The 72,089-nt window shown below is 46.5% G+C and overlaps 1 protein-coding gene across 1 annotated transcript; it reads right to left on the minus strand.

Annotated features, from left to right (window-relative positions):
* Positions 1 to 20,107: 20,107 nt before the first annotated feature.
* LOC147659502 (uncharacterized) lies at positions 20,108 to 47,307 on the minus strand. The gene is made up of 3 exons (XM_086951695.1): positions 47,211 to 47,307; positions 23,982 to 24,107; positions 20,108 to 21,643 (listed from the first exon to the last, which is right to left on the minus strand). The coding sequence occupies exons 1-3, from the start codon at positions 47,305 to 47,307 to the stop codon at positions 20,562 to 20,564; spliced, it is 1,305 nt and encodes a 434-aa protein (XP_086807821.1). The 3' UTR covers positions 20,108 to 20,561.
* Between the last annotated feature and the right edge of the window lie 24,782 nt (positions 47,308 to 72,089).

Below are 72,089 nucleotides of genomic sequence, written 5' to 3' on the forward strand. Positions count from 1 at the left end.
AAGCAGCACCAATTCCAAGTTTGGAGCGAACGTGAAGAGTATGAGTCATTAAAGCCTGTAGTGGTGCCTGCAGCGAACCTCAAATAATAAGGGGACAGGCGGGTCGTAAATGTAGGAGAATTAATAAATAAAAAATGTATGTAGTAAGAGTATTGCTAGGCCCATCAGCTCATATGTACTATTGGACAGAAAAGTGAGGAACAGAGACTAAATAAATCTGAGCTTCAAGAGCTTAGCAAGCGGCAATGTGTTCCGAGGAACTGAGCAGAGTCTATGACTGACTGCCAGCATGCCCCTGGGTTTCTCAAAACAAAGATGAGAGCGATACAAAAATGAGTTTGAAAAGCAAGAGGGGGTTGAAGCCACATGCTTCCAGATTCAGTAACAAATAAAACCTCAAGTGTATGTTCAAGAATCAAACGATGTATGTAAAAAACTGCATTAATGCGCTCTCTCTTAAAAACACATTGGACATACATTCTTGAGAGGATCAGTCCATTATGATGCTCAAAACAACTGTAACTAAAGTGTTAGTTTTCCCAGTACTCATCGGAAGTGATTTTGGGTGATGACAAAACAGCAACAACTGGGACTACCTCTATGGCTCTACGCGGAGCATTACTGTAAGTAAATTCTGCATGTTGTGTTATCACTAATAGCAGTTGTTAACCTGTCTTTTACAGTACAAACTCTAAAGACTGGTTCACACGTTCCATCTGTATATCAGTTTGTGGATGATAAACGAGCATCAATTTTATGATACACAACCAGCCTTCCAAAATCTGGACACAAATTCATGCCTATGGTCAGTGATTATCACAGAAGGTAATCCAAGTAACCTAATGGCACGTTGTAAGGAGATGTTAGTTAATTCTTTACCGCTGTGTATTTTTTGTAAAGGCACAATTTGTGCTTTTGTAATCAGTAAATCGACTACAACTTTAATTGCAGCGAATCCTCCTGTTTTAGAGAAATCAGTGACAAAAACCATGCTGATTGGTATGAGTTGTAGTAGACTAAATAGCGGTGTGTAAGAACGTTTGGCAATTGCAAACATCGTATAATGAATGAATGCACATCCTTGAACTGAGTTTTCCACTAAAACCATATCTAATAAAGTCTGTAATGTTTTTGTTTTTACGGAATGACCCGCCTGAGCTGAGGGATGACACTATTAAAAAGCTTGTTCTTGTAATTAGTCATTAGTTAAACAGACCATCGTTAATATTAGAAATTGGGTCTCTCAAACACTCACCTGAATTTAGTTATTTTGATTCTAATCATTCTTTTGTCCAGAAATGAGTCCATATCAATCAAGCCTATTACAGTACTTGTAAGAAACTCAGTGGTACGTGAGGTTCATCTTGTTTCTCAAAACTTCCTATCCTCAATAAGGCACAGGCTTTTTCATTAGTAGACCCTGATTGAGAAGTTACTACAAAATCAAATTCCCTACAAAATAGCATCCAAATCATCTGAATACAAAAGTTGTAAATTCCTGTGGTACAAACAGTTTATGAGTGTGTGATAAGCCTAAGAGGTAATGCGTCCACTCTTGGAACGCCATCTTGATCAGTAATATCGCGTGTTCACCGATGGTGTAATTCTGGTCTTTGGGAAGAAGTGTCTTGGAAAGATCGAAAGATCGACACTGGATGCAGATATCCAGACTTTGAATCCCTCTCAAGACAGAGATCCAACAGCAAACTGAGAAGCTTCTACCAGAAATGTAACGCAGGGTGCAGATGCGCCACACTGAAACGATTGCTGAATTCTCCTTTAACCTTTAAACACCTGCTCAGCTTCTGTCTGCTACATAAAGAGACCCCCGTTTTACCAAAATTGTGTGATGGGGAGTCACACGATTGAAAAAAATTCAATAAATCCTCTATAAAATAGATGGACTGAAAGTAACTTTGAATTTCCTTACCATTAATCAGTTCAGAGTAGTAACAGAAATCCTAAAAATGTAAATTAATTTCTTTAAAATGTGCAGTTTCTATTTGGGTGTAAGGGGGGCGCTCTTTCAAGCATTGCAAAACTCCTTGAACAGGCGCAATTTGCTCTTGTTCCAATTATGGACATATTTATTTTTATTTATTTATTTCTTTATTTCGGCCAATTGTGACCATAAAAGACACATATACACATTAAAAAGCAAGGGATCATAGCAACATACATACAACAACATTTCAAGTCAATAAATTTAAAATATATTGTAAAAATTAATTTTTACCACCTCAGTTTAAAACATATTTCATTATGGCTGTAAACTTTTGTAAACATATGCAGAGGTCCTGCTCAGAGTACCTGACCATTTTTCCTGCGAGTAATGTAAACAGAATAGAGGAACCTGCTTATACTAAATACAATGAACTGGGTTGTAGTGCTTTTTATGATCCTATAGGCTATAGAACAGGATCTGGTTCCTAGAGGGGACACATGGGTTTTAACCATTTCTTTCGAGCCTTCATGTAGGCACTACATATAAACAGCATATGAACCTCATTCTCCATACAGGGGTTTAAACACATGGGGCAACACCCGCTTTTGACATTTAATTCTCCCAGTCTTTTCTGTGACCATCGTTCTGTATTATAGTTCAGCATAAGGATCCCATATCTGAACTTCAAATAAAGGGACTTTGCAATAGGTGGCTCAATTTCATCCAAAAATGATTCAAAGCGAAATTTATCCTTAAAGGATAGAAAGTCTTGAATTGCGGACCCAACTCTACTTCCATGTACGAGCTTGTCACTCATGTGAGACCAGAAGGCACGCTTAACTATTAATTTAGAAGAGGCCGGTAAATTATCAGGATTCTCCCACATTGAGTACAGGCCCAGGAGCGTAAACCATTTTTTGATATGTACAAGCCACTGGATGGAATTAAAAGAATCAAGGTTCAGCAGTTCTTGTAGACCATTTCTGTACCAGTTCTGGGGTGGTCCATAACCTAACCCAAAACATTAATGGTCTTGAAATGGCAAAATAGTCTGTTCTTTTAAAGTTCAAATCAAGCTGGAGGGGTATTAAAGGTGTACTATTTGGGACCCTTACAATGGCTCGCATGAATTTGTTGTCCAAGCCCTGAAAGCTATCTCTTGCCCAAGGTCCCCATATCTCCGCTCCATACAACACAGCAGATTGGATTTTAAATTTAAAAAGTTCTAAAACAGGGGTTACACTCTTACTTGTACTTGCGTTCAATCTACATATGATTGGCTTAACGTTGTGGGCATATGATATCTTACTTTTCTCAATTTGGGCTTTCCAACTTAGTTTTGAATCAAGTGCAACACCCAAATAAGAAAAGTTTTCCACAGTTCCTAATTTCTGACTATTCAAGGTCAAAAACCCTCTGTCTGGTTTGCTGGGATATCTGCATTAATTTCCAGACCCTTTGTGATGCAGTATTGGCTAAAGGAGTTTAGGGGTGCCTGGAGTCCCTTCTTGGTCTGAGATATAAGAATAGTATCGTCCGCAAAGAGCAACGCAGGCACCCTTTCTCCATTGAGCTGCGGGGAATCATTAATACAACCATTCAAATATTCAGGAGCATCATTGACAAACAAAGAAAACAAGGTAGGGGCCAAGACGCACCCTTGGCGAACCCCACGTTCAATAGGGATGTTGCGCGTCAGCTTACCATTTGGACCCCACCTGATGTTTGCATAGTTTCCAGCATGCAGCTCAACTATTTGTGCCAAAAGGCACCCTGGTAAGCCTACTTCACTTAAGGTTTTCCAGAGCAAGCTGCGAGGGACAAGATCGAATGCAGCTCTCAGGTCAACGAAAGCTACATACAAATGACCTTTCCTAATATGCACGTACTTCCAGATCAAACAACAGAATCTAAATATTTGATCTATGGTGCTGGTCTTACTCCTGAACCCAGCTTGGAATTTGGAGATTATTTTAGAATCCTCCAGCCAGTCATTGATCCTGAATAATAAGTGTTTGGCATATAGTTTTTGCAGAGTGTCCATGAGACTAATTGGTCTGTAGTTAGAGGGTATCAGTCTATTCCCTTTTTTAAAAATCAACACAACTTCCGCAGCACGCCAACTATCCGGAAAGCGACAATTTGTGGACAGAATATTAAACAAACGGTTCACATAAGGAGCCCATACCCCAGTATCATGTTTATATAGGTCCCCAGGTATTTTATCAGGGCCTGGTGCTTTAGTGTTTTTTAATTCATTAATCGCCCTTATTGTTTCCTCCAATGTAAAGTCAAGGGGTTCAATAGGAGGAGGAGACCATGGAATCTTGTTGTTATCACCATCATATTGTTTGTAAAGGGATGTAAAATGGGTCACCCATGTCATTTCGTCCAGAAACATGTCTTTCACAGCTCTGCCTGCGTGTCCCTCGTTTGCCACCAGCCTCCAAAAGCCAACGTTGTCATTAATTTTTGCAGCAGCTAGCATTTCAGCCCAAATCGACTCCTCCCATAATTTTTTTGATGTTTTTTGGGCACATTTATATACCTCCCTTGCAAGTTTAACTTCATCTTTTGATTTACTTTTAATGGCAAGTAGTAGGTTTTTCTTAGCCATCCTGCATGAGTGGTCGAACCATAGTTTTCCGTGACTTCCCACTCTTATGTTTTGTTGTTTTTTCCTTGGCATTTTTGACAAATAGGTTTTTAGTTCACTAAAGAATGCATTGTGGAGTTCGATAAAGTGTTCAAAGTGTACAGGTAAAAATGATTGTCCAGCTATTTGTTCAAACGTTTTCTCAAAAAGAGAGTACACCGATGCTAGAGCCTTGCCATCCGCCAAAATATAGGGCCATTTTACAGCACGTCTATTGTTATTTATATGTACGTCCTCACACATTTTTCCGTTGGTGAGGTAGCTGAGTTGGCGAGAATATCACTAAGCATTTGCACATCAATGTAAAGTTCCAAAGGATAGTGATCACTTTCCCCCCTACTTGCCACTTTTAAGTCAATCAAATAATGCCAAATACTAAGTGACACAAGTATGAAGTCTAGATTGCTATTGGCTTTCGCAAAGGTTGGTTGTTTTATCAGGTCCGAGGGGAGGCGGCCGTTACATGCTCTAAGGCCATGATCTGCAGTTAGCCTTAGCAGTTGGCCGGCCAAGGTAGAATACTTAACAAATTTTGAAGTTTCAAGCTGGGGAATTTTGTACACTTGGTCTTCATCCTCAAAAACATCATTGATGCCAGAAACAGGTTCAAAATTGCAGTTTAGATCACCTCCCAAAATAACCGGAGTGTCTCCAACAACATTTTTCAAAAAAAGATCCAGTGTTTCCAAAGTAGGTGAGACCTTGGAATGGCCAATTGGTCTATTGTAGACATTGATGATGTAACATTCGTTTCCGTTTGAGGGTACAACCTTTAAAGCCAAAATGTCAGGAGTACCTGTATCAATTGATTCAACCCTCATGACCAAGGTAATTTTAAGCCATACGATCAGACCCCCTGATGGTCTTCCTCTGTCTGATTGGACTGCCTCAATCCCATAGGTTTTATATCCGACCCTGTGCGGAACTTCAATCGCCCAAGTTTCTGTAAGCAAACAAAGGTCACTGGTGTCAACATAATTAGCCCATTCAGGATCCTTTAGATTTTTGCCAACACCAGCGATATTCCATGACAGAACAAGCAAACGTGGTGTTAGGCTCTGATCATCAGGGGCTGGCATGGATACCGGCTGGTGAAGTACACTACCTAACTGTAGATCGGCAGTTTCTTTCTCTGCCTCTTTAACCATATCTCTAGCTACAGTATTAGTTCCCCCAACCAGACAACCCTTATCCAGGCTGTGACATACTTTATCAGCTGGTAGAGACAGTTCCTTATTCTGGTGGTTCCACATTCTACTACATATCCTACCTACAGCACCGTTACTATCTGAGGTCATTCGTTTGTCTGTTCTAGGATAAAAACTATCATTACCAAGAGTGCAGTAGGTGTCATATAGCTTGGGAATGCAATCTGGCATAGTTCCAAGTCAGTCGACGGCATCTAGACAACTGTACCTATTGAAAGTGGGAATACCAGACCACATATTTCGATCAACCTGTCTAGCCAAGTTATGTGCGTAACCGTGATACTGATTAACAGTATTCCAGTTAGGTCCATAATGTGTAGGCCTGGGTGGAGGGTAAAAAAACGATAAGGGCCTAGCTTCAATGGGTGGTGTATCTCCATATGATTTCCATTTGCAAATCTGTTCTGCACTATGGGGTTCCTCAAAAGAAATGACTATACAGTCACCCATAATTGACTTGGCCATGGGTCCAACCCACGGCACCCTACGAACCATAAGGATTTTGCTTTTCATGTGGTTCGGGATGGGTTTATTTGAATTTAACCAATATATCACTTTGTTCTTTAGAGATTGGAAATTCTCTTCATATTGGCTTTCTAATTCAGGCACCCCTGTAAGAACGGCTACAAATGGGCTGGCGTCAGGTGGCAAGTCTATATACCCTCCTTTAAAGTTATTATACACATGGCCAGTTTGATAATTTGGCTTGCTAGTAGTATTGGCAAAAGATCTATCAGAGAGGGGTTTGCTACTGACGGGGATATTATGAGGGTGGGCAGAAGGATTAGATGGGGGTTTCTGTGGAGCCAGTACATTAGGGATAGGAGAGTGGGTGATGGCGGCATTTGGCAGTTGAGACGTTTTACTTTGGACATGACCTTTCTGCAGGGGTTTGTTAGTGGTATTTACAGATGATGAGGTTGAGGGTAGTGAGTTTGATTTATCAGTAGTATTAGTTAATGGTTTTGTATTTATGTTTTTAGATGTTCCCTCTTTTTGCTGCTGTACGCTAGTTTGTTTTTTATTCGGAGGTAGCACAGGAGCAGTAGCTGGAGCTTGCTTAGGGACTGTGGGTACATCGGTACAATTAAGGCTTAGGCTAGATAGTGTGATGACACTTTTCTCTACCTCAAGCAACTGGTTCTCGATACCAATTAACCTGACTTCTAGGGGCCTAAGTAGTCTCTTAAGCGTCTCCCACACCAGTTTTAGAAACTCTTCCCTTCCCCCTTCCTGTTCTGTCATATTCAAAGAGTCTCTCTGGCCCTCATGAACAGAATGGTCAGCCATTATAATCGAGTTTTGCTCATCTATGCTGTCATTAACACCTTCTGCAATTAGAGGTGCTTGGTCAGATATGTTGTTATCAATAGTTACACTAGGTGTGTGTGGGGCACCCCCTATAATGTTTTGGCTAAGGGCTACCTTTGCCTTTTTCCTAGCATATGCAGTTAGATGTTTGTGTTTTCTCTTGTGTTTTAGTGATACCTTAGCAGGCACCTGGCTTTTGATCGATTCTATTTCCACCAGTGCCTTTTGATTCTCTGCATTTTTGGTGCCCTCGATATTCCCTATCAGAGGATCCGGAGGTGGAAAGCTTTCGGATTCAACACTGACAGAAGGCCCAGTGGGTGCGAGGTCATGATTAGTAAAGGGGGTTGTTTCCTCAGCAATAGAGTGAACCTCGGCCAGGGTGATAATTGGTGTGGGGCCAGTAGTGCGCTCAGGAGTTTTTGAGATAGCAATACTACCTAAAGAGGATTTTTTCTTTAGCGCTAATTCGGTAGAGAGCCTCCTAGCAGACTCCAACTCTAGGGATACTCTGTGCTGGAGTTTGGTTATCTCGTTATCAATTGAAAGACTAGTCCTAGTGATAAAATCATCTAGGGTGCCTGTGGCCTTTTTCGAGGTCTTAGTAGACTTACTCCTAGTTTCACGGACAGACATTATGTGGGCAATAGGTGAGTTAAAAACAAAGCAATGAACCCAACTACATATCTCACATAAGAAAACCAAGAGGGATGGCCCGGTCCGGTCTTAATCGGTCTATAACGGCCTAAAACGGCCCTGTCTTTGCCCAGTCTTCGCCCGGGCTGCGTCCCGCGCTGCGGGAGTAGGATGTTGTAATGTAGGGGGCGAAAAGGGCGGGGGCGGGCCAGCAGGGAGAGCGGACCGGAAGCTATCCGTCGGTCTTGCAGGGACTTCTGGGAAATGAAGTCCCTGCACGCTCGCAGCCCCGCTGGTTCCTCGCGCCCCTTACCGCCTTGCCGCCTGAGTCCTGAAGTGCTCCTCCAAGGTGCTGCTGTCACCAACGCCCACCGACGAAGCGGCACCCGCGAAGCAGGTGCGGCGAGAAGTGGGCTGGTGGACTCGTGCGCTGCTGGGATGATGCGCTGGTGCACTACAGTGCCTCGTCAGTAATGCCAGAAACCTCCGTTTGGAAAAGTGAGTGTCCCACAAGGTAGAAGGGGAGGAACACTTTTATGATCCTTTGATGGGCGGGGGGCGGGCCAGCAGGGAGAGCGGACCGGAAGCTATCCGTCGGTCTTGCAGGAACTTCTGGGAAATGAAGTCCCCGCACGCTCGCAGCCCCGCTGGTTTCTCGCGCCCCTTACCGCCTTGCCGCCTGAGTCCTGAAGTGCTCCTCCAAGGTGCTGCTGCCACCAACGCCCACCGACAAAGCGGCACCCGCGAAGCGGGTGCGGCGAGAAGTGGGCTGGTGGACTCGTGCGCTGCTGGGATGATGCGCTGGTGCACTACAGTGCCTCCTCAGTAATGCCAGAAACCTCCGTTTGGAAAAGTGAGTGTCCCACAAGGTAGAAGGGGAGGAACACTTTTATGATCCTTTGATGGGCGGGGGCGGGCCAGCAGGGAGAGCGGACCGGAAGCTATCCGTCGGTCTTGCAGGGACTTCTGGGAAATGAAGTCCCCGCACGCTCGCAGCCCCGCTGGTTCCTCGCGCCCCTTACCGCCTTGCCGCCTGAGTCCTGAAGTGCTCCTCCAAGGTGCTGCTGCCACCAACGCCCACCGACGAAGCGGCACCCGCGAAGCGGGTGCGGCGAGAAGTGGGCTGGTGGACTCGTGCGCTGCTGGGATGATGCGCTGGTGCACTACAGTGCCTCATCAGTAATGCCAGAAACCTCCGTTTGGAAAAGTGAGTGTCATATGGACATATGGACATATTGAAATATCACTAAATACACAATGACAAACACATGGAAAAAGTCTTGAAGTAAGTCATTTATGATTAAAAAATAAATAAAATGAAAGCAGCCAGGTCATTTCAGAGCCTAAAGGTATGACACATTACTCATGGAGCCCATATTTAGTCCAAAATGTGGTCTTCCACTCACCTCTATCTTGAGATCTGATAAGATGGTACAACCCGGGCAAGTCCACTTTGGAATAAATGGTGTCTTTGCATACCTGATCAAATAACACTTAAAGGCAGAGGATACAACTTAATTATGATTTAGTTTAATACCCAGTACAGGTGCAGAGGCCACCTGGTGAAGACACTGGCAGCAGTGAATGTCGTACAAATCCTGTTAACAGAGGGTCAAAGTATTATTGTAGGTGCTCACTTTCTTGCTCACTTAAAGTGATGACTACGTTATAACAGTTCCTGGTTGAAGATCAATACGGCAGTCTGAGTGTTGGTGGGATACTACTGTGTACATCGTGAAAGCAATCAGAGAACTCCTGTTGCAAAAGGAAAATGCTACTTACCAGTATGCATCTGTTCTTGGCATGTAGATCTCACACTGAGCGTTAGATCGCCACCTGGTGCTGGGCTCGGATGATTGCATGTTGTTGTCTTGGAAGAAATCTTTGTAATCACGAGATAGGGAACTCCTCCCTTGGACGATAGTGCACATGTGCATCTACTCCATCCTTAGATTGTTATTTTCCGCCACTGGGTTCGGATGGAACTTTTACTCTCCTGTTCGAAATCTACTTTCTAAGTAGTTAGACGTGTCAAAAACGAACTTAAACTCTTCTAAACAACTTTCGACATCAAGAACCATCGACTTAACCTCATCCATTTGATGACAGTTTGTGACTTCATCATGCCACAAGATAATTCAGTGTAAATTACAGACTGAACTGGCTCACATTCAGTCCCCCTATGGAGTTAGCTGTATATCTGGTGAAGCACCTGGAGAGCACGGGACCCACATCAGGGCATACCCGTCCCACTTAGGGCGACAAATGCAAAAAGAACAATTGATGGTCGTAATACTGAACAATGTCAAACATTCACCCCGTGCTTGCTGTGCCACTGGATTCAAGCTAGCCTGGCTGATGAGGAGTGATACCCCACAACTAGTCCCAGGATGTTTGTTTACCAGTCCGGGGACCACCTGGCAGCTCGGTATGGACTTTTCCCATGGGGAGCAGGGTCAAGTTTGATTTGCACGCGAAGGCTGTGGAGCTGTGTTACGGTGTCCTGTGCTGCGCTGTGCCCCCCAGACTGCCATCCCAGTGGGAACACAGACAGCTTTCTGGCCAGAGGCGGCTGAGCCACCGAACAGCTGCTGAGCCTCCGGGGGGGGCAGCCTGCTCACATCTAGCAGCGAGTGCTCGGCATTTTCCAGCATTTCCAGCGTTTCCAGCCTGCCTACAGCCCACAGCCCACAGTCCATCACCGGCTCTCGTCTTCTTCGTTTTTTTTACACACAGGACGGACGGCAGCGAGTACGCAAGAGCATCTAGCACCTAGCGGGAGCTCGGGGGAGCAGCTGACGTTGGGAAGTTAGTGGAAAAACAAGCATCAGCAAAAGCAACTGGCAATGGCAATAGGCTACAGGCAACAGGCAACAGCACGCCCCCAAGTCTGGGGGGGAAATCAGGTGTTCACAGCGGTGCTTCACCAGGTCCACGGTGCAAAGAGAAGCAGAGCAGAGAAGAGAAGAAGGGCACAGCAGAGCTATGAGCAGAGAGGAGCGAGTCGAGGTGGTGGAAATGGGAAACACACGACGACGAAATCAGCAGCAGCACACACACCGTAAGTCTGTGAGTCTGTGAGTCTTCTGCGTCTGTGAGTCTTTTACGGTTCCCAAAACCCTCCCAAACCCCTTCAGCTGCTCTCACTACACTGCACTGCTGTCCGCTGTCCCAACAGAACAGATCAGAGGATCTGAAGAGGATCAGAAGCGGGAAAAGCCAGAGGCCACAGGACAGTGGAGGGTGAGACTGACCACGAGACCGCATTGCTGTCCCCGCCGTACCCTACGGGGGCTTGCAATACCAGGCACTGCGAAGAGGGCTGGGGGAAAAGCCCGACTGACCCACCACCCCACCACCCCAACTACATCTCCCCAACCTCCCTTCTTGGGCCCTTTCCAAGCATGAGGTCAGGCAAGAAAAGGGCCCAGCCCAAGACTAAGTCCAAATCCAAGTTAAAGTCGAAGGCCACGACAACAGCCAAACAAAAGGACAATAGAAACCAAGCCAGTGGAAGCCGGGACTCATCTCTAGAAGAAGTTGGAGCATGTAGCGATCAAGCCTTCAAGGCTGTGATTTCTCGTCCCAATCTTCACCAACCAAAAATCACATCAAAATTTAAATTTTTGAAGGACCCACTTTCCACCATCTTTTCGTCCAGTGGGAAAATCTTGGGCCTCCAGGACTCCTTACTTCCACTATCCCCTCTTGAACTGCAAAAAGATCAACCCTCGGGCCAAGCTGGAGATATCATTAACACTCCTCTCGTAACAGACGGCTTACCTGCACAGGGTGCACTTGCTCATGGTAAAACAGGGACAGCGGGAGAGGGGGAAGGGGAGTTTACGAACAGGGCCATTCGCAGCCCACTTGCACCACGGTCAGGTGACAGGGGGGCCAGGCCAGGCCTACGCTCATCCCCCCTCCCAAGCACACTAACTCCTCACCTACCCCAACCACTTCACTTTTACCTTCAACTAGTCAGAAGGTAAGGCATTCTCTGTGCAACCTCACGTCCTGCAGTGGTAAGGACTCTAACCAATGGCAAGAAGATCTAAGCAGCCTTAACCCAAACAACACGTCAAAGACAGCTAATATCCTCTCGCACAAACTGGATGTCTCAAAATTGTGCCAACAACCCAATGAAGAAAATGCAGAAGAGCAGAGTTCCAATAAACACCGGAAGGAGGCCGTGGAAAACAAACCAAACTCTGGGGGTGACGGCCAGTCAACCTAACTTATCTGGAATCACAGGAGTGGGCTGATCTAGTTGCTTCCTACATCCCAGCTACACCGGTTAAACTATCTCTGCCCACAGATGAACTAAACAACAAAACCCAGTCGACCAAACAGGCTCCCGACCAGGAGGCTATACTCTCGACTTCAATGATTTCACAAAATTTTTCTTTTTCCTCAACACCCAATAAATCTTCAACCCAAAAAAGGTCAAAACCTAGGACTCAAGCACCAAAAGTGTCGAACACCTGGGACATTCTTTTAAACATAACTGTAGACACTCTCCACTTTCAATCTGACAAAATTGACTTACAGTTGACTCTACTGAACACCTTGGCTGTCTATGTGGGGCAGATTGACGAGAAACTCGGCCAACTAAATTCTTTAATCGGCAGAGCCCAGCAGGAAGCAAAGTTGGCGTACAGCTGCGGCCCTATCATCGACAAATTAGCAGCACTCCCAGAAATAGTATCTACTCTGCTAGAAGGCCTGCCAAAAGGGCCTCACGTAAGGGACCAGTACATCAATCCCCGTGAAACACCCATTCTCGAACCCTGAAGAGAAGAGTCCATTACTGCTAGTATTATAGACAAGGCTGTACTGGCACCACCAGCGAGCTACTTGTCAGCACGCTCCTCTTCACCTCCCAAGGTCCACGTGCCAATTCAGAACGCCAAGGGTCGGCGTCAGCAAAGAAGGAAAGGTCGTAACAAACTAACAATCTCAAGTACGGCAGAAGTTTACCCACTCTTTAGGTCTGAAACCAGACAGGAGCTGCAAGATCAGGGCCCAATCACAGTAAACAACGCAAGTACAGAACAAACTTCCACAGCGCTCAGCGTTTCTTCAAAAGGGGAACACGTGGCAGTAATCATAGAGGCACCTACACAGGGTCCGGCAGGGCCCTGCCCACCTGCGAAACCGGCAATTCAAATATTACGGTAAATCGTGGCCCTGGAAAAGGGAAGGACGTTAGCCCCTCCATATCACTACCAACATTCGAACCAAGGGGGGCCCCTCCAAAGCACAGTCCGGATTCGGCACGGGACGCTATGACCACCGCTCACTGTGAAAGATCACGGGCTCAAGAACCCATGCAAACAGGGCCTTCGTGCACCCAAACCCAGTCATACTCCTCTATAGTGGGGGACCTCACAGCTCACTCTGCCACTGAATCCCGTAAATTCTCCTCTGGTGACACCCTCATAGAAATCTTAACACAGTCCGACACTAACAACAGCTCAGACGGAGGATCAAAACAGGAATTCTAATATTATCCCACCAGCTCAGACGGATGATCAAAATAGGAATTCCACTATTATCCTCTTTACCCCAGAGTACGAATCAAAGGGTGCATTCGATATTCTGAATAGAGGTAATCTACTTCGTCTCCTTAGCACCATACTATCTCTAAATGGTTTATGCTCAGCTGACCTTCTATCTGTAGAATTCATAAAAACTGACAAAACACAGGATAAGGAAGCGACAAAGGTGACCTGGATTTCGTCCGAAATTGTAAATAAAATCCTAGACGAGCAAAACATTCTCAAAGCCTGGGGGATTAAACCTGCCCTACATCATAACATAGGATATCCGCTTCCCCTGCTCGAGAGACCCCAGTACAGACCAGTTACAAATAACTCGATGACAACGTCAGTGCTTAGGGGCGAATTGGGTCGATCTCCTACAAAAATACGGACAACATTCACCCAAAAGAGCTTGACGGTCTCTAACTTGGACAATCCAGATGATCATCGGCTATTTAGAATAAGGAACACACCAAGTCACCCACATGACAAGGGAACCCAACAGAGCCAGGCTCGCATTTGGCCACTTCACTTCTGAAACTATGCTCGTGGAATCTACATGGGCTCAACGACATGGCAACAGACACTGAATTCCTACAATATGTGAAATTATTTGATATTATCCTCCTTCAGGAAACATGGCTGGAGGATCCAGCACACATAGAAGGCTACACCTGCTATCACTCCCCAGCCACAAGAAAAAGTAAATTTGGCGGGCTGGCGGGCTGGCGGGTGGCTTAGCAACTTACATCAAAATCTCATACGTCAGCAGTGCACAGGAATTTACCACCAACTCTCCTGCCATAAATACAGTTCAGATTACATTAAATCTTGGGGGGAAAAAAAGAAGAGGTGCTGCTGATTAGCACCTACATCAACCCAAAAAAGAAGAAACAAGAGTCGAAACTTCTAATGGACCACTTATACCACTTAATGACTTCGCAAACTACACACAATTTAATTCTTTCTGGAGACTTCAACCAATACATTTTAGGTTCATCCTCAAATAGTGACGTTCAGGCCCAGTCCTACTACTGGAATATTCCAACTCAATCCTTCAGCAGCCAAGGTAAAACCTCCAAGCCAGCGAAGGAGCTGCTGGAAGACCTGGAGCACATCGGCCTGAGGGTCCTAAATGGAACATTCCCCGAGGACTCTCCATCTGTGGCCTCGTTCAATTCAGGCAATGCAACCTCTACAATAGACTACACACTAGTCTCCCTCCCACTTTTTTAACATATACTGGGCTTTAACCTAGGAGACAAGAGAGATAGCGATCACCGCCCCCAGGAAGTCTCTTTTCTTGCCTTTCCGGACTCAATTCCCCCCAATCCAACAGGACCACACGCCTGTCACACCATAAATCTTAAACGAATTAAAACCTCAGTTGCAAACACGATGGAGGCACTTCAAGCTCCAAAACTACAATTAAGTAGCTTAAATTATCCTGTGGGTAACCCAGTAACCGTATGGGAAATCTTTATGGCTGAATTTGCAAACACATACTCAACAACAGTACAGCACTTCCCAACTTTTGTCTCTAAGGTCACAGGGAAGACTTCAAGCACCCAGAAACTAGCCTTAAAAGACCACAAAAAAGTGATTAATAAATCCCTAAGATTATTGAGAAAAAGCCCGGGCGAAAGGGATCTTCTCGAACAGCTTCGCAAACACCGGGCAGACCTTAACAAGCTGAAATGGTTGGTCAAAAGATCTAATGAAGAAGATTTCTGGGCTAACCTTCACTATGACTCTAAGGGAAATAACAGCTCCCGATTTTGGTCCACGCTAAACAAACTTTTAAATCCTAAACATGGTGGAATAACATCGTACATAACCAAAAGCTCCTGGGAATCCTTCTTGGACACTCACTTCAATCAACATGCCGCGGTGACAAACAAGCCTCAGGTTGCCCGGGAGAACCATCTCCGACAAATAATAAAACTACAAGAAAAAGTTAAAATCGAATTTAGAGCTGCTACACTTAGGAAATTAATCTCCAAAGGAAGGAAAGATGGTGCACCGGGGCCAAACGGAATTCCTCCAGCCCTTTTACAAACTTGATCCGGAATACTGGGCAAAATCCTTGACCCCCCTCTTCATGTCTGTCAGCCATTCTAGGTGTCTTCCTGCATCATGGAAGGGTTCAGTTATTTCACCGATTTATAAGGCGGGGGACAGAACGTTACCAAAGAACTACCACCTGATAGCCCTTCTGGACATTGAGGCAAAATAGTTCGCAGGGCTTTTATTGACTCAGTGTGATGTCCATGTATCCCTGTGCCTTACAGCTTGATTGCCGACCATTGCTTTTCCCTGCAACACCGAAGGTTGCCCGGCATGGCTCAGTGCACCCCGCCCTCACATGTGGGATGGATTCCTCGTAGCAGTGCTGTGCAACCTGCCAATGAATCAATTTTCCTGCCGGTCAATCACAGATCACGGTACGATGCCACATCCTCCTTTAGCCACTCCCAGCAACTATTGTTTTTGTGCAAACTGGAGAACAGAGGGTACCCCGCCAGGATCATCAAAACCACCTGTAAAAGAGCACGAAATCAAATAGGGAGGCACTGCATGAAACCATCGTGAAACCTCCAGAGGAACCCACCCTCACCTGTGTGACAACATACAACACGGCATCGAACCAAGTTTCCAACATTATCAAAAGAAACTGGAAGATCATTAACTCTGGCACCAGAAACTGGGAGAAACCACAGTTTGCTTATAAAAGAGCAAAGAACCTAAAAGATCAGCTTGTCCACACAAGACCTAGACCCAACACCGCCCCGTTCGACAACACAATCCTCAACGCCTGGGGCTTACCCAAACTCACAGGCCACCAACCATGTAACAAACGCAGCGTATGCCACCTGACAACATCAACAAAAACCCATAATTTGGAACCAGGAAAAACATGGACACAACGACAGTTCACAAACTGCAACTCGTCCAACCTGGTATACCTCATAACCTGCAGATGCGGCCTACGGTACATCGGGATGACTACCCGAAAAGTCAGAACTAGAATGACGGAACACAGGAGCACCATCTGGTGTGGCAAAAACATAAGCAAATTGACAGACCACTTCTTATCCCACAACCACACCCCTAATAACATTTACATGGACTGTCATGGACTGTTTGACACAACAGAAAACAATGAAAAATTCCTTCTCCAGAAAGAAAAACCCTGGATATACAGGCTTTCTACCAACACAGTGGGCGTGAACGACTCAATACCATGGAATTCCCTAACACTATGAAAAAAATCGATATATCATGTGTCCAAATCTGACTTCTCCTTTCTTCTCACAGTGAAACCCAGCCTAAACTAACCAAAACCCTGATAAATCACCTTTGCGCCCTAGCCTACTCACGGGCACATCTGCAGACAGCATATGAATCAACCGCCTGTAGACACATTAATGTACTTTAATATAATGTACTTTAGTATTTCAGCGTTATGCTGTCTTTTGGAACAACTGACATCCACTACTAGCGCTAAATAGCGCTTCCTTTCTGAACAGTTTTCCTCCACTCAGCCAGTCACACGCTTGTGCACATGCCCAAGCTCACAAACAATAGATGCATTACTTCTGCGCACATGCGCAAATTCGGAGGCACTTCTTGCCCCCCCGATCACTGTCGCGCTTATGCGTGACAAACACTGTTCTGTTGAGCATGCGCCCTGCGACAATGACGATGCATCTAGCGCGAGCGCTCCCTCCTTCTATTTCCACACTTACCCAGGTGAAAACAATAAGCGGGGCTACTTAAACTCGATCTATGGGCCTCCTCTTCTCATTTCAGGCACAGCAGAAGGACGACAGGTCCAAGGAGGATCTAGACCGGCAATTCCGTGAGTAAAACTAGCACACTACTGCAACAACTGGGGTAAGCTGTCGACATTTTTCTCCCTACAGGTCGGATTTAATCAATTACTTTCACTACCTCTTTTCAGGGTCTCTTTCTCTGCCAGGTGACCCAAGAAAGCTTTTTACAGCAAATAGCCAGTGTGAGGATAATGTACTTTACTTACCTGTACCTCACCATGCTAATATCCGCTGTTTTAGCTCACCACTGCAATCGGTTTTAAGATAAAGCCCACGTAGGTCATGCCTCTGACATGACCACACCCTAGCCACATATAGGTCGATCACTCACCTTACAAGTCTGCTAAATGATGTGGAAATTATAATATCATGCTAATATGACTCTACCCGGTACGTCTGTCTATGTCCTTTTTATGTTATGTGTAGTAAACCCAGAGGGAATCTCCCTCTAACATATAAACGCACCTTAGGGAGTGCGACACATAGCCAACAAATAAACACAATCACTATAATTTAGTAATTTTATTTTATCTTATTGCACTTTTTCACATACTCACTTGGTCCTGAGGAAAGCCAGTTTTAAATTAAAAAGGCCTGGCTGAAACATGTAGACCACAAAGGACGCTGGAGATCTTAATTCGCACTCCAACACGTCCGATCGCCTTTTAGCAGCTAACAGGGGCGAATATTTAAAGTTTATCCATTTACCCTCGGGTACTGGGACCCACTGTATAGCTTTTTAACTTTCACTTTCTCACTCACTACACTACACACTCAGCGAACATACCTGCTCCGCAGTAAACTGGCGTCAAAGCACACCCGGGACACACTCAGTGTCACTGTGGTGGGCCCGATGATTAAGCATGCCACCAACTAGGTTGGTGGGTGAGGGCTTCTTGAACTAACCAATGGGTTTGCCGGCACGCGTACTTCATTGAGTCCCCCTCCTTTCCCCTAAACATAGCTAGTCCTTCTTGATTCTGACATTCATCCTGCACTCACATAGAATTACTGCCTTTAACCGATTCATCTTGGTTTGTCCTTTAGATGATATAGTCGTAGTTAACAAAGAGTATATCTCCAGGATGTTTCTGTTTAGCCAGACACATTATATGACAGGTTCGATTGCGATCATTTCAGCAATAGAGAACAGTTGTTTTAAAAATGAACTGCTGCCCTGAAAAACAGCTGCACAATGAAAGACTTGCAGGCACTGATTACGACTGAATCAAGAGGAATAATTCTGGAATATTATCTATTATCGGTCACAAAGATATATTTTGGTCCCTCTCATATTATTTGTGTGCATCGACATAAGTACGTGTTTATAACATCACAGTGAGGCCTCTCTGGAACAATACCGAAAAAACATAATTTTACTGTTTTTATCAATGCCGGCATCCAAATCTTCCTGAAAAATGGGTTCTGCTGTAAGAATCTCCCTGGTATATTATCCCTGTGTACTACAGAAACAGACAATGAAGCTGATCAGATAAATAATGACTACACATACAAAATCCCACCAATTTGCCTATAGAAATGCAACAGGTTAGCTATTACTCACCATATACAGGCATATGTGAAGATCTTTACAAATATAGAAACATATTTTACTCTCACTAAGCTCCACTCACTAATGCCAGAAGAATTCTTTGCAACACAGGAGTCCATATTTTGCACTCCCAACATTCTGACATGTGCATCCCACACGTTCTGAGCAAACTGAAGGACAAGAACTCAGCTCCCTTCAGTAAATCAGCGGTTTGAATAATACCCTTGAATGACCTCCATTATCAGTTTCTTCTTCCGAAGTGATGGGGATTCATCCAACCACTATATTTTAATAGGAACCGTGTCCGATGACCGGAAAATGTGGATTACGTGCACAGTGTGGCTTGTGCCTTAGGCAGACCAGTAGCCATGGACGTTGCTATGTGAAAGATCACTCGGCGACTCCTACATCAATAAGATAGATTTCTGCACACAGTATACTTTTATACTTGTAAGGTACGTGAAATACTTGTATACTTGTAATGTACGTGTAATATTTGTATACTTCAAATATACATGTAGTACCTGTATACCTGTAATATACGTGTACTACTTGTAATGTAGCTGAAATATATGTACACTTGATATGTACGTGTAATACTTGTAATGTAGCTGAAGTACTTATATACTTGTAATGTAGGTGAAATATATGTACACTTGATATGTACGTGTAATACTTGTAATGTATGTGTAATACTTGTAATGTATGTGTAATACTTGTAATGTATGTGAAATACTTGTAATGTATGTGAAATACTTGTAATGTATGTGAAATACTTGTAATGTACGTGTAATACTTGTATACTTGTAATGTATGTGAAATACTTGAATACTTGTAATGTATGTGAAATACTTGACTACTTGTAATGTATGTGAAATACTTGTAATGTACGTGTAATACTTGTATACTTGTAATGTACGTGTAATACTTGTATACTTGTAATGTATGTGAAATACTTGAATACTTGTAATGTACATGTAATACTTGTATACTTGTAATGTATGTGAAATACTTGTAATGTATGTGAAATACTTGTATACTTGTAATGTGCGTGTGATACTTGTAATGTACATGTAATACTTGTATACTTGTAATGTATGTGAAATACTTGTATACTTGTAATGTGCGTGTGATACTTATAATGTACGTGTGATATTAGTAATGTACTTGTGATACTTACATGACATATTCTACAGCATGTCAGGTTCAAGGCAAAAGTGAAATCTAATGTATATCAATTTACTGTGGATTTGGGCCAATGGAAAAGTGTCAATGTTTACTGGTAATGTCAACAAATATATTATACTATATATACATATATATATATATATATATATATATATATATATATATACAAATATAAAAAGAAGAGCGTATTTTCAGTGTATTCTATATTTGCAATACATTATACATACATGGTTGAAATGTACTTTATTAACAGATTAATTTCTTAGCTAATTATATAAATTTAAATCAAGGTGCGATTGTTTCCATTACAAGATTATCAGGAACTGCCAATGGGCCCATTTTGTAATTCTTTAAAAGAATTCTGAACAAAGAAATGTTTTTTACCTGCACTGCAAGAGGCAGGAAAATACTGATTTAAACGCAATTATTCCCTAGTAAGACAGCAGATTAAAAAAAATACGTCTTATGAGCCAGTTAGTTCAAAGACCACCTAGGGTAGTACAAAATTACGTGTAACGCTTGCAAAATTATAGTTCACTCTGTTGAAGGAGAAGTCATATGTCAGAAGATCGGTCGCCGAATGAATTAAGGGACAACAACTATGCTGTACGTCAGTGCATAACATAAGATCAATGAATGTCAGCAGAAAACGGGATGTTGCCAGCATAGTTAAAGGATCTGTGCCCTTAAGGAGCTGCACTCTCCGTTACACCAACTCCATCTTTCCTCTCCACGTGGAGTCTCATATGTCGTGAAAGAGATTGTTTTGCAGTGAAACTCTTCTCACACTCAGTACAATTAAAAGGCCTCTCTCCTGTGTGTGTTATCTGGTGTTGTATTAGAGTTGTGCTCAGAGTGAAACTCTTTTCACAGACAGTGCACTTGAAGGGTCTTACACCTCTGTGTATTCGTAGGTGTTTTATGAGGGATGGTTTCACAGTAAAACTCTCATCACACTCGGTGCAGTTAAAAGGTCTCACTCCTGTGTGAATTCTTTGGTGTTGTAAAAGAGCTGTCTTATCAATAAAACATTTCTCACAGTTTGTGCAGTGAAAGGGCCTAATCCCTTTGTGAATTTTTAGATGCCGTAATAGAGCAGATTTATCAGTGAAACATTTTGCACACTCGGTGCAGGTAAAGGGCCGCACTCCTGTGTGTATTCTTTGGTGTTGTGTAAGAGCTGTTCTCAGCCTAAAACTCTTTACACACTCCGTGCACTTGAAGGGCCTCACTCCAGTGTGTATCTGTTGGTGTCTTAGAAGATATCCCTTATCAGTAAACCTTTTCCCACATTCTGTGCAGGGAAATGGCCTCACTCCGGTGTGTATCTGTTGGTGTCTTAGAAGATATCCCTTTTCAGTAAACCTTTTCCCACATTCTGTGCAGGGAAATGGCCTCACTCCGGTGTGTGTTCTCTGATGATTTAGGAGATTTACTTTTTTAGTATAGCTTTTCCCACAGTCAGTGCACTGAAACGGCCTCTCTCCTGTGTGTATTCTTCTGTGAATTACGAGATTAGACTTTAGAGTAAAGCGTTTTTCACAGTCTGTGCAGGGAAAGGGTCTCAGCCCTTTGTCAGGTCTCTGATGTGCCGCAAAAAATATCTTAGTCCTATATGCCTTCTCCCACTCACTGCTGGTCAAGCGTCTTTCTGTTGTCTGGTGATCGTATTGTTGATTTAGGATGAAATTGTCAGTAAACGTCTTACACTCCGTGGATGTACTGGTCTCTCCCCTGTTCACACTTCTTTCTTCTGACTGGAGGGCTGCTGAATAAAAAGAAATGTAAAAAAACAGGGAAATAGTTTACATAAACGAGCACCAATGTGCGATATTACATCTCAGTGGTTGGCAGTACTGCTACAGGAATGTTTTGCATGTTACAATGAGACAGTACCAAGGATTCCTATGATACACAAATGTTGGACACTCAGGTAATGTCAGACAGATAACAGACTCTTGTCGCTCATGAGACATACTTATGTCAGTCATGTGACAGACCCACATCAGTCAAATGAAGGATGCATGTTGGACAGCCATGTGCTATGCCATGTTATGTTATGTAGATTTGTAGAGGGCACTGTCCTGGCCCTGAGCAGGTTCGAGTCTAGCCAAACATATGGACTCGTGGGACTACTAAAAAAGTCAGGTCTTCATCTTATTGTTGCATTCAAGAAGTGAGGGGGAGCTCTTATGTGTAGTGACAGGTGCTTCTACACTTTATGAGTGAAGTAGGAGAAGGTGTGACTGCAAGATATAAGGTTTGTGAAAGCAGATGCAATTGTTGAGGCATGCTGGGCCAGTGCGATGTAGTGCTTTGAAAGTGTGGGTGAGGAGTTTGAATTGTGCTCGTTTGTGTATGGGGAACCAGAGGGGGTCCTTCAGGTGAGTAATGATTTGAGTTCGGCATGGGAGGTTGAAAGTGACTGGCCGTAGAGTTCTGAATGGTCTGCAGGCCTCTGTGAGTTTTGTGTTGATCCTGGCATAGAGGATGTTCTCGTAGTTCAGCTTGCTTGTGACCAGGGTGTGCATGACGGTTTTGCTGGTGCTGAGTGAGAGCCGTTCAAAAATCATCTTCAGCATCCTCAGGGTATGAAAGCATGAGGTTGTGACGGCATTGACCTGAGCTGTCATGTCGAGTTTGCTATCGATGACAAGCCAGAGGTTCTTGATGTGGATGGTGGGGGTCAGTCCAAAAACTATTGCCCACCACGTAAAGCCCCATGGTGAAGTGCTCTTCCCAAAGATCATGATTTTTCAGTCTTGTCAGCTTTAGACAACTGGACTCATCCAGTGGGTGATTTCAGTCATTCTGGTCTGTGAGGGAGGGCTTGAGCTGTGTGTCATTGGCATAGGAGAGGATGTTGGGAGAGTGGATGATGCTGCCTAAGAGATCCTTTCTGTGTTGCAGAGGGTCAGGCTCAGGGAGGATCCTCGCAGAACTTTGCAGAAGAGGTCGCCGGCATCAGAGGTGTGTGGTGTTAGGCTAATTGCCTGGGTCCATCCAATCAGGAAAGAGCAGATCCATCAGATTGTGTGTCCTTAGATTTCAATGTTGTGCAGGCTTTGGATGAGGATTGGGTAGGAGACTGTGCCAAATGCTGCAGAGTGTTTGGTCTTCTAGTTCCTTTGGTGGACTTGTCTGTAGGTGGATTTGGACGGTGCTCCTGTCTGCATTGTCCTGGCTCGTTCTTCGTTTGCTCTCCAGTTGTTTGCAGTGGCGATTCATCTGTCTGAGTGTTCGTGTACCAAGTGTCCTGGGGTCTGGATCTTGCTGTGCTGCTGTGTTTGGGGTGAAGGGGGAGGAGTCAGTGCAGGAGGTGACAGATGTACAACATTGGGCAGTGGTATGACACACATGTTGGACAGTAATATGATAACTGTGGCAGACATGTGATAGACGAATGTCAAGGCATCATGTGACAATCACATGAGGGACAGTTATATGATACTCCCAAGTGAGACAGACATGTGACAGATCCATGACAGTCATGTGAGAGACCCATGTCAGATTTGCAACAGAATGATGAAACAGGCCCATGCCAGTTCTGAGTCAGACCCATGTTGGGCATGTGACAGACCCAAGTCTGCACTTTTAAAAGTAGACAGAGATCCCCTTGCAGGTAGGTGCAGTGAGTGACTGCACCGGCCAACAAGGGGACCCCTAGGAGTCCATGGCGCCCATTCCCCCCTCCAGAGGCTTGCTCTCAGGAGGCGCACTGTCAGCACAACTCCTGACAGCTTCTTTGCCTGTGCGCCCGCGTCCCATGCAAATGAGAGAACTCACTGTGGTGATAGCATTGATACTATATTGGTGCAAGCACTATCTGTATTACAAAAAGGGCATCACAAGCGTCTGTGGCCCCTTCAGTAATACCAAAGTGCCCCAGGGCACGTAAAGTGGGCAACCATGTTCATTGTGCCCCTGGGGCACTTTCCATAATACGACCCCGTAAGTGTAGATGACCAGGTGCTCGGTTGATGCACGTCTCCCCTAATACCAGAGGTGAGGATAGGCAGACACTTACTGGAGGCATGTGTCACTGTAATCCCAGCTGGAGCTGTCAGCCTTCACGTGATTCTATGTGGGAAAGCATCATTTCTTACCTGGAGCACAACTGACATTTTGTGTTTCCTCTGGCCGCGGATAGGTAGTGGGATGGCTCTCCTCCTCCTCCTCCTCCTCCTCCTCTTTAATGACGACCGAAATTATATTTGTTTTCGTCCCATAGCCTAAAATGAATTCAAACCAAAAAATAATTACAACATTTACATTTCAATGTGCTGTCTGCATGAGTGTGAAATCTGCTGACTGACTGCATAAAGCCCCAATACTCTGCACAACTGGAACATAGAACTCTAACTTGATGAGTGAAGAATGAAGGTAAAAGGAACTCTTTACACAACTCCCATAAGTGTATCCGTGCAGGTGCCGTATTATGAAAAGTGCCCTGGGGGCTCAACGGGCATGCACGCCGGCTTTGCACGCTCCTGTGGCACGTTGGCATCACAGGAATGGCTGCAGAAGTTTGTGCGGTCCTTTCTGTAATACAGATAGCGCTGACGCACACATAGCGCCAGTGCAATCACCAGAGGACATTCCCTCATTTGCATGGGGGCGTGGCTTCTTGCAAATGAGGGAATCTCTTTGGCTCTGAGCACGCATATGAATATAGACATTGGCGCGGAGGCAAAGAAGGTGTCAGGAGGCGCTATGACAGTACGCCACCTAAAAGGTGGTGCACTGTCAGTGCACCCCCAGATAGTAGCCCTCTGGAGGGTGGAAAAGGGGGTTTTATGGACCCCAGAGACATCCCCTTGCAGGCAGATGCAGTCACTCACTGCACCCACCTGCAAGTGTAGGCGGGTTGCTGCCTGTCCAGTGAAACACAGGGCGGCTGCTTCAAAGCTGCACTGTATTTCACTTGAATGCGCAGCCCCCAGGGCAGAGTTTGCAGCTGCCCCGGAGGGCAGCGCATTGAACATAAGAAAGCACACTTTCCCGGGTTGCACCTGGCACACCTTTTAAAAACTGCGCCCGGCACTAACAAGGAAAATGCACCACATTTAAAAAAGCGTCCCCAGGTCTTCATGGGCATCTAGGCTATGAAGCAGATGTTGTGATGCATCCAGTGTTCAATCAGATTGACGTTATTGTTTATTGCAGCCTGATCTTGGTTTGTATCTTTAGTTTATGTGATTTGTTGTATGGGTGTCAGCTGAGGAGTTAGATTGGAGGGATTGGATATGTTTTTCCGATGCAGATTCACCCACTCGTCTTTAAACCAGCGGCCGTCACATCCCTCACCCTCTCTAGTAAGACAGAGGTACCCAGATTGTAAAAAGTCCCAGAAACACAAACACGTCAGTCGCTGGGGTGAAAATTATACTCTTTCTGGGGTGGGTTTGAGCACAAGTTTGAATCATAGTTGGAGGCCTGACAAACACCGGTCTCATCTGAATTACGCCCCTACCAAGCAGTAACAGCAGCCGACAGGGTGGAAAGCAAAACACTTAAAATTTGTTTAAATAATTGAATGGAAGACAGCTCGTCACACCCCTTTCTACCTGATAATCTGTATATATTGCACCGGTAGAGTTCAAAGCAGGGGAGCCAAAACCAACTGACACCGAAGTACATCAAACTGATTAAATGTGTTTGCAAGAAATTTCAAACTATTATTAATGTAATCTGTTTTGTGAAAATAAAGACATGTACTATCCATGTCTCATAACTCAAGTGACCTCTGAGTTCCATTATCTTGCAAAACCACTTGCCCTTCAGCCTCATTCATGTTTCACAAGGGAATTCCTTGGTGACTTGTAATATGTTTATAATTACAGCAGAGGATACTTCATCTTGTTTTTAGGTCTCGCCTAGGCCGCGCTTTCGCTGTCTCTTCGAGACAGGCAGTATCTAGGGTAAGGGATCTTTTTCACTGGTTCCTATTGCTGTCCTTTAGAAATGCTGTCTTTTCATTGGTGAATTCACTTAATAGTCCCTGCTTTTAGAATGTTGTATCCTCCCATGAGGACTGGCACTCTTTCACATGTTCTTACTGTTCAGGTTATTTATACTTCGACAGAACTATTTTTTTGATTGGGCTGTGTCTTTGCTCCTTAAGTGTTCTGTTTACTTGTGCAATTAAACTTCCTTTTGCCTAATTTTCTTGCAGTGGGGTCCCAGTGCCTCCCCCTGACTCCTCCCACAGCACTACTCCAGACCCCGGCACCCCTCTGACGCCGTTGATGTTTTCCTCACAACACTGCTTTTATGATATTTAAAAAATGTTGCTTTTATTTATATGCAAACAAAACAGGTGATGGACCGAATGTGGATCAATGTCACACATTCACCCCAGTCCAAAGATCTGGGCCCAAATCCATCGTTTTTTTGCACTCCACACCACCCTGGGTTAGACAATGGCGATATGCAAATCAGCTCTGACCCTGTGCCCCATGGGAACAGTCCAGTCCGAACTACAAAAGCCATGTCCTCCCCAGAACGGAATCAAGCATCCGAGGACCGGACCGGTTTCGAGGTAACACCTCTCATCAGCCCGGCTAGCTTGACTCCAGTGGTGTGGAGTGCCTGGGACCCACGTCTGAGCATCCCCAGCGCACTTATAGCGGTATTTGCAAACAAAACAGGTGATGGACCGAATGTGGATCAATGTCACACATTCACCCCAGTCCAAAGATCTGGGCCCAAATCCATCGTTTTTTTGCACTCCACACCACCCTGGGTTAGACAATGGCGACATGCAAATCAGCTCTGACCCTGTGCCCCATGGGAAGAGTCCAGTCCGAACTACAAAAGCCATGTCCTCCCCAGAACGGAATCAAGCATCCGAGGACCGGACCGGTTTCGAGGTAACACCACTCATCAGCCCGGCTAGCTTGACTCCAGTGGTGTGGAGTGCCTGGGACCCACGTCTGAGCATCCCCAGCGCACTTACGGCGGTATTTGCAAACAAAACAGGTGATGGACCGAATGTGGATCAATGTCACACATTCACCCCAGTCCAAAGATCTGGGCCCAAATCCATTGTTTTTTTGCACTCCACACCACCCTGGGTTAGACAATGGCGATATGCAAATCAGCTCTGACCCTGTGCCCCATGGGACCAGTCCAGTCCGAACCACAAAAGCCATGTCCTCCCCAGAACGGAATCAAGCACCCGAGGACCGGACCGGTTTCGAGGTAACACCTCTCATCGGTACAGAGCAGGAATATCGTCGTAAAAATATCGACTAACATAAATATCGCTGCAAAAATATCTACAGGAAGAAATATCGATGACAAAAATATCGTCTGACCAGAATATCGACAGACAGGTAAGTAATATCGTTAACATTAATATAGTTGTAATAAATATCGTTTACAAAAACATAGTTTACAATAATATCGTTTTTTAAATAATTATAAGTAATGTAGTGTTTTTAATGATTATTTTTAGTCAAAGTAGTATTTTTAGTAGTATATTATTATTTAATAATGTATTTTCAGTTGAATTTAGTATTAATAGTTCCGTAGCGGGTTGTGGGTTTATAGGGGAGTAGGGTGGGAAGTAATTTAAATATAATGAAATAATACATTAATTAATGTTTTAAATGAATATAAATAGTGTAATAAATAATAGTTAATTAATTTCAATTAGTTAATTGAATAATAATTATGTAATTAATTATGTTATTTTTTTAATTATTTTTAGGTGTGTGTACAGGATTTTTTTAGTGAAAATGTTTTTGGGTAAAGGGGTATTTTTAGGGTTCAGGGTCAGTTTTCAGTTTTTGGGTAAAGGGGTATTTTTAGGGTTCAGGGTCAGTTTTCAGTTTTTGGGTAAAGGGGTATTTTTAGGGTTCAGGGTCAGTTTTCAGTTTTTGGGTAAAGGGGTATTTTTAGGGTTCAGGGTCAGTTTTCGGGTAAAGGGGTATTTTTTGGGTTCAGGGTCAGTTTTCAGTTTTTGGGTAAAGGGGTATTTTTTTTTAGGGTTCAGGGTCAGTTTTCAGTTTTTGGGTAAAGGGGTATTTTTAGGATTCAGGGTCAGTTTTTAGTTTTTGGGTAAAGGGGTATTTTTAGGGTTCAGGGTCAGTTTTTAGTTTTTGGGTAAAGGGGTATTTTTTGGGTTCAGGGTCAGTTTTCAGTTTTTGGGTAAAAGGGTATTTTTAGGGTTCAGGGTCAGTTTTCAGTTTTTGGGTAAAGGGGTATTTTTAGGGTTCAGGGTCAGTTTTGGGTTTTTGGGTAAAGGGGTATTTTAATTATATATATGTATTATTGTTGTTATATAAAGTAATGTGTAAAATTAATTTATATGTCCACATTTATTAAGTTTATAATTAAAAAGTGTAGTAAATTTTTTTGAAATAGTTAAAAAATAAAAGTAATGTAATGTATTTTTGTTAATAGTACTTATATTTATTTGTTATTTAATGTAATTTTAATTATTTTAAAAAGTCGATATTTTTTACATCTATATTAATTACAACGATATTTTGGAGTCGATATTTATGTACTTACCTGTTTAAGTATAGGGTGTCGATATTTTTGTAAACGATATTTTTGCAACGATATTTATGTCAGCTATATTTTTTTTATCGATATTTTAATACCCTACCCTCTCATCAGCCCGGCTAGCTTGACTCCAGTGGTGTGGAGTGCCTGGGACCCACGTCTGAGCATCCCCAGCGCACTTATGGCGGTATTTGCAAACAAAACAGGTGATGGACCGAATGTGGATCAATGTCACACATTCACCCCAGTCCAAAGATCTGGGCCCAAATCCTTCGTTTTTTTGCACTCCACACCACCCTGGGTTAGACAATGGCGATATGCAAATCAGCTCTGACCCTGTGCCCCATGGGAACAGTCCAGTCCGAACTACAAAAGCCATGTCCTCCCCAGAACGGAATCAAGCATCCGAGGACCGGACCGGTTTCGAGGTAACACCTCCCATCAGCCCGGCTAGCTAGACTCCAGTGGTGTGGAGTGCCTGGGACCCACGTCTGAGCATCCCCAGCGCACTTATGGCGGTATTTGCAAACAAAACAGGTGATGGACCGAATGTGGATCAATGTCACACATTCACCCCAGTCCAAAGATCTGGGCCCAAATCCATCATTTTTTTGCACTCCACACCACCCTAGGTTAGACAATGGCGATATGCAAATCAGCTCTGACCCTGTGCCCCATGGGAACAGTCCAGTCCGAACTACAAAAGCCATGTCCTCCCCAGAACTGAATCAAGCATCCGAGGACCGGACCGGTTTTGAGGTAACACCTCTCATCAGCCCGGCTAGCTTGACTCCAGTGGTGTGGAGTGCCTGGCACCCACGTCTGAGCATCCCCAGCGCACTTATGGCGGTATTTGCAAACAAAACAGGTGATGGACCGAATGTGGATCAATGTCACGCATTCACCCCAGTCCAAAGATCTGGGCCCAAATCCATCGTTTTTTTGCACTCCACACCACCCTGGGTTAGACAATGGCGATATGCAAATCAGCTCTGACCCTGTGCCCCATGGGAACAGTCCAGTCCGAACTACAAAAGCCATGTCCTCCCCAGAACGGAATCAAGCATCCGAGGACCGGACCGGTTTCGAGGTAACACCTCTCATCAGCCCGGCTAGCTTGACTCCAGTGGTGTGGAGTGCCTGGGACCCACGTCTGAGCATCCCCAGTGCACTTATGGCGGTATTTGCAAACAAAACAGGTGATGGACCGAATGTGGATCAATGTCACACATTCAACCCAGTCCAAAGATCTGGGCCCAAATCCATCGTTTTTTGCACTCCACACCACCCTGGGTTAGACAATGGCGATATGCAAATCAGCTCTGACGCTGTGCCCCATGGGAACAGTCCAGTCCGAACTACAAAAGCCATGTCCTCCCCAGAACGGAATCAAGCATCTGAGGACCGGACCGGTTTCGAGGTAACACCTCTCATCAGCCCGGCTAGCTTGACTCCAGTGGTGTGGAGTGCCTGGGACCCACGTCTGAGCATCCCCAGCGCACTTTTGGCGGTATTTGCAAACAAAACAGGTGATGGACCGAATGTGGATCAATGTCACACATTGACCCCAGTCCAAAGATCTGGGCCCAAATCCATCGTTTTTTTGAACTCCACACCACCCTGGGTTAGACAATGGCGATATGCAAATCAGCTCTGACCCTGTGCCCCATGGGAACAGTCCAGTCCGAACTACAAAAGCCATGTCCTCCCCAGAACGGAATCAAGCATCCGAGGACCGGACCGGTTTCGAGGTAACACCTCTCATCAGCCCGGCTAGCTTGACTCCAGTGGTGTGGAGTGCCTGGGATCCACGTCTGAGCATCCCCAGCGCACTTATGGCGGTATTTGCAAACAAAACAGGTGATGGACCGAATGTGGATCAATGTCACACATTCACCCCAGTCCAAAGATCTGGGCCCAAATCCATCGTTTTTTTGCAATCCACACCACTGGAGTCAAGCTAGCCGGGCTGATGAGAGGTGTTACCTCGAAACCGGTCCGGTCCTCGGATGCTTGATTCCGTTCTGGGAAGGACATGGCTTTTGTAGTTCGGACTGGACTGTTCCCATGGGGCACAGGGTCAGAGCTGATTTGCATATCGCCATTGTCTAACCCAGGGTGGTGTGGAGTGCAAAAAAACGATGGATTTAGGCCCAGATCTTTGGACTGGGGTGAATGTGTGACATTGATCCACATTCGGTCCATCACTTGTTTTGCTTTTATTTATATAGCGCACTTGCTCATGGGGGGGAATTAAAGAATCCAGCTGACGGCAGACTTCCTTCGGGATCCTGAGCTTCCCAGTTGGCAGCTTCCACCGCTGCACCATATCCTTTCCTCGGCCAGGTTGCAGCTGAAGTACTATATGCGGTCAATAAGATCCCTCAGGACACCTAGTGACAGTCTGTGGTACTGCACCCTCACAACACTGCCTGTTTTTGCTGATGTGAGGCTTCTTGCTTTGCAAATGTTTTACCCGCATTAAGACAAGCTACATTCTTGCAGGCAACAACCAAAAAATAAGTGTTCTTTGTGAGAGCCAGAAGCACCTGTGTGCCTCTGCTTGTGCATGTCGTATGTTTCAGTAAAGAGAGTTTGGGAAGTTGCCAGAGTCCTTCCTGCTCGGTTATAAAGAAGCTTGCACAGCCAGTGCCCCGGCTGCACCTGTTCTGTTTTAAGGACTTTAGTTCTTCTGCCTGCACTGTAACTAATCTGCGTGCGAGGGAAGCTTGGAAACCACCCGTGCCTATGCTCCTGCCCATGCCAGCCGTGCCTATGCTACTGCCCATGCCACCAGTGCCTATGCTCCTGCCCATGCCACCCTATGAATAGCAGGGGAAACCCATTAAACCAAACGGTACCTGGGTAAAGAAGACTAAATTATATGAAATTGGTACCTTGGTTCTCGGTATATATTCTGAATTGAAATAAGGAATAAAGAAAAAGTATTCCCTATTTAGTATTTATATTACTATGGTCACACTTTATCTATTTTTACCTTTTACAATCACCTGTCTCGTCATGAACCACAACTACGCCTTGGAATATTACTGAATGATTTTTTATTTTATCAAATAAAAAGATTTTTGAATATTTTTTGTTTTCAATTCAAACACATTTGTATATACAAGTAGTATTTACATATATACAATAAAAGCCCTTCATTTCCACACTAGGATGTCACAATGAAAAAATAAACCGGACATTCCTATCGAGATCAAACAGACTAGTGTGAGGAAAACAAATAGGTACAAATTATTTAAACCAAATGTTTTTTCAATCCCTCAACAAATTATTTAAATTAATCAAAAGTGTTTTTTATATATCTGTTGTCTCTTTACAGTCGACGCGTTTCAGCCAATCAATTCTGGCCTCTTCAGGACTAGGGCTATTCAAAATCCATCGGGTTGTAGAGTCATCTGGGGTTGGAAGTCATTTCCGAATTTTATCAGGAGCTCTCCTTTTCACTGAGCTCGATATATGTCCAGTAAATAGAAATAGTTCATGCACTGCCGGTGCTTGGATGAAAAATATATCTCCCTTTTACTTTTTTAGCATTTCACTGACACGCAGAGCGGCTCTTCGTTTTACTCGCTCGCGTTTGTTTATCGAAAGCCGGTCAGGTTAGATGCTCTCTTCCCGGGGTGATTTATATGCGTCTCTTCTTTTCTAGTTGATCGTCGCTCTGTTGGCTATGTTGGAGGCTCCCCGCCTCTATATTCAGGCAACATCACCTGCCCATGCCACCAGTGCCTATGCTGCTGCCCATGCCACCCTTGTCTATGCTGCTGCCCATCACACACATACCTATGCTACTGCCCATGCCACCAGTGAATATGCTACTGCCTGTGCCACCAGTGCCAATGCTACTGCCCATCCCCCACATACCGATGCTCCTGCCCATGCCACCCGTGCCTATGCTCCTGCCCATGCCACCCGTGCCTATGCTACTGCCCGTGCCACCCGTGCCTATGCTACTGCCCGTGCCACCAGTGCCTATGCTACTGCCCATGGCACGTGCCTATGCTACTGCCCATGCCACCCTTGCCTATGCTGCTGCCCATCACACACATACCTATGCTACTGCCCATGCCACCAATGCCTATGCTACTGCCTGTGCTACCAGTGCCTATGCTACTGCCCATCCCCCACATACCTATGCTCCTGCCCATGCCACCCGTGCCTATGCTACTGCCCGTGCCACCCGTGCCTATGCTACTGCCCATGGCACGTGCCTATGCTACTGCCCATGCCACCCTTGCCTATGCTGCTGTCCATCACACACATACCTATGCTACTGCCCGTGCCACCCGTGCCTATGCTACTGCTAATGGCACACATGCCTATGCTACTGCCCATCACACACATGCCTATGCTACTGCCCATCCAGCACATACCTACGCTACTGCCCATGGCACGTATACCTATGCTACTGCCCATCCCACACATACCTATGCTACTTCCCATGCCACCTGTGCCTATGCCTCTGCCCATCCCACACATACCTATGCTCCTGCCCATGCCACCAGTGCCTATGCTACTGCCCATGCCACCAGTGCCTATGCTAGTGCCCATGCCACCAGTGCCTATGCTGCTGCCCATGCTACCCTTGCCTATGCTGCTGCCCATCACACACATACCTATGCTACTGCCCATGCCACCAGTGCCTATGCTACTGCCTGTGCCACCAGTGCCTATGCTACTGCCCATCCCCCACATACCTATGCTCCTGCCCATGCCACCTGTGCCTATGCTCCTGCCCATTCCACCCGTGCCTATGCTACTGCCCGTGCCACCAGTGCCTATGCTACTGCCCATGGCACGTGCCTATGCTACTGCCCATGCCACCCTTGCCTATGCTGCTGTCCATCACACACATACCTATGCTACTGCCCGTGCCACCCGTGCCTATGCTACTGCCCATGGCACACATGCCTATGCTACTGCCCATCACACACATGCCTATGCTACGGCCCATCCCGCACATACCTATGCTACTGCCCATGGCACGTATACCTATGCTACTGCCCATCCCACACATACCTATGCTACTTCCCATGCCACCTGTGCCTATGCCTCTGCCCATCCCACACATACCTATGCTACTGCCCATGCCCCCATGACTATGGTACTACCCATGCCACCCATGCCTATGCCACTGCCACATGCCACCCATGTCTATGCTACTGCCCATGCCACCCATGCCTATGCTACTGCCCATCACACACATGCCTATGCTACTGCCCATCCCTCACATACCTATGCTACTGCCCATGGCACGTATACCTATGCTACTGCCCATCCCACACATACTTATGCTACTTCCCATGCCACCTGTGCCTATGCCTCTGCCCACCCCACACATCCCTATGCTACTGCCCATGCCCCCCATGACTATGCTACTACCCATGCCTATGCTACTGCCACATGCCACCCATGTCTATGCTACTGCCCATCACACACATGCCTATGCTACTGCCCATCCCTCACATACCTATGCTACTGCCCATGGCACGTATACCTATGCTACTGCCCATCCCACACATACTTATGCTACTTCCCATGCCACCTGTGCCTATGCCTCTGCCCACCCCACACATGCCTATGCTACTGCCCATGCCCCCCATGACTATGCTACTACCCATGCCTATGCTACTGCCACATGCCACCCATGTCTATGCTACTGCCCATGCCACCCATGCCTATGCTACTGCCCATCCCACACATACTTATGCTACTTCCCATGCCACCTGTGCCTATGCCTCTGCCCACCCCACACATGCCTATGCTACTGCCCATGCCCCCCATGACTATGCTACTACCCATGCCTATGCTACTGCCACATGCCACCCATGTCTATGCTACTGCCCATGCCACCCATGCCTATGCTACTGCCCATGCCACACATACCTATGCTACTGCCCATGCCACACATGTCCTACGCGTGAGAAACGTGTGCAGTGTTTGATCTGTGTTTGCAATCCTGTTCGCTACACAAAAGCCAAAATGGTGGCCTTCGCCACTACTTGTTTTATTATTGTTGCTGCGTAGCGTTGTTGTTGCTGTTCGGCCATTGTTGTTGCTTGTTATGCTATGCACTGTGCTTGCAGTGCCTGGAGGTCCTGCAGAGAGCCCAGTTGGTTTAGTGGTGGCACATGAGCCCCTTCTGAGATTGTGTCCGAGGGAGGGGAGTGGTTGGGCATGGGGTAAGGGGGGCACTGCTCTCTTGCCGCCGCTTTGTGGTTGGTGTGTTGTCCACCTTCATCCAGTTCCATTAGCCAAGCGTTGGGTTTGTCTAGAATAATGAAGTGATTTTATTTACTTTTCCTGACATATTTTGTCGGACTCCCTGCTGGGATTAATGCATCTGATTTCAAAGGGGGTTCTGGGAAAGCAGAGCGTGCAGCAGGCGTAAAAAACAAAAAACAAATACCCACTACTATAAATGAATGAAAGTTACAGTTCTGTTGAACCCAATTCTATGGCAGTCCACAGCGGCTTCAGATTATGCTTCTCTTTCTTTACTGAAAAAACACCTCAGCCAATCAAACTTTAAATAGCATAGCCCGGAAGGACTGCCCCTCCATAGTATGCACCAATCAGGTCCCCCCAAAGGTATAAATGTCCTGAACACTAATCTTCTTTCTCTTTCTTTGCTGCTGCAGCAGCGAGTTAAATGTATACTGTGTTTTAATGGTCACGATCAATCCGCGTTACAAGTAAATTGCTGTATTGTTGACGATATATATTTACTGGTGGCTTGAGTGGAGCAGGACAGACGCGCTCTGGCCGCTCGGGAAGCAGTCCCCTTTTCAGTGCCACTGGATTTGTGCATGCGCAAACTGCCGTATCAGGTTTTTATTACCTATCGGCTGAGCGCGCATACGCGTCTAAGGACAGGTCAATCCCCGGTCCTCAGTGAACGCCCGACGGGGCGGATAAGCGTTGCAGGGCACTGCCCTAGAAGGAATAAAGGGGTGGCTCCCTCCACACTTAAAGAAAATACTTTTTCCTAGTTAGTTAGTCTCCTAGTTAGTTGGGATACAGAGGCTTGGCAAATATATTGGATATAAAAGAGATAGGCTTTGGGCCTGGAATAACTTATACTCAGGTTAGGGAGGGATTGTAGGGCCTTTTTCACCACTGTGTCACCCCCTCTGGAACCTTCTCCACACCTCCAATAGCATGATGGCGTACTACCCCGAGGCGGTTGACCAGTGGGCAGATTATAATGACTACGTGGAATTTGAGGGGGTGCCCTATGAGCAACAGATGGAGGAGCAGTTGGTGGAAGCCCTGGATACCCACGTCCAGGGGGTCTGTGAACAGGGTGCTGGTCGAAGCTTTACAACCATTTACTAAGCCCCTGGAGAACTATGGAAAGCGCAACTTTAAGGCATCTCTGGGCGAGCCATCATTTCACTCTTCAGCTGAAGTCTTTCCCCTGGTGGCGCCTAATGTCATTAAATACCATGACTATGGCGGGTCCCTCCCTTCTGGAATTTCAGCTCCATTGAACCCAGGGGAGGCGGAGGAGTCTCCTCCTGCTGCCCCGGACATCTCTGACTCTGAGCAGGACAGGACAGAGAAGAGCCTAAAAAGCAAAGAAAAGAAAGTCCAAAACTCACAATGTGAGTAGTGGCCCACCTAATGCTGCCACACTGCAGTTCGACCCCTGAAACATTACCACCCAAGGTCTGCCGAATGGGTACCGGGTGTTGAGGTAGCATACCATGTACAGGAAAACCTCTGACAGGGATCTGAGGGCGAGGTGTGCGCTACATTGAGGTCAGAATACCCTAGACCATCCTTATTGGGCAAAGTGGCGGACACGCTAGAGTTGGATCCTACTATGGCTACGTTTATGAAAAAGTTGCTAAAGATCCAAAAAAGGGCTAGACGGCATGGAGAGGGTGCCAGGATAAACCACTGGATATACCTGGACCTCTCACTAAGATCCTTGATTCAGCCGTTCAGGCTAAAGATTCCAACACCCCAATAGATGCAACAGAGATGCTAGAAAGGGGGCAGAGAGCACTCTGTTTTCTTCGCAATCCAAATTGCGCTTTATCAACTGATAGGAGACTGTCATTCCTAATGCGAATTGACCCACAATTTGCGGACATGGCTACGAAGGAAGCTGGTACCCTGGCGAATGAGCTAAAATTTGGTGACAAATTTGTAAAAGAGTTGGGGAAATATGTGGCGACATTCTCGGCACTAGACAAAGTCCAAAGTAACATCAAGAAGGTTTTTACCAGGGTCGGACGCTTCAGGTGTCGAATGACCGGGCGTGGATTCAATCAGACATCCAGAAGCTTTGATCAAAGAGGACGTGGCGGAGGCCAGCGATCCAGCCTCTACCCCACTCGAAACCGTGGTGGCAGAGGCAGGCAGCACAAGGGAGGGTATTGAGGACAGAATAACAGCAGAGATGCCACCTGTTCAGGTAAACCGGATTCAGTGTGGAGGTCACAGTGGGAGGCCGGATTGCCTTGTTTCTACACAGGTGACGAGCGACCCGTGGGTACTTCAGACAGTACAGGGTTTACAGGTCGAATGTTTTATGCGGCCCCACAACAGACACCAACCTCTAAATTTTTCCAGTGCAGAAATGTCTTTCATAGACAACGAAGTGGCAAACGTGATGAAAAAAGGGGCAATTGTAGAGACAGCCCCTCACAATCACAGTTACATCAGCACCGTATTCTTAGTTCCAAAGACGGAATAGGGGTTCAGATTAGTTTTAAACCTCAAGGAGTTCAACTCTTCAGTAGTGTATCGCTACTTCAAGATGGAGTGCATTATTATTATTATTAATAATTACATTTATTCAGCGCAACAGCTACCCAAAGTTTTCCCAGTGCTAGGAACGCAAAAGATGAAAAAAACAGATAGCTCACTTCAGATGGAGAAACTATAGATTAAAAAGCCAAGTTTTTAAGTCCTTGCGGAACTTCTGATGCTGTGGCTCAATGCGAAGCAAAAAAGGCATAGAATTCCAAAGTACTGGAGCCAGATGGGAAAATGAGCGTCCACCCATTCTGGTTCTTTTAATCCTCGGGATTTGAAAATTGTGCTGATTAGCGGATCGAAGGGAGCGCGTAGGTCGGTATTGATGCACTAAGCCCTGAAGATAGTGAGGCGCTACTCCAGCGTTGATCCTGTGCATATAGCATAGAGTTTTAAACTTAACGCGATTCTCAATTTTCAGCCAGTGAAGATCACGTAATGCGGCTCAGGCAGATGTTCTTGTAGGAAGATTGCAAAGCATTCTGACAGCAGCGTTTTGAACCACCTGTAACCTGTGTAGCACTTCCTTGCCTACTCCCAGGTACAGAACGTTACCGTAGTCCAGTCTAGATGTTATAAGAGCTTGAACTACCGTTCGTTGAGTAGACAAAGGAAGCATCCACAGGATTTTTTTCAGCCATTTCAGGATGACAAAGCAAACCGAGGCTACCTTACCAGCTTGTTGCCTCATGGTTAGTTGGTCATCAACCATAAATCCAAGATTCCGGACAGATTGTACAGGAGTCGGGAGTGGCCCCATCTGAGAAGGCCAATGCTGAGGGCCCCAGAGGGTTTTATTTTTGCCGAAAAGAAGGAGCTCGGTTTTACCACCATTTAGTTTTAGTTTGTTGTTATGCATCCAATCTGCGATGTTTAACAATCCGGATCTCAGCAAAGAGGTGTTGTTGTTCGATTTGGTCGAAAGTGAAAAATAAGCTGGGTGTCATCGGCGTAAGAATACACCGTGAGCCCAGCTTGTTCCGCAATAGCAGCTAAAGGGCATACATTTACTTTGAGATCTGCTCTTAGAAAAAGACTGGATGGTGCGTCTCGATTTAAAAGACGCGTATCTAGCGGTGCCTATTTTCCCTCCACATCAGAGGTTTCTTCAATTCCAATGGTGAACCAAATGGTACTAGTTTTCTGCCATGCCGTTCGGACTTTCATCTGCCCCTTGATGTTTCACCAAAGTCCTCAAACCAGTGGTTCAATTCTTGATGGAGAGAGGGGTGAGACTCATCATTTATTTAGATCACATCCTTATTATGGCACAGAATGGGAATACAGTTCTTTGACATCTAGCACGGACGACTCAACTCTTACAAGATTTGGGGTTCGTCATCAATTCAGACAACTCTATTCTGACTCCAGCACAATCGACTGAGTTTTTGGGGTTCCAGGTGAACTCAATAGTGGCACAGTTATTGCTCCCATTGAAGAAAAGAATAGCGATCAAGAAGGAGTTGAGGAGAGCACTTGCTTCTCAGACTATATCCTTGAGGACGTTAGCCCGGTTAGTAGGCCGGTTAGCCTCATTGATTCAAGCTATCTTACCGGGTCCCGTTCACTACACGGCTCTCCAGAGGTTGATAATTATGTATTTACACAAAGGCCTGGGCGCAGGGGTCTCCAACCTTTTCTGTACTGAGAGCTACTTATGTTCAATAAAACACATTAACAGCTACTAATATTATTAATGCAGTATAATTTCAATTTCTTTATATGTATATTCATTCAACTAAGCAAAATCTTTCTTATTTAATAAGCTGGGCTGCACACAGGTGAGCTACTCAGAGTTAGCTCAAGAGCTAGAGTAGCTTACGAGCTACAGGTTGGAGACCCCTGTATGGTATGCGGACCAGATTCTGCTTTCCGAGGAGGCCAAGACAGAAGTCTCTTGGTGGTTGGAGCACATGGATACATGGAATGGCAAGTCCATATTTGCATCAGTCCCAGAAGTAGTGATAGAATCAGATGCCAGCAGATGGGGCTGCAGAGCCCGCAGCGGCTCAGTGGAGATGAGGGGCAGATGGTCCGCGGAGGAATTGAAACTCCATATAAATTGTCTAGAGCTTTTGGCAGGCTTGTTTGCGGTCAGGAAACTTTCTCCACAAAAGGAGAGTTGCTGTATTCTCCTGCGGATGGACATTTCTCAGCAGTGAGATACATCAATCGTCTAGTTGGCACGAGGTCCTGTCTTTTAGTGGAAATGGCCATAGAATTTTGGCACTACTGCCTCCCTCATCACACCTCGGTGACAGCGGCGTACATTCTGGGCACCTGAAATGTGGTGGCAGATTGGAACTCACGTTTCCTTCGAGACTCCAGTGATTGGAAACTTCATCCCAGGGTATTCCAACAGCTAAATAACAAGTGGGGCCCTTGTTCGATTGATCCGTTTGCCTCCAGACTGAAGACGCAATTGCCTCAGTGTTATAGTTGGCGACCAGATCCTCTGGCGATCAACTCAGATGCATTTCTTCAATCGTGGATGACGGATATGCTGTATGCATTTCCTCCGTTTGTCAGTATCCAGAGAGTATTGGTACAGATCTGTGGGCTGGAAGGTGAGGTGTTGTTGATATCTCCGTGTTGGAGAGCACTAGCTTGGTTCCCGGCAGCGCTGACCTGGTGTTGTACTCCTCCAAAAAGTCTGCTATATATGCAGAGATATTGACGAACCCTCTGGGTCAACCGTATTCATTAGTGGTTCAGGGACAATTGTCCCTCATGGCATGGAAACTTTCAGGAGACGTTGGTAAATGCTGGGAGTTTCGCAGGAAGTAACGCTTTTCCTGTCTCAATCTTGGGCTCCCTCTACGCATAAACAATATGAATTAGCTTGGCGTACGTGGGTTAGTTGGTGTTCTGACCGACAGGGGGATCCCGTGGGTTCCGGAATTCATATGATAGTTAATTTCCTGTTGGAGATGGCGACTAAAGGTTTGGCCTATCAGATAGTTAATAATTTAAGGTCCGCCATCTCAGCCGGTCATCTTCATGTGGACGGTAGGCCGGTGGGGTAGCATCCTTTGGTATGTAAGATAGTGAGAGGCATCAGATTGGTGAATCTTCCAAAACCGCGCTATTCACAACTGTGGGATGTAGACGTAGTTCTGTGTTTTCTCTGGAATTGGCCTGCAAATGATGGTTTGTCGCGTAAGCAACAGTCTGCAAAACTGACACTTTTGTTATGTTTAGTTTTATGCAGAGGAGTGTCTGACGTGCAAGCACTGGACTTAGCAGGTAGGGTTTTCACTCCTTCGGGGGTCTCATTTACAGTCTCAAAAAACAAACTCTAAGTGTGCTTCTTATCCTGCGTTTCCTCTCCATAGTAAACTGTGTGTTGCACAATGTAAAAAATGCTATGAGAATTGTACTCGAGAGTTTAGAAATGACGTTGCAGGACAGTTGTTGATTTCCTTATAGAGACCTTTTCGCCCAGTCACTGCAGCAACCTTAGCCGGGTGGGTCACTAGGTTATTAGGTCTGGCAGGTATTGACACTTTGGCTTTGGGAGCCCATTCGGTGCGAGGAGCTACAGCTTCTAAAGCTTTTGCTGAAAGTTCTCGATTAGAGGACATTATGACTGCGGCAGATTGGTCTTCTGATTCTACTTTTAAGACATTTTATCATTAGCCATTTGTTGATGTGGCATCTACAGTGGGGGAGTAACTTTGAACTAGCATAATCCGAAGCCTCCGTGGACTGCCATTGAATAAAAACAATTCTAGCTGACGCGTCAAGAATCTTCAATTCTATTAAGGACACGGAGGCGAGGATTATCCCACCCTAGAAACATTATTATACAATATGTGATATGGATTGATCATATTGGAAATTGTAATTTCATGCAATGTTATGTATAATGATGTTGGGTTTCTTCCCGCCCGTAATAATGTTTGAAGTACATCCAGTGAGTGGTGTATTACCGCTTGCTCTGATCTCCTGAAAAGAGAATATAAGACGTAATATACCACTCGCTGGATATACTTCAAAAAAATTATTACGGGTGGTAAGAAACCCAACATCATTATACAGAACATTGCATGAAATCACAATTTTCAATATGAACATTTTGATGTTTCGCAAAGAAAGAGGAAGAAGATTAGTGTTCAGGACATTTATACCTTTGGGGGTTACATGATTGGTGCATAGCATGGCGAGGCTGTCCTCCGGGTTATGCTATTTAAAGTTTGATTGGCTGCTGTGTTTTTCAGTAAAGAAAGAGAAGCATAATCCTCGCCTCAGATTTCTTAATAGAATTGAAAATTCTTGACGCGTCAGCTAGAAACATTTTTATCCCTGTGTTTCCTCTGAAAGGCTGATGAAGTTGATTATCTTTGATTTCTTTTCGAAACTTTTTTCTTGCTTTGGGAGTCTGAATGGACTGAGTGAGTCCTTTGTGGTCTTTGGCTGTTTTATACCGGGCCGCTGTTGCTACAATAGCTCTCCTCTGCGCCTTTTTGCTGTGGGGCCGCTGTGGCTACAATATCTCTCCTGTGCGCCTTTTTGCTGCGGGCGGCTGTGGCTTCAATTTCTCTCCTCTGTGCTTTTTTTCTGCGGAGCCGCTGTGGCTACAATATCTCTCATCTGCGCCTTTTTGCTGTGGGCCGCTGTGGCTACAATATCTCTCCTCTGCGCCTTTTTGCTGCGGGCGGCTGTGGCTTCAATTTCTCTCCTCTGTGCTTTTTTTCTGCGGAGCCGCTGTGGCTACAATATCTCTCATCTGCGCCTTTTTGCTGTGGGCCGCTGTGGCTACAATATCTCTCCTCTGCGCCTTTTTGCTGTGGGCCGCTGTGGCTACAATATCTCTTCTCTGTGCCTTTTTACTATGGGCCGCTGTGGCTTCAATATCTCTTATCTGCACCTTTTTGCTGTGGGGCCACTGTGGTTACAATATCTCTGGGCCTTTTTGCTGTGGGCCGCTGTGGCTTCAATATCTCTCCTCTGTGCCTTTTTGCTGTGAGGCGGCTGTGGCTACAATAGCTCTCCTCTGTGCCTTTTTGCTGTGGGGCCGCTGTGGCTACAATATCTCTCCTCTGTGCCTTTTTGCTGTGGGGCGGCTGTGGCTACAATAGCTCTCCTCTGCGCCTTTTTGCTGTGGGCCGCTGTGGCTACAATATCTCTTCTTTGTGCCTTTTTGCTATGGGCCGCTGTGGCTTCAATATCTCTTATCTGCACCTTTTTGCTGTGGGGCCGCTGTAGTTACAATATCTCTGTGCCTTTTTGCTGTGGGCCGCTGTGGCTTCAATATCTCTCCTCTGTGCCTTTTTGCTGTGAGGCGGCTGTGGCTACAATATCTCTCCTCTGTGCCTTTTTGCTGTGGGGCCGCTGTGGCTACAATATCTCTTCTCTGCGCCTTTTTGCTGTGGGCCGCTGTGGCTACAATATCTCTTCTCTGTGCCTTTTTGCTATGGGCCGCTGTGGCTTCAATATCTCTTATCTGCACCTTTTTGCTGTGGGGCCACTGTGGTTACAATATCTCTGGGCCTTTTTGCTGTGGGCCGCTGTGGCTTCAATAGCTCTCCTCTGTGCCTTTTTGCTGTGAGGCGGCTGTGGCTACAATAGCTCTCCTCTGTGCCTTTTTGCTGTGGGGCCGCTGTGGCTACAATATCTCTCCTCTGTGCCTTTTTGCTGTGGGGCGGCTGTGGCTACAATAGCTCTCCTCTGCGCCTTTTTGCTGTGGGCCGCTGTGGCTACAATATCTCTTCTTTGTGCCTTTTTGCTATGGGCCGCTGTGGCTTCAATATCTCTTATCTGCACCTTTTTGCTGTGGGGCCGCTGTAGTTACAATATCTCTGTGCCTTTTTGCTGTGGGCCGCTGTGGCTTCAATATCTCTCCTCTGTGCCTTTTTGCTGTGAGGCGGCTGTGGCTACAATATCTCTCCTCTGTGCCTTTTTGCTGTGGGGCCGCTGTGGCTACAATATCTCTTCTCTGCGCCTTTTTGCTGTGGGCCGCTGTGGCTACAATATCTCTTCTCTGTGCCTTTTTGCTATGGGCCGCTGTGGCTTCAATATCTCTTATCTGCACCTTTTTGCTGTGGGGCCGCTGTGGTTACAATATCTCTGTGCCTTTTTGCTGTGGGCCGCTGTGGCTTCAATATCTCTCCTCTGTGCCTTTTTGCTGTGAGGCAGCTGTGGCTACAATAGCTCTCCTCTGTGCCTTTTTGCTGTGGGGCCGCTGTGGCTACAATATCTCTCCTCTGTGCCTTTTTGCTGTGGGGCGGCTGTGGCTACAATAGATCTCCTCTGTGCCTTTTTGCTGTGGGGCGGCTGTGGCTACAATATCTCTCCTCTGTGCCTTTTTGCTGTGAGGCGGCTGTGGCTACAATAGCTCTCCTCTGTGCCTTTTTGCTATGGGGCCGCTGTGGCTACAATATCTCCCCTCTGTGCCTTTTTGCTGTGGGGCCGCTGTGGCTTCAATATCTCTCCTCTGTGCCTTTTTGCTGTGGGGCGGCTGTGGCTACAATATCTCTCCTCTGTGCCTTTTTGCTGTGGGGCCGCTGTGGTTACAATATCTCTGTGCCTTTTTGCTGTGAGGCAGCTGTGGCTACAATAGCTCTCCTCTGTGCCTTTTTGCTGTGGGGCCGCTGTGGCTACAATATCTCTCCTCTGTGCCTTTTTGCTGTGGGGCGGCTGTGGCTACAATAGCTCTCCTCTGTGCCCTTTTGCTGTGGGGCCGCTGTGGCTACAATATCTCTCCTCTGTGCCTTTTTGCTGTGGGACCGCTGTGGCTACAATAGCTCTCCTCTGTGCCTTTTTGCTGTGGGGCGGCTGTGGCTACAATAGCTCTCCTCTGTGCCTTTTTGCTGTGGGACCACTGTGGCTACAATATCTCTTCTCTGTGCCTTTTTGCTGCGGGGCGGCTGTGGCTACAATAGCTCTCCTCTGTGCCTATTTGCTGTGGGGCGGCTGTGGCTACAATAGCTCTCCTCTGTGCCTTTTTGCTGTGGGACCGCAGTGGCTACAATATCTCTTCTCTGTGCCTTTTTGCTGTGGGGCAGCTGGTGCATTAAACGGCCATGCATGCGCTGTCCCAACCCTGTGCCCCGATCACAAAGGGGGTCTTATAAATAAACTTTATTGGAAACCAAAAACAGTTTCATTAATGTCATGCCCACACCACCAAGATATTATTTTTTTTAAACGGGGCTAACCTTTTATTCTGCAGCACAATATTCTAAATAAGTTTGGTGAAAATTGTTGAATTTTATAAAGGGCCCTAATGATACATGTACGAAATATTAAAATTGGGCACAGTGCCCATGAGCGGTGTGAAATAACGTGCCCACTCTTTGCCTCAGGGTGGTAAAAGAAATCACTTTATATTTTCTGGTGAATAAAAACAGCATGTTCTCTGGAAACACCCTTCCAAATTAGATCACACATGCTCTTGAGTTTCATTCTTTCGTACATAGACTGCACACGGGTGGCAGCCTTATAAGCCCTTGTAAATCCAGTACTTGTATAGCGCACAAATGTAAATGTAAATGTAAATGTACATGTATTTATATAGCGCAAATCACCGACCCGGTATCTAAGCGCTTGCTTAGGGAACCCGTCCTGGTATTCCCCTGTGAGATAACACCGGCAGGGTATCCACAAGGTGAAAGCCAGGCATCCCACCGCGAGGGGCCGTTGTGGAGATTAAGCAAGCTATTGCCCAGAGTCGCAGAGTGTGAACCCGTGAGTCGAGTAGGCACCGGAGCGAGACTTGTCGAGTCCATCGAATTTTGAGCCCAAGACCCTCCGAGGCGGGGAATTGAACCCTGGTCCAGGGCCGATCTCAGCTTTCGGGTCTGCCGCCTCTAACCCCTGAGCCACACTTCTCCACTATCACCCCTCCACTATCACAAATCACCCCCGAAGGGGTATCTCGGCGCTGGGGGCCATTGGGAAGATTAAGCGAGCTATTGCCCAGAGTCACAAGGTGCTGGGCAGACCCCTGCCGCCGGAGCCAGGGATCGAACCGTGATCCCCAGCGTCCAGCATCAGTCGCCCTGGCCGCCGCGCCACACCTCTTCCCTGAATGGGAACTCCACCATTGCACCTCCTGCACCCAGTCTCCAGCCACCATATAAAGAGCCAGTGAACCTGTCAACAGGAGAGGTGAGAACAGATCTTAACTCCAGTCCCCATCACATACCAGAGGGCCACAGGCGTTAAACGCTCAGTGCTGACGAATACCGTGATCTGCAGGTCACAAGTAAGGCCAACTTTTATCCTTTCGAGGGTGGCAAACTGAGTGCCATTCATTTAAGTTTTAGAAACTCATTTTATTAATAGCACTTTGAACCAGTAGAAGTTTTGTACAAAGTGCCACATAAAGATGTTATTATAATAAACAGATTTTTAATCTCAAAAACAAACCTGATCTTTGAAAAAGCTATATTAAAAAACTGAAGCAAAGTGAGTTTGCAATATTTAAGCTACGTTTATAATAGCAAACAATAAAAATTCATTTTGACCAAGGTTTAGTTTCACCATTCACATTTTAAAAGTAGAGGCATGCCCGTTTGTTCCAATGTTTTTCGTATGAACGCAACAAATATAGAGCACATTGAGTTAGATCTATTATTTTAAACTGACAGTGGCCTTCAGGTCCGCCCATTGCTTACCATTGGTTGTCTTTACCCACATTTGCTTGACTCTTATTAGTCAGCTTTTGTGGCTTTCCTTCCTCTTCTGGTGTTTGTTCCTCTCCTGGAGCATGGACCGATTACTTGCATCTCTCCACTGCTCCCTTTTCAGGCTTCTACTTTTTATCTTTTTGGTTGAGCATTCTAGGAGAGCGCATGTGTTTTCCAGCTGTCTCCCTCATGCACTTAGAGTTCCTCATCCTCTTTCTTGCCTTTGTATTTCCCCCCCTCACTCTCCTTCAGTTGCCCCTCTTGCTTCCTTAATTCCCACCCCCCATCTTGCCGTTCTTGCATGCCACCCGCTCTGTTGTATGTGTGCGTCCCTATCATTCCTTTGTCCTTTTACTTCACATCGACACCCACTCTAGCTCATTGCACATGCGCTTCCCAATGGCCACTTACCTTCCATTGTCCTTGTGCTTCCCGATCCCTGCACGCCCACCCTTTGCTGTCTGTTTTGCGCACTGTCTGCTATCCACCTGCTTCTTTATCGGTTTCCAGCAGTAGCTTAAGTAATAAAAGAAAATCCACAAAACAAGGAAAGTGTGCAGTACCACAGCCTGCTACTAGGTGTCCCTGTAAATCCATATAGGGTACTGCACCCTTAATGCAATTATAAAGAGAAAGATTGCAACTGAGCAAACGTTTCTATTTGTTATTATTGGAAATGAGAAGCTAAATAAACAACAATGGTGCATTTTAAAACGCAAGGCAACAAAAATCTCACTTCCAATAAAAACAATTAGAAACTTGTTCTCAGCGGTAAGGTTTCTCTTTATAATTGCAGTAAGGATGCAGTACCTTATGTTATCAATAGAGGTCCCTTTACAACGCCACAGGGACACCTAGTACCAGCCCGTGGTACTTCACCCTTTCCTTGCTTTGTGGAGTTTCTTTTATTCCTTATGCTACTGCTGGGATATTTTTTGACAAAAAAAAATAATGTAACAGACGTTATCACTTGCAACGGCAATAGATCAAACTTTCACGAATGCGAGACCTATTGTATTGCAAATGCTTGCCTATATATGGGGGTCCACAGTAATGTGGTGTGGCCAGAAGGTGGGACTTATGAAACACAGACCTCCTCTGTGAGTCCAGACATGCTGTCCAGTAAAGAACAGTTACAGGGAGAACACCCACCCACCACAGACCGTATTGTGTTCAGTCTGGAAGCACCACAGGAAGGGCGTTTTAAAAGGCTAGGAACTGCGGCTTAGAAGAAATACAACTCAACGCTCTGGCCACATTAGGGCACCCCTGACACCCAAACAGGACCCTCAGAGAACCTGCCCAGATGTCAGCAGGTGGTAAGCTTCCTTGGTGTGTGTCATGTGAGACCACTTGTGTGTTTGTGCTCTGAGACTTCCACCACATGTCACTCACCTGAGGGACAGTCACTGCCATGTTTCCTCTCAGCGTCATTATCCACAGGCCTCAGATCTTCTGTCTCTTTTAAAGAAGACACACAGGAGGCGGCCATAGAGTCTGTTTCAAAGGAGCACAGCATTAATATTATCATAAAAGTTAAAAATAAACCTAATATAAAAAATAAATAAAAACATTTACTAAATAAATTATTTAAACTAACCACATGGCTTCTAAATAAATTTAATAAGTATTATTTAAAACTAAAAATGCCAGTGAAGGTAGGATGTTTTAAATCCAAATATTAAGTCGTTATTTATAAATTAAACTAATATATTTAAATTAGTTATTTAATAAACATTTAGTCTGATGAGTTGTTCTGCTAGAACATTTCTTTTTATTAGTTCTAGGTGAATAAAAATACATATTGCTCATTATTTTTTAAAGAACAATACATTTTAATACTTTTCCTTGCACTTTCCTATAGGGAGATTTCCACCACAGTGGCAAAGACCCCATCTAAGTGTGAAAAGTTATTATTAGTACTATTACCCTTGTAATTCGTTTTGAAGATAGCTTCACCCCCTAATTTGAGGGGTGCAGACAGGTAAGTGAACATATAGATGTAAATGTGCACTCAGGAATGGTGAACCTCAAACAAGTGCAGATTTACACCTGGGTGCAGGAGTAAATCTACACAAGTAATTGTACCTTTGTGACTTGGCCACTAACTAGGTTTAGTGCACAACAGAAGAGTGTAAAGTAAGTTTTTCACTAATGCTAATGGCCTTTTAATGTCACTGCCACACCCATGCAGGGCTCCTTTCTAATCTACACAACGACACCAGGGCTGTGGTCACTAAAGCAGCCCAAACCAACAGAAGGGGGTTCTCAGCGTGTGCTAGTCTGGACTGCCTCAGCGTGTGCTATGCTGGACTGCCTCAGCGTGTGCTATGCTGGACTGCCTCAGCGTGTGCTATGCTGGACTGCCTCAGCGTGTGCTATGCTGGACTGCCTCAGCGTGTGCTATGCTGGAGCGTGTGCTATGCTGGACTGCCTCAGCGTGTGCTATGCAGGACTGCCTCAGCGTGTGCTATGCTGGACTGCCTCAGCGTGTGCTATGCTGGACTGCCTCAGCGTGTGCTATGCTGGACTGCCTCAGCGTGTGCTATGCTGGACTGCCTCAGCGTGTGCTATGCTGGAGCGTGTGCTATGCTGGACTGCCTCAGCGTGTGCTATGCTGAACTGCCTCAGCATGTGCTATGCTGGACTGCCTCAGCGTGTGCTATGCTGGAGCGTGTGCTATGCTGGACTGCCTCAGCGTGTGCTATGCAGGACTGCCTCAGCGTGTGCTATGCTGGACTGCCTCAGCGTGTGCTATGCTGGACTGCCTCAGCGTGTGCTATGCTGGACTGCCTCAGCGTGTGCTAGTCTGGACTGCCTCAGCGTGTGCTATGCTGGAGCGTGTGCTATGCTGGACTGCCTCAGCGTGTGCTATGCTGGACTGCCTCAGCGTGTGCTATGCTGGAGCGTGTGCTATGCTGGACTGCCTCTGCGTGTGCTATGCTGGACTGCCTCAGCGTGTGCTATGCTGGACTGCCTCAGCGTGTGCTATGCTGGAGCGTGTGCTATGCTGGACTGCCTCAGCGTGCGCTATGCAGGACTGCCTCAGCGTGTGCTATGCTGGACTGCCTCAGCGTGTGCTATGCTGGACTGCCTCAGCGTGTGCTATGCTGGAGTGCCTCAGCATGTGCTATGCTGGACTGCCTCAGCGTGTGCTATGCTGGACTGCCTCATGAAAGTGTCTATGTTGGACTGTCTCAGCGTGTGCGATGCTGGACTGCCTCAGCGTGTGCTATGCTGGAGCGTGTGCTATGCTGGACTGCCTCTGCGTGTGCTATGCTGGACTGCCTCAGCGTGTGCTATGCTGGACTGCCTCAGCGTGTGCTATGCTGGACTGCCTCATGAAAGAGTCTATTTTGGACTACCTCAGCATGTACTAGGCTGGACTGCCTCAGCGTGTGCTATGCTGGACTGCCTCAGCATGTGTCATGCTGGACTGCCTCAGCGTGTGCTATGTTTGACTGCCTCATGAAAGAGTCTATGTTGGACTACCTCAGCATGTGCTATGCTGGACTGCCTCAGCGTGTGCTATGCTGGACTGTCTCAGAGTGTGCCATGCTGGACTGCCTCAGCGTGTGCCATGCTGGACTGCCTCAGCGTGTGCCATGCTGGACTGCCTTAGCGTATGCTATGCTGGACTGCCTCAGCGTATGCTATGCTGGACTGCCTCAGCATGTGCTATGCTGGACTGCCTCAGCGTGTGCTATGCTGGACTGCCTCAGCGTGTGCTATGCTGGACTGCCTCATGAAAGAGTCTATGTTGGACTGCCTCAGCGTGTGCTATGCTGGACTGTCTCAGCGTGTGCCATACTGGACTGCCTTATGAAAGAGTCTATGTTGGACTGCCTCAGCATGTGCTGTGCTGGCCTGCCTCATTTAAGGTGCTATGTTGGACTGCCTCAGCACGTGCTATGTTGGGCTGCCTCGTGAAAGGTGTTACATTGGACTGCCTCATTAAAGGTGCTATGTTGGACTGCCTCAGCACGTGCTATGTTGGGCTGCCTCGTGAAAGGTGTTACATTGGACTGCCTCATAAAAGGTGCTATGTTGGACTACCTCAGCATGTGCTATGTTGGAGTGCACAAAAATCAATGGGGGAAGGAATCACTTGTCCTGAGTAAACAGGGTTTTAGTTCTCTTATTCGGTTTCGGTTCAGATAAAAAAAAACTCATTCACGTACCAAGGCTCGATAGGCGGTATATCTTAGTTCTCCGCCTTGTTGTTAATAGCAACGTGACAGCATCATCAGGTTTAATTGTATGCTTCCTCCACCAGGAGGTAAACCACTGGTTAGTACAGTAGTGAATCAGTTATCAAAAGGGTGTGAGATTAAAAAGGACTTCTTAGCCATTTTGGGAAGTTTAAATCGGTGTTTGGAAAAGAAGGTCTGGTTAAAAGAATTGGTGTGCGTATGAAGCTGAGTTATGGGGCTTCCGCACTGCGTTATGTCCATAAAAAGGTCGACATGTTTCAGCCACAGGTTGCCCAAGAGGTCAGGTTGGCTTTCTTCAGGACCTAATGACTCTATTTGAAGAATAGAGAGAAAAAGAAAAAGTGTATTGACCTTAAGTGTCATAAAAATGGCAAGTCTTTTTTACAAGGCAAAATATCTCCCGTTCCCATTGAGGCAAAACTTTCTCTCATTAATAAGGCAATTGATGTCCTTAATGTGTTGGGTCATTCTTTACAAAACAACGGAATATGTTAAAGTTGTGTATAGTTAGGCCCCTGGTTTGTAATGCTAATGTACCTATATTTAATACACTAGCAGGACGCTCGCAGCGGTTTATGCAAAGTGGCGGTTAAAAGACAGTGTGTTATTATTGTCTTTGTTTCTCGTGTAACAAAGCGTTACCTGTGTATGCCAAATATATGTAACACGTCATCCAAGGTGGAAGCGGTATGCTTTTAAACCTCGCAAGAGCCTTGTAGTTAAATAGTCACGTGTGCGCCTCATCGATTGATCATTACAAACACACAGCGTTGCTGCTATAAATACGCGGTGAAGATAAAGATAATCCGCTGTCCGTATGCCACGTGTGAGCGGCTTCTAGAGGTTTTCGAAAGTTTGGTATGCAACTGTGGCTTCTATAGTTTACCAGACTCGGTGTACATTCTGCTGTTTAAATAAGTGTGCGGTTGCGAGGTGTGCATTCATTTCCAGACATCACCCCATCAGTTTATAAACAGATTAGTTCTATCATACCTTTCAGGAGAATAGTTATTGCCTCTTCAGGCATGCTGAGGGATGACCTGCTGTCAAAAGGGAGACATATGTGCAAGCCTTATTACACACAATTCCCCAGTAATACATTACGGTTTTGGTGGGTGGAGGACATCCGTCAGGGCATTTATGCTACCTCCTTCGCAGATGCTTGTGCTGTCTCTTCCTCTCAGACCCCGGAAACAGAGGCTGCTTTGTTTCCTGCCTTAAAAAGGTCGATGTTTGCTAGACACAGAGGACAGGCAGATATTATAATGGGGTTAGGGACAATTTTTGGTGAACTAAATTAGCTGATCTTTGATCCCTTATTATTGGAGACAGTAGAACTTAATAATAAGGGTTAGGTGGCAGCCCTCTGAGATTGAGGTATGTTTGAGGACATTCCTTGTTCAGGTTTTATACTCATGATGAATATTTAGGGGGTACATGGGTAACTCAGTCTTGAATGCCGGATATGACAACTCAAACGCCGGATCCTCTATGGGTGGTTCAGACTGGAGTGGAGAAGACTCCCATACACCTACAAGGAACAGAGGACAAAATCGACGCCCAAATTGCCGCAGACCATATATGTGTCACAATGCGTATCATGGAAACCAAACTTTCCAACCATTCAATCCCCACTTCCCGGGCTGGATGAACCTATATTTTCAAAGCCCACCACCAATGGGACCGCCCATGGCACCACAAATAGGACAAGACTACACACCTAGGGTGCCTTTTTTAGGGAGAGGCAGACAAAACCAAAGAACCAGACGAAAAGGAGTCACATGGACAGTTCAGGAACGACAGGTCCACACAAGAAGCATGACTGGGAACAAACCCAGCACAGGCACAACAACCTCATCGTCAACTTAACAGGTCAGCAACTGACGGAGGAACAGACAAAAATCCTAAACAAAGGACTTGGTTTTGTCCCCACACCTCCACTAGACACGTTTAAACTTCAGTGTGAGATGGCGGAATTTTGCCGTAAACTGAAGCTGAAAGCCTTCTTCAATGACCAAGGAGAATACATCACGGATGGAGACACCAACCTGCGGCGCAAATCCAAATTCTGCCCACTAAACAGTCAGATTCCAATAGAAATAGTGACTTTTGAAGAGGCAGTAATGAAGGAAATAGATGACCTGAAGACGCAAACCAAACAACCCTTCCAGAACATCACTAATGCCGAAAAGAAGGCACTTGACGAACTCCGACAAGATGCAAACTTGATCATTAAGGCCGCGGACAAAGGAGGAGGAATTGTCCTACCTACAAGAGAGGGTTATGAATTGCTCTCTGACCAGAAATTCTACAAAAGGATAATGGTGGATCCCACAGAACGCCTCCAAAGGACCAATTCACTCATGATGGACAAAGCCGAAACTAATAACTGGATCTCAAAAAAATGAGGCGGATTTTCTGCAAACCTCAACACCAAAAAACACCATATTTCTATTCCCTTCCAAAGACTCGCAAAACACGACAACCACCCCCTGGGAGACTAATTATATCCGGGATTGTGTCGGTCCTGGAACTTCTATCCCAGTTTGGCGACCAATCTCAAACCGCTAGTTCAAACAACCCCTACATACCTAAAGGACAACAGGGACCTATTGAACCTCCTTACAGACAAAGCATATTCGGAGGACACCATGCTATTGGTCGGATTCGACGTAGAGAGTCTTTACACCTGCCTTCCCCAAGAAAAAACCTTGGAAAATGTGGAGAAATTGCTCTTCAATACACAGTGGACCCATAAGACACAAAGACACTTCATTTTATAGTGCAGCAGACTTGCACTCACGGAATTTTTTTTCGAGTACAGCAACACCCTGTACCAACAGTGCCACAGAACTTCAATAGGCAGTACATTTGCCCCGAGCGTGGCCGGGCTCTGCGTGATTGATTTTGAGAACACTCACGTACAGAATGACAACAACCCCTACCTACACCAGATCCTTTTTTGGAAACGCTATATAGACGACATCATCGTCATATGGGATGGCAACAGAGAGATCCTAGCTGAATACCACAACTGGCTAAATATGAAAGACGAATGGCTTAAGTTCACCTACACTGCTGACAATAAAAACCTGGATTTCTTGGATCTAACAATATACGCTCACAATGGTACCCCACAAACAAGGACCTACTTCAAACCTACTTCTAAGAACAGTTTTCTTTCATATAAAAGCTTTCATCCCCGTCCTCCGAGGGAAAATCTTCCCTATAGCCAATTTCTAAGACGTAACTGCAGCAACACAAGAGAGTACAATAACCAAGCATAGGACCTCTGCACAAAATTATGAGCCAGAGACTACCCGGAGAGAGTGATCAGGAAGTGCAAGAAGCGAGCTATTAACCAACCCAGAGAATGCCTCCTGGACACTACCCCTAAGACCACAGAGAGTGATGTGGTTACCTGTGTTACTACTCACAATGCAGCATCAAACAAAATAATGAAGATTGTCAATATAAACTGGAGGATCATCACATCAGGGTCAATCAGTTGGCCCAAGCCGAGAATCGCAAACAAAAGAACACGGACCCTCAAAGACATTTTGGTCCATACTAGACCAACCCCAATCAGGAGGAACGAACTAACCGCACAGCTATGGAACATTCCACCAGTGATGGGACACTACCCGTGCGGCGCATGTTCCTTATGCGACCTGAGAACAGCAACCAAACAACTACAGCTACTTCCAGATCTCAAATGGACAATTAGGAGTCATACAAATTGTAACACTACACATGTAATCTACATGATCACCTGTCCCTGCCATTTGCGCTACGTAGGGATGACTTGTCGAAAGGCGAAACAAAGAATTGTAGAACACCGAAGAAATGTCAAGTGCCAACGCAATACTACCAAAATGAGCAACCATTTCATCGAGAAGAAACACACAGTTAAAGATCTGAAATGGGTGATCCTAGAAATCCTGCCTACCAGGAATCACAGCGCCGAAAAAAATCATTTTTGAAAATGAACAGAGTTGGGTCCATCGCCTCAAAACGAGTGTAACTGGGCTAAATGACAATATCCTGTGGCTCAGCCGGAGTAACTAAACTGTATGACATCCCAAATGAAAATGGGACACTCACCCTTAAATGCATAAACAAGGGCTTTTTTCAACCGCCATATCCGGCATTCAAGACTGAGGTACCCATGTATCCCCCAAAATATTCATCATGAGTATAAAACCTGAAGAAGGAATGTCCTCAGACATACCCCAATCCCAGAGGGCTGTCACCTAACCCTATTTTTAAGTTCTACTTTCTCCAATAATAAGGGATCAAAGATCAGCTAATTTAGTTCGCCAAAAATGGTCCTAAACCCCATTATAATATCTGCCTCAAAGTTCTTTTTTTAGCAAAATAGTGAATTTTCAATGAGTCTGTCCTCTGTGTCTAGCAAACATCGACCTTTTTAAGACAGGAAACAAAGCAGCCTCTGTTTCCGGGTCTGAGAGGCAGAGACAGCACAAGCATCTGCGAAGGAGGTAGCATGAATTCCCTGACGGACGTCCTACACCCACCAAAACCGTAATGTATTACTGGGGAACTGTGAGTAATAAGGCTTGCACATATGTCTCCCTTTTGACAGCAGGTCCTCCCTCAGCACGCCCGAAGAGGCGATAACTATTCTCCTGAAAGGTATGATAGAACTAATCTGTTTATAAACTAACAGGGTGATTTCTGGAAATGAATGCACATTTAAACGGCAGAATGTACATCGTCTTGTAAACTATAGAAGCCACACTTACATACCGAACTTTCGAAAACCTTTAGAAGCCGCTCACACGTGGCATACGAACAGCGGATTATCTTTATCTTCACCGCGTATTTATAGCAGCAATGCCGTGTGTTTTTAATGACCAATCGATGAGGCGCACACGTGACTATTTAACTAACGGGCTCTTACGAGGTTTAAAAGCATACAGCTTCCACCTTGGGTGACGTGTTACTTATATTTGGCATACACAGGTAACGCTTTGTTACACGAGAAACAAAGACAATGTTTACACGCTGACTTTTCACTGCCACTTTGCATACACCGCTGCGAGCGTCCTGCTAGTGTATTAAGCGCTACGAGGCCTTTGGGTAGTAATGCGCTCTACAAAACCCACTTTCATTTCATTAAATATGGGTACCGTATTTTCCGGCGTATAAGACGACCTTTTAACCCTTTAAAATGGTCTCAAAAGTCGGGGGTCGTCTTATACGCCAGGAACAAAAATTTTAGGAGTGGAAACCACGACCAAACTGTCTTGAGCCTTTGTATTAATGGGAAGGCATGGTGTAAAATATGTATCTTTTTGTCAGTAGAGGGTGCTATTGCTTCAGTAAACGTGCCATGGTTGTGTTTGCACGTCGAAGCCTTTCCATCACCCAGATTCATGTGTGGACAGGGAATGGTGCATCTTTGTTATAATCCGCTTTACTAGATTCCAAAATGAGTCTAGAGGATCCTATTATCGAATCCATCTCTCAAATCACTGAGTTGCACGAAGCATGAGTCATACTGCATCACACTCATAGTATTCTGATCTCCATGGTTGCGGTAGTGCTGGAAAGGAACCCAGGGCAGACATGTGTGCTATTCACGACTGACAAGCTATCACTAGAGTTATGCTGCTCTAGGTATGCGGCAGGGGAAGGCCAACGTATGTCCAAGGCTGAGCAGAGTTATGCTGCAAGAAATGCCAAGTTATGCAGTATGATGCGTTACAACATGTAGCAGTATAATAATTGTTTGGGCCTTTTAACAACTACTTATGTTTACCGTACATGTTTGATGACATGATGTTGGTAGAGGGGTAGTCTTATACGGCGAGTATAGCATGAAACCTACATTTTATCAAGAAAAGTAGGGGGTCGTCTTATAAGCCCAGTCATCTTATACGCCGGAAAATACGGTACATTGGCATTACAAACCAGGGGCCTAACTATACACGACTTTAACGTATTCCGTTGTTTTGTAAAGAATGACCCAACACATTAAGGACATCACTTGCCTTATTAAAGAGGGAAAGTTTTGCCTCAATGGGACCAGGAGATATATTTTGCTTGCCATTTTTATGTTTCTTATTGCGTGTACTTTAGCACATCAGCATCCTAAAGACTGCGTACTAACGCAATCAATATGTGTTTGTATTGTCTGTTCTCTCTAAATTTCTACAGGTACTTGAAGGCCTTTCTCTTTTCTAGAATAATTATTCTATGAATCAGACCTGACACTTAAGGTCAATACACTTTTTAGGTCTCACCCTGGCAAAAGCGTGCAAAGCGTGTTCTCGCCGCGAGACCTATAGCCGTCAGCTCTGCTTACAAGGAGCCAAGAAGGAGACAACAGATGGGCACGCGCAGCATGCCGGAATCGGATCAGGTCACGCGCGTGAACACGCACTCCGATTCCGGCATGCTCTTCAGTCACCATGGATCATGCACGCACACACACAGCCACACATATACACATGCACAGCTAACAGACACACAGCCACACATATACACATGCACACCTACACACACACACACACACACACACACACAGCTACACCCACACACGCGCACATACCCCCCACTCCCTACCACTCACCGGCTGCACCTTCACACAGTCCACGGGGTACATGAGGCAATGCTCCATGATGCCGCCCACGGCTCGGCCAGCATATGGGTGGTGACGGTGGATCCCTCGGGCAGCGCTTCGAACTTCAGACCCTCCTCCTGGTCGTCCTGCTCCTGCTGGGCTGCTAAGTGGTGCGCTTTAGGAGACACGCGCTGTGACGCATCTCACGCTGTGAACGCGCACGTCTCTTCTCGCTCTCGACCACGCTTTCACGAGCGAGAGCGCCTTTCTTTGTATCAGAAGCACTGTGTGCCTTCCAGCACTGATGCGTCACTGGACTCCGATAACACCCCCTGACCCAGCCCCCACTACTCGGCGGTAGAAGCAGCAATATCACAGTTAACTTCCGGTGCCATCTACCGCTTTTACTCCATCCCAACGCACCGATTTTGGGCGCCATACGGCTGTTTCCTGCTCTAGCAATTTTCCCATGGCCGCGTAGCTCGCCGCATGGGGCAGAGGCCCCGCTCGCGCCTGGACCTGCTACGGAACTTGCTGACGGTGCTGGTGCGGCACGAGCGCCTACAGACAACCTGGGCTCGCGCCAATGAGCTGCGCTTCTATGCCGAACGGGTGAGCATGGGACTGGGGCCAACGGATGGAAGCTGCAGGGTAGATCGGGGTGGGGTGGTTTGAGGGGGTGTGGTGTACAGTACCCTGGGGCGCAGATGGTATTGTTGTGGGTGCTATAACGAGTATTCTAGGATCTAGGTTAAAGTGGTATCGGTAGTAGTAGCTAAACTAAACTTAAGAGTAGATACTGCAGTCTAGCCTGGGGTGGGTTACTAGTATCTGTGGTACTGCAAATCCGGACCCTGCTGTTTCACAGATATCGAGGTCCAACACTCGTGTCACAAAATATCGTCGTACCATGACGAATTTGGTATCTACGGACCGGTAATGATTAGGACATTATCCCTATGCATTTGCGTCACGATTGAGTGATGCTAACACCCTTAAATCGTAGTTTCCGTCCCGAACCCTCAGACTCCATTTTGTAAACGGCATCCATCTTATGACTTGCCCTCATATTGTCAATTGATTAAGACCGAGTTTGATCTAAAAGGACACGTCCGTCGTAGCTGACTTCCCCATGACCTGGCCAAAGCTGTCTCCACTGCCTCCAGCCAAGCCTGTTTGGGCAGCTCCTCACCCAGTGGCCGAGCAAGATATCATCAAGGCACAACATGTCATAAACCATCCACTACATACAGACCCTGTTTTCCATACACATACACCTGTCCATGACTCTTGTTTATGACCAGTTTTATGATGGGAGGGTGCCCGACCTTATTGGTGTTTCATCGATATCTGATGGGAGTTCTGGATCTGGCGGGGTAATCCATCACAAACTGGACATCTAAAATATGTGCTGACCAGCATGACTTCGCTCTTTGTATTATTGTAGAAATATGTGTATAGCCATATCATAAACTCAAGAATTCTTGCCTACGGCTGTTATTTATGTATATAAGGAGAAGGCTGGTTCTGTAAAAACGAACAGTCTCCTGAGAACTTACGGCCCGTGTTGTCGTACTTCTACGACGCATGTTACTTGGTTGCAGCCAATAAAACTCGATCACTGACTTCAACTAGAAGACTCTGTGTTTCTGTAAGTCCAGAACAGGGAGAACTCAGAGGTCTTCGGGTGTGGTCCCTTGGCACCACCGGGTCTCTAAAAACCCGGTACCTCAGTTGGCGCCCAACTCGAGGCGATATCAAGCGGTGACGGTCCAAGCCAGATGTTCGTGAGGAGCTTCGTGTGAAAATTCCGGAGGACGGCCAGCCACTTCAGCGACCCCTGCATGTCGACGTGGTTCCGAAGGTCTTTGCTGCGAGGTTCCCCGCGTCCCGACGGCTACGAAGGACTGCTGCCCTGACTATCGCCCTGTTTTGGACCCAGTGATCCTTGGTAGAGCGAAACGATAGACGAGTCTTCTAGTGACATCACCGATCTTCAATATTCAGTTAAGTATAAGTGGAGCGTCTCCCAGTTCTTAGTTTGGTTCTTAGTTTTGGTATCCCAGAGATACGGTTTGTATTGGTTCTTGCAAGCACCAAAACCGAGGGATTCGTGTATTCACGACAACATCATAATTAGATAATCCCTTGAAGTTTGAAGCTAGACTAGTGAGCGAAGATGCCTGGTCTCAGCAGACTTGGAAACTTGTTTTGTCTTGGTTGTAGTAAGGACTCCCGATTAGAGGATTTGTGTCCGGTTCCTCCGATTGGAACTCCAACATATGAGTTATATATAAAGCACGGAGTAGGTCCTATCACATATAATGAGGTATGGATAAAATACACCCGCAAGGATGGTGTTTTAAAATGGCCCCAATATGGTAGTTTTGACTCAGAAATATTAGATAACCTCGAGGTCAAATTGTTCAAGAAGAAAGCCCGGCCGGCGATGTTTGACTCTTTTCGCTTATGGCGCAAAGAAGCCAAACAGAAAGAAATAAAATTAGCAAAGAAAAATAAAAGAGGCATGTCGATGGTACAAGCTGCCATCGCATACAGGGATAATGAGGAAGAGCAGGAAAGTGAACAAATGCTCAGAAGCAAGAAACTAGCAATAGATAAATGCTACCCGATGTTACCTCATGAGGGACAAGACTCAAAGGGAACATCCGAGAAAGATCCATAAATGTCCCATTTATTGAACTCACCACCCCCATATACATCGAGTATTGTTGGACCCCCGAGGCGTATTGTTATACCGCGCCCTGGCGCACGAAAAGCAGCTCTTGCACAAGCACCAGCCCCTCTTCAGCTGGTTCCTACTTCTCCGGCGCAGCCTTCTCAAGGGCCGCCGCCTTTGCTACATACTCCATCTACTTCTACAACTTTGCCTACTGCTCCAACTATTCACTATGATACTACGTCTTCTACTGCCTCGACTTCCTCTGCTGTTGCTTCGACTTCCTCTTTACATCAGCCTGTCTTTTCTGGCGCATCTGCCTCGCCGCAAGCTTCTCCTTCTGTCAGACAGAGAGTGGCAAGTACTGTCACTGGTCTATTCTCGCCCTTCTTTGGGTCGCCTAAAACGACCCCTAAACCAGAACGTAGACAGTTGCGTAGTCAACTACCCGACTACGAGGAAAGAGAAGTACTGAATGAGTTAGCACGCAAATGGGTTACTGATACTGTAAGATATGATGTTCAGTCTGTTATGGAAGTCTTCCGTCAGTGGGATTCATCCACTCAAAGATATGTATTTGAAGAAATGTGTGTGTACCTCTGGGAAGATTTACAAGACAATGACCCAAAACGCAGAATGCAGGAACTAGCCCGCATGCGATTCAAATTTTACGAAGGCATGATTATAGGTGCAGATGTTGAAAAAGCAATGGATCTGTTGTTATCGTATAGGAGTAAGGGAAACAGCTCTAGATCGTTTAATGAGGATGATATGTCGGGTAGGAAAAAGGCGCGACAGTACCCCATGAGAGAGGTTCCTCCTGTATGGAGGGAAGGTGATGCGAATGCACAACCACCTGTTCCACCGCATTTCCAGCGTGTATGGGTACATGTCCCCTGGAAAAGATCCGAAGTTTTAGCACTCAAACAGACACTACCCGATCCGCGTAAAAACCCAGCAGGATATTACAAGGAATTATCACAGACCGCCAGCTCATGTATAATGAATTTAGCAGATATAGACATGTTGTTTGGGAATGTTGTTCCGCATCCTTTATGGAGTAAAATTCGTCATGTAGATCATGATCAAGAACTAGGTGACTCATGGGCTAATATTACTGCTACAGATGCTAGACAAGTAGGTGGTTCTAAACCCAACCTTTAATAGCAGATCTTCCCGGTAGGATTATCGCGTACATGAAAACGTTAATGCCTGAATTACGTGTAAATTGGGACAAGCTATCTGCGTGCAAGCAAAAGAAAGATGAGAATGTGACTGACTTTTTCACGAGGTTTGAGGAGACTTTCACTGATCATAATGGTCAGGACATGGCTACCGAGGGTGGCCAAAGATTGTTTGTAGACAAATTTGTACATAATCTGCTTCCTGAATTGTGCAATAAATTGAAAGATTCAGAGAGTGCTTGGGCTGTTTCCACGTAAGCGCAGATTTTAGCCACAGCCCAGTACTATGAAAATAGACGCAAAGACGAGCTAGATAAGTCAGACAAGAAGACTAAAGAACTAAAAATTTAAAGTCCTTCTCCAACAAGCCTATCCGCCTTGCACTCCTAGTCAGCCCAATTATCAGCAACCACAGCAGTATTCGAGAAACGCGCAAGGAAACGAGTTTTCCCACCAGCGTTCTCAGTATGGCCCGAATCAATGTGCATATTGCAAAGAGGAGGGTCATTTCAAAAGTAATTGCCAAGCTCTTGCACGACGTTTAAACGGTGTCTCCGGCGCAAGAGGTGAGGTGTTCAACAGGCTCCTCGAGGTAGGGGCCGTGGAAATTTCACCCAGAATACCATTTCTTTTTCACCTCAGAATTCTATGAATAGCTTTGACCAACAGAATAATGCATCTTCCAGGTCAGCTCAGTACTATGCAGATGACTATTACGCAGAAAACGAGAATGAGGGTAATAATTGCTAGGACAGCCATGGACAAAGAGAGGGAGTTGTTTCAGTTCCAGTAGATCAGAATGGACCTTATGTCGAGGTAATTACATCCGGAGTGCCGGAGCCATTTCTGCTGCATACTGGTGCTACAAAAAGTTCTATTATGCACTCAAAACTTCCTGGCGCACCTTTGTCCGGCGAAATGAATGTTTCAGTAGGTTTTTCTGGCGCCCCTGTTAGAAACCCGATCTCCAGTCCCATGCCCCTTTCTGTTGGCCCATGCGAATTAGAAGCACCCCTCATCCTTACAACAGGTTGTGGCAAAAATTTGTTAGGTTTGGATTTGCTGAAGAGATTATATGAGACTTTGTATTGTTCTCCTTCGGGAGTACAACTCACCCTTGGTAAGAAAGTGATTTCCCCGATGTATTTGTCAAAGGAAAGAATTCCGACTGAGTTGTCATCTCTTCCAGATGTACTTTGGGCGAATGGTTCAAATGATGTAGGTCGGTTGGAGATAGCACCGTATGTCATAACATTGAAAGCTAATGTCAGGTTGCCACGTATTCTCCAATATAGAATGTCAAAAGAATGTGAAAAGGCTTTGCTAGAGATAGTCCACGATCTAATTGCGAAAGATGTCATCGAAGAGACTACAGGCAACATTTGTAACAGTCCTGTTTTGCCTGTCTTAAAGCGTACTGATCCTTCACAGCCCCCTGTGTACCGATTTGTGATCGATCTAAGGGAAGTGAATAAGATCGTTGTACCACAGTTTCCAGTCGTCCCGACATTACTGCCTTATTGACAATGGTCCCAGCCTCAGCCAACTGGTTTTCAGTGATTGACCTGAAGAATGCCTTCTTCAGCATCCCGATTGCCGAGGAGAGCAGAGATATCTTTGGCTTCAATTTAGGAGGACGAAGCTTCCGCTTTAGACGCGCTACTCAGGGCTACTGTGAGAGTCCATCAATGTTCAGTCAGGCTCTGAAAACACAACTAGATACGATTGTTCTACCTGGTGGCGCGACTCTGATTCAGTATGTAGACGATTTACTGATCGCTGCAGATACTGAAGAGGTTTGCAAGCAAGCTACGTTGTCACTGTTGCGTCATTTATGTGACATGAAGAACAAGGTCTCGCTTTCCAAATTACAATTTTGCCGACAAGAAGTAACCTACTTAGGTCACATCTTATCGAAGGAGGGAAGGAGACTGACCCCAGAAAGAATACAGGCAATTGCAGAACTGAGTGTCGCAAGGACACAAAGAGAAGTGCGTGCCTTCTTGGGCATTACATCATACTGTAGACAATGGATACCGAATTTCTCACTGTTGGCCAAGCCCTTGCTGGCATTAATGCGTAAAGACACACCCAATCCTTTGCCTTGGTCTGAAGATTGTCAGGCGAGTTTCCATGAGTTGCGTGAGGCATTATGTTCGGCTCCTGTGTTGGGCAACCCCGACTACAGCAAGCCTTTTACATTATACGTCCATGAGAAGAAAGGTTGCGCATTATCAGTCTTGACGCAGCACTTTGGGGACAGACAACGCCCATGTACATATTTCTCCGCGACTCTAGATCCTGTAGCTAAGGCATTAGCAAGTTGCTTGAGGGCCACTGCCGCAGCGGCTGTCTGTATTCGACAGTCGGCTGGGTTAGTCATGAATAATACTCTGACCGTTATGGTCCCACATGCAGTAGATATCCTACTAAACAGGACGAAAACGCAACACCTAACTAGTGCTCGACTATCCAGCTATGAATTGACCCTGTTAGCAAGTCACATTCACATAAAGAGGTGTGATACACTCAACCCTGCTACGTTACTACCCATTCCACCAGCAAAGACAGAAGAGGTCGACAAACATGATTGCTGCTTTAGGACAGAGGAAGAGACAAAAGGGAGAGTAGACTTGCAGGACACTCCCCTCCCTGAATGTAATGATAATTTAAGGGTTGATGGTTCATGTTTCAAGTTGCCAAATGGTGATACGACTGCAGCATATGCCGTGACAACATTACACACGATTGTAGAGACAGCTCGCATCCCCCAGAATTCTGCACAAGCAGCAGAGTTAGTCGCACTCACAAGAGCGTGTGTGTTGGCGAGAGGAAAACGAGTGAATGTGTACACTGATAGTCAGTACGCCTTTGGCGTAGCCCACAGTTTTGGAAGATTGTGGCGTGAACGTAGGTTCCTGACGTCACATGGTGCGAAAATTCAACACGGCCAGCTAGTACACGACCTTCTCGAGTCACTGACCTTGCCCCTACAGGTTGCGATTGTGAAGTGCAGCGCGCATAGGAAAATCCGAGATGATGTTGGCCGAGGGAATGCATTTGCCGATGAGGTCGCGAAAGAGACTGCAAGGAACACAATGAGTCGGATGTATGTTGTAGGTCCTGCTAGATGGACCCCTGATGTGGGTATGTGTGAGGACACCATCGAAAGCGTGAAGTCTATACAAGCTGATGCTACCGAGAAAGAGGTGAATGAATGGAGAGAAAGCAAGGGTAGGTTAGACGCGAATGGTTGTTGGGTCGAACTGTCAGAACATCAGCGATGGTTGTTACCTGATGCCTATGTGCTCGCAGTGGTAACGATGGCCCATGGAATGGCACACATCAGTGGGAAAGGAATATGTAAGCTGTTGGCCCCAGTATGGCAGAATAGTGGTATCCCAAAATGTGCGGAGAATCTGGTCAGAAATTGTACGGTGTGTTTGAAGCACAATCCCGGTAGGGGAACCCCAACCCCAGCTGGTCATTTTGCACCTCCAACGTACACGTTCGAGGTCTTGCAACTCGATTTCATTCACATGGAGAGATGCAATAACCTGAAATATGACCTTGTTGTTGTTTGCGCCTTCTCCAGGTGGGTAGAAGCGTACCCCCTTAAGAACAACACTGCATTGTCAACTGCCAAAGCCCTTGTCAAGGAATTCTTCCCTAGATTTGGCATGCCTAGAATTGTCTGGAGTGATAACGGAAGTGAATTCGTGGGACGAGTGATGAAGAGAGTGTGTGAGTGTCTAGGCATCCACCAGAAGTTCCATGCTGCAAATCATCCCCAATCGGCAGGATTGGTAGAGTGCTATAATGGCACGTTAAAATTGAAACTGGCCAAGATCCAAGCCAGCACAGGTCTCAAGTGGCCAGACGCCCTGCCTTTAGCACTCCTGTCTACCAGGATGATTGTCCATTCCAGATTAGGACTTAGCCCACACGAGATCGTGTTCGGGCGCCCAGCAAATATATGGGGAGTACCGAGACCCAGGAGGCTCAGTGAAATAGAGTACTCTGCACTGTTTGACTATTTGCACGAACTGACAACTAAACTGCATGCTTTACATCAACAGGTCCACAGCTCCTCTCCACCGGCGTCTGACGATCCAGGCCATGCCATCGAACCCGGCTCCTGGATCCTGATTCGGAATTTCAGACGAACCAAGAACGAGGAGCCTCGCTGGACCGGACCTTTCCAGGTTTTGCTGTCCACCCGCTCTGCAGTACGTGTCCTCGGGAAGAAACACTGGGTGCACGGCGCCCATTGCAAAAGGGTCCCGCTCCCCCTTCCATATGACCGATGGATCCGGCAAGGAGTCGCTGACTCCGAAACTGAGTTTACACCTCGTTTTGTCCCCTTCAGCGATGCACGATTAAAAGGAACTGGTACTGACAAAGAGAGCGATTGTATTTTGCAAGGATCTGTGCCTCCGTCGATGCAGTTGGACACTACAGAACCTGAAACATTGTTTGAAGATCACACCGTGCCTGGAAAGGAACGATATAATCTGAGGTCAAGACCAAGGAACTGACAATCGAATTTGTGCGATTTTCCCCCTTTTTCCCATGAACTATTTTCGATTTCACAGCTTTCTCGCCCAGGGAACTAGCTCATTTTCGATTTTCGAACCGCCATCCGGTTCTGCTGCTAGGGCCGCGGTTGAAGTCTGAGGAGTGCAGCCGGGGACGCCTAGGTCAACGGTTCTGGTCAGTCTGAGGGAATTACCCCAGACTGGACAGAGCGCACATCTTGGCAGAAGCAACCTCCCACCGCGGGCAGCAACCAGAGGATGGAGTTTCCAGGGGTTGAGAGACCTGCTAGACACATGACCTTTGAAAAGAAAATATGTACTGTAATGGCAAAAAGACGAACTCTAGTGTTAAGCATCCCAATGTTGTGTAGTATAATAATGTTTTTAACTGGCTATGCTCTGTCCATTTTTCGAGTTCCATTCATACACAACACACACTCCTTTCACCCTCTACCTGAACACGAGTCTGCCAGAAGACTAGAATTCGTAAATAACTCCTTTATCCAGCTCCTACACCAGCACCAGTCTATAATGAACACATCGAATTGTTGGATATGCGGACTCATGCCACACACTACAGATAAGGGCATCCCTTACTTTGTCCTGCCATTTAGTTATTTCGGTTCTCTGTGGGCTTTCCAGACTATGTTCCTGTTTTCCCTTGAACCATACGTTCGAGCGGAGAACTCACACAATAAGGCACTAGTGGCAGGGATCCGAAATATGAGTAGAGATATTGACACAGTTAGAGCAACTCCCAAAGATGAGTTTACCCCATACAGCAGGTGGAACATCACCAAGTATGGGATTTCCTTAAGTGAGAGCCAGAAATCAAAGAAATCCTCCCCAGTCTGGATAGTGCCCCACCGAGGTCACTTATGTCTGCAAGGTATTGGCAGGGATCCCAAAGCGCAGTTGGGGAAGAGCATATGCACGGAGACGTGTGTGTTTGCCTCCCGAACTTCCCCTCCATTCTTGGCGGCTAAAGGCACCTATTTCGTCTGCCATGACAAAGCCTACACATGGTTGCCCCCTGACTTCTCGGGCACATGTTTTATCTCGTTTCTGCTGCCACCCACCTACACGGCCGGGGCAGATTACCATCGGACAAGGACAGTTAGGGGTGTCGTGAGTCAAGACGACACTGCGGGTCAGGAGTTTGGAGACTTCGCAAAGGGTTTTCTGCCATTTTGGGGGCCCATGGTGAACAGCAGGAACATTCGACAATTGACGAGAATAGTTGAATCCGCCGTGACTGAAACGGCCGGTGCCCTTAGCAACTTGACAGCTGAGCTTCAGTCGGATCGACTTATGACCCTTCAGAACAGGGTTGCCCTAGATGTCATACTTGCAGACCGTGGTGGTGTATGTAGAGTGATCCAATCTAGTTGCTGCATTTTCATCCCCGATAATGCTCCGACGGTATACCAGGCCATCTCCAAATTACACAAAATCTCTGACTCCCTTCATATGGAGAAAGGAGACTGGTCTCTGCTAGGGTGGTTCTGGGAACTGATCTCTGCCTGGGGATGGAAAACTCTGATCTTCACCGGGATGATCTTAGCCGTTCTGTTTATGTTCTGCCTGTTTGTGCAGTGCGCTCCTGCAATATGTGGCCTCTGCGCCACTTCATGTGTAAGGAAGCCTGTGTCAAGGGACGAATTGAACAACAGAATGATGCTACAGCAGCATCTCCGTGAATTCATCAATACAGATTTGGACTCAGATTAGCGTGAGTTATTGCCTAATATGAGGGCAAAAGGAGGGTCTGTGGTACTGCCGGACCCTGCTGTTTCACAGATATCGAGGTCCAACACTCGTGTCACAAAATATCGTCGTACCATGACGAATTTGGTATCTACGGACCGGTAATGATTAGGACATTATCCCTATGCAGTTGCGTCACGATTGAGTGATGCGAACACCCTTAGATCGTAGTTTCCGTCCCGAACCCTCAGACTCCATTTTGTAAACGGCATCCATCTTATGACTTGCCCTCATATTGTCAATTGATTAAGACCGAGTTTGATCTAAAAGGACACGTCCGCCGTAGCTGACTTCCCCATGACCTGGCCGAAGCTGTCTCCACTGCCTCCAGCCAAGCCTGTTTGGGCAGCTCCTCACCCAGTGGCCGAGCAAGATATCATCAAGGCACAACATGTCATAAACCATCCACTACATACAGACCCTGTTTTCCATACACATACACCTGTCCATGACTCTTGTTTATAACCCATTTTATGATGGGAGGGTGCCCGACCTTATTGGCGTTTCATCGATATCTGATGGGAGTTCTGGATCTGGCGGGGTAATCCATCACAAACTGGACATCTAAAATATGTGCTGACCAGCATGACTTCGCTCTTTGTATTATTGTAGAAATATGTGTATAGCCATATCATAAACTCAAGAATTCTTGCCTTCGGCTGTTATTTATGTATATAAGGAGAAGGCTGGTCCAGTAAAAACGAACAGTCTCCTGAGAACTTACGGCCCGTGTTGTCGTACTTCTAGGACGCATGTTACTTGGTTGCAGCCAATAAAACTCGATCACTGACTTCAACTAGAAGACTCTGTGTTTCTGTAAGTCCAGAACAGGGAGAACTCAGAGGTCTTCGGGTGTGGTCCCCTGGCACCACCGGGTCTCTAAAAACCCGGCACCTCATATCTAAACTCGCGCGCTGATAATAACTAACTTTAAACTTGGTGTGGTTGGGTACACGTATCCATGTTGCTGGGATGTGTGGTAATTTGGGACAGTGCTTCGATAGTTTTTGTACAGATCACCTCCACCTAGCACATGACTAGTGTGCCTGCTTGTAGTGTCGTTGCTGTTGTCTGCGCGTAGTGGGTTTGGCTCAGTAGGTGTGTGGAGTAGTCCTGGTGGAGGTTGCTTTCAGGAGGGAGATGGAGCTGTTCTATAGAGGTTACCTAGTGAATGTGCGTGTGTGATGGTTCCAATATTCCTCTTTCTCACCACTACTGTATTTGACAGCTGGAGTCTGCACGGCATCATGTTCTTTTGATTTTACGTCGGCTTCCAGTGGGAGGGAGGGGGGGGGGTTCTTCCTCATGCCGTCTGGGTAGGGGTGACCGAGAATAACTGGCAGATGGGGTAAGAGTATGAATAATGCTGTTGGGGTAGATGGAGAAGCTGTCAATGAGTAAGTCGGGGCAAAACAGTCATCTTGATACCTAGTGCAATACACATCCATTGTTAATTAGAAAGTGTGGAGCAAGGGCAATACTTTTTGTCTAGCGCCGGGACACTCCAGGGAGTAGCTGTGCACTTTATAAGTACCCAGGAACATACTAATGAGGACCCCAATGTACAGTGGCAAGATGGGCGAAAATCGAGGGACTGGAATACAGTACCGAATGATCGGCAATGGTTAAGATTAATTCAAACATTTCCCCCATCACCTTGTTGTAGGAACAGACCAGCATTTAATTGCAGTCAACCTGGAATACGCCTTACAGCCTAAACGTATTTCCTCATTATTACAGTAACTTTATTCCTATCCTCAAACATGCCCTTTAAGATTCAAGGCAAACACAAACCTACTCCTTTCGAAAGTCATTTCAGTTCCCCTGCCCCGTCACCTCCCCCAAGTGTTGCCTGTAACACATTTCACGTTAAAGTCACTGATCAGAGCCAGTACCCCTCACGTCCCTCGCACAACCGAGCTGGAATCGCTTGACTTGCATTTTCCCCAACCATCATTATGAACTCCTTCGCCTGCCTTTCATTTTATCAAACGGGCACAGACCCTATCCTCCAAGCAGAAATCAACAAACCAACAACTGCCCATAGGACCTCCTCTATCAAAGAGGGCTTTGTAGCCAAAACAGTCTCACTTAAAAGCACTCAGAGAGTCCTCAACCCCCACTGCTGTTAAAGCTTAATTCTCTGAAATCCAACAGTCTCTTCCGGAATGTCTACTACCTCCAGTTGTGTCCAGGGATAACGAAGCTACTAGATCCCTTGCCGACCACGCCCACATACTCCGGCAGAGTGGATTTCAGCTCTCATCTAACACTCGGGCTTTAAAACATTCCTCTCCAAACTGGGGTAACGTAATATGGGTTTAGAGTTTTAAATAACGTACAGAATAAGGCGACTACACTAAACTAACACGTAGGCTTATGGGTTCCTTAATTAAAATAGAGTACTGCTGGGGGCGTGGCAAAGGCGGCAAACATGGCGGACGTAGCCTAAGCGAGCTCCGTCCCGCCGGCGACATATCCGTCGATTATCCTGCATCTCCCCGACCCAGAGTCGTCCGAAAAGGGGTTTCCAGCTATCGGAGGCGACTGTAAAGCCCCAACTGCGATCTGAGCGGCATCGACACCTCAACAACGGCGATCCGGGCCCCGAGGTGGCGTGGCCTCCTTCGCACACAGAAGCCGGGACCTCGAGTCTGGGTGGACCCGGGCGGAAGTGCAGTGAAGCCGGGGCCGGAGAGGAGCAGTGGGCTGGATCGCACTTCCGGTGAGCAGTGGCCCAGGGCGATCAGACTGTGCGGTACAGAGGGGACAGCGTAACCTGCAACATCGCTGCAGCATCGAACCATCGGAGGCCGGGTAAGCTGGAGACGGAAGGAGCGCTGGGGAGGCTGAGCTGATCCCGCTCGGAGGTCGTATCGGACCGCGGGGGACTGTTGGGCTGCAAGAGCTGAGAGGCATTTCTCCTTTCCCTCCGCCCTCCAACGGGTCTTTGACGGCGGTGGCGGCGCTCTTCATAGAAGAGGCTGGTGACTCGTGGCAGGCCCGGCTGAGGTCCGGTTATAATTGCGCTCCACATGCAGCGTGCCACTGCATACCCCCTACTCGGCGGTTAGATCGGACCGCAGGGGAGGCCTTTGAGGGCGGGATGCCTGGGTGTTAAGGACTGGACCCTGAGCGGCGACGGGCAGATGTGGGCAGATGTGAGCAGAGGTGGAGGCGGGCCGCCCCACGCAGACCCTGTGGTTAACCGCGCATAAGAGGCCTCTGGGCTCGCAGGGGGAGCGGTGATCCTGCCCCCGAAGTGGCTCCTGAACTGAGGTGGGACCTCTATATCTCTGGCATTGGAGGTGGTGTGCTTGCTCATGACGAGGATGGATGGGGCGCCGCGGCATTGGCGTGAGGAGACGAGATAATACGGGCGGTCCCACAGATTGGCCTAGGAGTGGACGATAACCTCCCCAACGCCCGGGAAAGCAGCGGGGAAGACCCTGACACAGATCCACATCCGAGGAGGCGAGTGCGGCTGTCCTACACCACCACAGTAATCTAGACTCTGTGCCCACATCCGTAGGCCACCATGACGAGGGGCGGCAACAGTGGCGGTACCTCGAAACAAGGAACGATTGACAAGTTTACGGGGCCGACTGGAGGAGCGGGGGCCTCGGGGCCACCAAGCTCCAGGACCGGACAATGCAGCTCTCATGGCGGCGATAACGCAATCTAGAGACATGCTGGATGCAAAAATTGGGGCAGTTGGGGCGGAAGTTACTTTGCTACGCCAGGATTTGCGAAATGCCATGGCCCGCATTACTGAGACTGAGACCAGGATCACGGGTGTGGAGGATGACGTGGCGACCCTAAAGAAGAAAGTAGCCAACATGGAAGGGATTCAAAGGGGCCTTGCACTGCGAGCTGAGGATGCGGAAGGGCGTGCTCGGAGAAACAACCTGCGTTTGTGGGATTTCCGGAGGGCTGTGAGAAGGGCGACATGGAGGCCTTTCTGACCCAATGGTTAGAGGGGTGGCTCCCTCCGGAGTCCCTTTTGCATTGTTTTATAATTGAGCGAGCGCACCGAGCACTGGTCCAAAAGCGGCCGGAGGGGGCTCGTCCTCGACCGGTGATAGCCAAGCTGCTCAATTACCACAATCGTGAGACTATCCTGCGACAGACATGTAACAAAGGAGCCCCTACTATTTGAAAACCACAAAATCCTAATATTCCCAGACTAGACTAGACTGGTGCAGCAACAACGACAGTCCTTTACTGCGGCTAAGGCGCTGTTGAGAGGCTTCAATATCCAATATGCCTTACTCTACCTGGCCCGCCTGCGTGTGGTTTTCCAGTCCCGGACCCAATTCTTTAATACTCCGGAAGAAGTCTTCACCTGGACGGACGAGACAATACCCCTCCGGGCCGCGACTCGGACTCATCCTCCACAGCGGAGCCCCCGAGGACCCCCCGGCGATCGCGGAGCAGGACCAACTGGGGGTGGCGTTCTAAGAAGAACCCTCCTCCCAACGATGGAGCAGCGGAGGCAACCGAAGCTACTGACACTCAGAATCCGGAAGCTTGAGGCCCTATGTCACTAGGCGGATTCCGGGCATGGGCCCTAGGGAGTGGCTGGAGGGTCGCGCTCACCTCGTGGGCGAAGAAAAATCTTGGGATTCATCACCTGAGACTTTTGACAAACAAGTAATTGTAATTGTGGGTTGGGGGATGGTAAAGGGAGGGCGGACATAACCCCTCAGTTTAGCGGAGTTTGTTAAGTGGGGGGTAAGTTGGGACTAAGCGGGTAGTTCATGGGGATCCATTGGGATAGTGGGTCTCTGACCTCCCATTGGGGGCCGGAGATGATCTATACCGCGACAGGTACTTCAATGTTGCTGAGGTATAGGGGGGGGGTGGTGGGGGAGTTGTAGGGGCGGTTTGGGGCAAGGGGAGGGCTGGGGAGCTAGTTGGGTGGAGTTGGGTAGCCGGGTGTGAGTTGGGGGGGGGGATAGCTTTCATCTGCACAGTGTTCATTCAGGTCCTATTGAAGCATAACGTGTGTGTGTGGTCTCCGACGCCCGGACCATTGCTCTTTCTGCCCATAGATGGCGGTTGACACCCCCGAGACAGGCCTTCAGAGGGCATCGATGCGTGTTGCGAGCTGGAATGTACGGGGGATGCTGGATAGAATAAAGAGGGGTGCAGTCCTGCGGCTAGGGAAGAAAGAAAAGGCAGATGTATTACTGTTGCAGGAGACTCACCTCCTGGGCACCAAGACCCTTAGCTTACAGCGTTACGGATATCAGCAGGTATTTCATGCTGGTTTTGTGAGGGGATCCCGAGGAGTGGCTGT

The sequence above is a fragment of the Lissotriton vulgaris genome, unplaced genomic scaffold (assembly GCF_964263255.1).
Source record: "Lissotriton vulgaris unplaced genomic scaffold, aLisVul1.2 SCAFFOLD_1022, whole genome shotgun sequence".
Taxonomy (NCBI): Eukaryota; Metazoa; Chordata; class Amphibia; order Caudata; family Salamandridae; genus Lissotriton; species Lissotriton vulgaris.

Coding starts and splice junctions, on each gene's coding strand:
- LOC147659502 (XM_086951695.1), bottom strand. CDS start 47,307: ATGGCCGCCTCCTGTGTGTCTTCTTTAAAAGAGACAGAAGATCTGAGG. Junction 24,108..47,210: donor TGGCAGTGACTGTCCCTCAG/GTGAGTGACATG, acceptor AATTCATTTTAG/GCTATGGGACGAAAACAAAT. Junction 21,644..23,981: donor AAATGTCAGTTGTGCTCCAG/GTAAGAAATGAT, acceptor CTTTTTATTCAG/CAGCCCTCCAGTCAGAAGAA.